This window comes from Equus asinus, chromosome 2, assembly GCF_041296235.1.
Source record: "Equus asinus isolate D_3611 breed Donkey chromosome 2, EquAss-T2T_v2, whole genome shotgun sequence".
NCBI lineage: Eukaryota > Metazoa > Chordata > Mammalia > Perissodactyla > Equidae > Equus > Equus asinus.
The window spans coordinates 122,944,783-123,015,486 of NC_091791.1; the positions used below are offsets into that span (position 1 = coordinate 122,944,783).

Genomic DNA, 70,704 nt, shown 5'->3' on the forward strand with positions numbered 1-70,704 from the left:
CCATAATAGGGGCCAGCAAAGCACCACTATACATGTCTAGAGGTCTTAGGTTCACCCCAGTCTTAAAGACACCCCGGGGAGTGCCAGCAGCTGTAGGGGCCCGGGAAACAAGGCCTCATTACAGTGGAAGACCCCTACCCTCTCCAAACCCCTAAAAAATGCAACAATCCAAGGCAGGCCTCAGGGCGCATCCCAGCGGTGACCCAACAGAGGGCGGCCACACCCCCAGGGAGAGGCCGGGTGGGGACCGTGGGACGCAGCTCTCCCAGTCCAACTCCTCGGGGCAGAGTTCCCACCGACGCTGCCCTCCAGGCCACCCGATCCTCGAGCCAGCTGGCCCCACGGATCCTCGGAAGGGCAAGGGGGCGGCCACGGGACGGCGGGACGGTCGTCGGAGGGCGCCCTCCACGCCGAAGCCGCCTTCCAAAGCCCCCAACATGGCCCGGGGAGGCGCGCAGGGCTGGAGTTCCGGGGAGTCGGACGGGCGGCCAGAGGAGCAGGGGGCCGAGGACAGCGGGTGAGCCGACGGGGTCGCGCCGGACCCCGGCGTCGGGGGGTCGGGCGGCGAACCCGGGGCCGCGCGTTGACCTGCCGCCGCCAGGCGCCGCCGGAACCTCCGCGAAGGTTCTGGGCCTTTGTGGCGTCACTGTCTCCTTGCGGAACCTTCCGCCGGCGCCGAATAAAACCCGCCGCGGAGGAGCCGGCGGCTAGAGTGCGGCGGCGCCGGCGCAGAGGTCGGCCCGGCGTGGGCTGGCGGCGGGAGGGAGCCCGGCGGCGGCGTCTGGGGCGCGCTGACGGTCCTCGCCCGCCCCGCCCCGCAGAGACAAGATGGTGAAGGAGACCCAGTACTATGACATCCTGGGGGTGAAGCCCAGCGCCTCCCCGGAGGAGATCAAGAAGGCCTACCGCAAGCTGGCGCTCAAGTACCACCCGGACAAGAACCCGGATGAGGGCGAGAAGGTGCGGGCCGGGGCGGGCGGCGCGGGGCCCGCCGTCGGTTTCTCAGCCCGGGAGCTCGGGGGCCCCGAGCTGCGTTTGTTGGTGCGGCGGACGCCAGGCGCCGCGGGCCCGGCCGGGGTGGCCGAGGCCGAGGGCGTGCGGCGCGGGCAGGTGGAGGGCACTTCGCCGAGCCCAGGCTCGCCCGAGAGGATCGAGGCTGGTGCGGGGGGCCTGGAGCCCTCGTGAGCCCCTCGCAGCCCATTCATTCCTCCGTTCAGTCTGCAAGTGTTCTTGGGGCCCCTTCGGTGTGTGCCGACCGCCGGGGAGGGCTGGGGCTGGAACGCGCCCACTGCTCATAGGGTTTGCGGGCATTTCTGGAGGAGAGGCAGCCAGCAAACCGGGAAACCGAGGCACCCGCGACCAGAAGTTGTGTATTTGCTGGGAACGACCGGCACTGGATGATTTGTGCGCTCACACTCACTGTTGATGCAGAAACCTTAGGGATGAGTTTCTTTAACCTGAGCTAGTACCTGGGACAAACCTAGTGTCCCTCTTGAGAACGATCGACTGGATTTGGTCTCTGTGCCTATGTCCTGCCTGATGAAGGTTGTGAGACATTGGATGACCACATTTGCTTTATTACGCAGGGACCCGGGGATCTCTAACCTGACGCATCATTTTACCTGAATATTCCAGGTTTTCTGTGACAGATGACCCACCGTTGATCCTAAGTATCAATATTAGGCCGAAAAATGCTCTTCATAATAGAAACCTCAATTAACCTTTTTCATTCTGTTCACAGGAACAGTCAAGCCTGCTTTTTATCCTCAAGGAGGCTCATTACCCACCTGAATAGGTGACTTGAAGGGTCAGACATTGATGCTTCGGAAAGCTTGTTGGCCTTCCACTCCTCCTTTCAGTTGCCATTTTCTTATGAAACTTTTGATGTCCCAGATGATTTGGGGGAGGTGGTGATTTTGTATTTGTATCAGTATTAGCTGACACCCAGGCCACTTTTGAAGTCACAGATCACCCATCTAACATTTAGAGCCCTGGAAACGACACTAATATCAAAATACCTGTCTGCGATAGCTTTTCCAAGCTGGAGAAAGCTGCTTAAGGAAGGTCGGCTTGGTGGCAACAGTGATAGAATGTTTATATTTAGCCACATGTGCCGACTGTGGCTGTCACAAGTTTAAAATGCTTTCCTGTAAGATCATTTGTCTGTTACTCACTTGCCTTCTTTCTCATCTATATTTGGGTGGCTTACTGTTACTTTTAAAGTCACTGGCTTTCTATGTGGTGTTGGTGATTCATGGTAGCCTGTGTTTGAGATTCTCCTTTAAGGAGAGTGCATCCAGGCTTCTGATTTCATGTTTCGGGACGCTGGCTAAAGGCAGCATGTGGGAAAGCCTTCTGACCCTGGTCTCAGGTCAGATGTCATAGCTGTCTCCAAGAGTGAGTTCATGGCTGTGTGTGTACAGTTGGAGTGAATCTGCTTTTGGTGTTCTGAAGCTTTTTTTAAATTGGTTTTGACCTGTACTACATTTCTGTAGGTGTCACCCTGTATATAGCTATCTGAGCACATTGTTTAGTTTATTTTAAACTAATATTTGTTTATAGCCAGGCACTGGATTAGTGTCACAAAAGTGAGGCTCTTGGTGGTGAGGTCTGGCCAGTCCTTCTCATTTGGAGGGGGAGGGGCGTTGTGTGAGCCTCCTGCAGGGAATACTTTCCCCTCCCTCCCTCCCATGAAGGGATACAACCCTTTACTTTAGTTCTCAGCTAAAGCTGTTTCTAGGAGTCTGCCTCCGGCCCACAGACTGAACCGCTGGCCCAGTCCTCATGCTGCCTTATTACGATTCCTGTTTGATGCCTGTGTTCCCCACTGCAGAGTAAGCAGGGTGGGCACTACGGCCCTCTGGCCCACTCACAGGCCTTGTGACTAGCTGTGCCGTGAAGGTGCTAAAATGCTGGCTGAATGAATGGAGATGTCACCAGAAGACATATAGTTTAAAGAATTCTATGTGGGAGGAGGAGAGAGCCCTGAAAAGGCACAGTTTGGCAGGGAAATTGTTGTGGTGAAGTGGGGGGAATTGGGGATCAATAGAAATTTGGATTGGAAATCAAAGGGGTTGAGGAGACTGGGGACTCAATTTATAGAAACTCTGCTATAAAGTTTCCCTGGAGAGGAGTCATTCATTCGTTCATTCATTCACCATATATCTCCTTTTTGGTCCTACTAGGTGTTACAGTGTAGCCCTTTCTGTTTTTGTCCCAGTCTGTGGTTCTTGTCCGCTTTATCTGTCATGGATGGAATCTTTTTTTTTTCCCTCCTGAGTTTGTCACTGTATTATTAATGTCTCTTCAAAAATAGATTAAGCCAATCCGTTCCCTCCTTGCTCCAGGACAACTGAGAAGGCTGTTGGGGTGTTGGTCTTTGTTTTGTGCCCTGTTGTCCTGTGTTGCTAAGCAGTGGGCAGCCCGTGTCTGTTGTCAGGTGCTCAGTATGGAGTCTGTACTTATCTGTGGCTGGTTTTCTGCAAGACGTCCGGGCAGTGGGTCAGTAAGCGAGTCCCTTTCAGGGACAGTGATGGGGCGGATTCTTACTTATTACCCTTACTGGCTTTTGAGACGGATTTGGTCTTTTGGCCAATTTCACTGTAACTTTTAGTTTGAATGATAGATTTTCAGGTTAAAAAAATCGTAAAAGAGAGCTTAACACTACAGAAAATGTCACAATACAGAGGACAACCCAGCAAGTACACATCACCCTAACTGCTGCCAGTGTGCTGCTTTCCATGCTTTTTCCCAGGTGATCATACGCGGTCTTTCTGGTACATACTTTTTTTTTCTTACCACTTAATATTTTAACACAAATACTTTTCCAAGATGCTACATAGTCTCCAAAGCCCTTTTTTCCAGCCAGATAGTAATCTCATCAAGGTCCTGTGGCAAATTATCACATTCTTGAAAGGTGAGCTGGTTAGAGCGCTAATCTCTGATGGGGGTACAGGCAGGAAGCTGAATTAGACTCTGGAGTGCTGGTGCTCTGGGGTAGGTGGGCCCACTAGTGGTAGTGGGAGCCCCCATCCCATGTGAGATCTGGTCTCTGATTGAATAACCCAAGTAACAGGCCATTCCTTTTCTTCCTTAGATTAATCATTAATTCTGTTAAGTTCAAGTGTCTTGTGAGTATCCAGGGTATTTGGTGAGTGTTTCTAGTGGACATTCTCGGGAAGCATATTTACCTAGTCCCTGAACTACAGACAGGCCTGGAAACTCTGGGGGCAGCCTGGCCTAGCTGTTTTCTGATCTTCTAAACTAGTCATGTAATCCCTATACTTTGATTTTTCTGCTGTGGAAAGGGGAAGGAGTGAGTGATCCCTACTTCTTTGCAGAAATGACGTGATAATTAACATGTCAAAAGATCTGACTGCCTTGGGTGTGAATCTGATGCCTCCTTAAGACTTAATTTTTAAAATTGCCCAGTTATTTGTTAGCTATTAGTTATTAGCTATTATTTATTAGTTACTTATTAGATCTCTATCAGGGATCTGTAATACAAGAGAAAACTTGTATTACTTGTAGTATCTCCATCAGTTTCCATGTTTGTATCTTCATGGCCCTTTTTTTCTGTATGTTTTATAGATCCTGCATCATAGGATGTGTATATATACATCTGTCTCTCAGATTAAATTGTACCCCTGGAGGACCAAGACTCTATCTTATTTATTTATTTCTGAATTCCTAGAATTGGGCCATTCACCTAACAAATATTTTCAAGTGCCTTCCACGTGCCGGACACTGTTCTAGGCTCAGGGGTACAGCAGTGGACAAAGCTGACCAAGCTCTGACCTCACGGAGCTGACGGAGCAGTGGGGATACACTCTAAGCTCTAAGTGCTGTGGGATTGAGGAACAGCAAGGAGGCAGTGGAGCCGGAACAGAATTGCAGGCAGATGGAGGCAGAGAGGTTGGGCTTGTAGATGAGAGTAAGGGCTGGCTTTTACTCCCAGCGAAATGGGCTGCCGTGGAGTGTTTGGGGCAGAGGATTGACATGATAACAGGCTTGTTCTGGCTGGTGTGTGAAGAACAGACTGAAAGCTGATGTGAGGACAGAAGATAGGAGACCATTGAGGTGGTTACTGAAGTAATCAAGGCAAGAGGTGGTCCTCGGCCAGGGCACGGGCATGGTGGTAGTGACGAGAAGGGATGAATTTTGGATATTTTATAGTGGTCTGATTTTGTTTTTAAAACTTCCATATACCTACAGAAAAGATGAGGGTGGGACAGTGGATAGCTGCATTTCCTTCACTAGCTTCACGAGTTGTAAAGATGTTGCCACATTGCTTTATCCACCTCTATTATTATTATTATTTGCTAAAGCTTTGGAGAGTAAGTTGCATACATCATAACCTTTCAGACCTAAATACTTCACCGTGTTTCTTCTAGGAATGACTTCCTTGTACAAAACCACAGTACAATGATCAAATTTAAAGAATTTAACACCGAGAAAAAAATTCACATTATTCCAATTGTTCCAATAATGTCCTTTGTAGCCGTTTTTTCTTTAGTGCAAGAGCCAGTTCTGGGTCACACGTTTCATTTAGTTTTCGTGTCTTGTAGTTTTGCAGAATGTCCTTCACTTTGGGTTTTCTGCTTCCTAAGGTTGGATTCCAGTGATACATTTTTGGCAGGAGTGTGATACCTGGGGTATTGTGTCTGTCTCAGGGTACTGGAGACATACATATGAAGGTAGCGCCAACAGGATTTGTTGACATGAGATGTGAGGGAGAAAGGAAATGAGGTTTTGGTGTGGCCAGTAGCTGAGATATGGGGGAGACCCTGGGAGGGGCAGGACTGCGGTGCGGGGATCAGGAGTACAGGTTTGCGCACGAAGTCTGCAGCCTGTGCGTGGATAGGCGCTCACGAGAAGTCTGCGGGTGAAGTTCACGCGGGTGAACTAGTGAAGCAGTCCCTGTGAGTGGAAAGCAGGAGCAGCACCCGGGAGGCCCCGGCTTTCTCCAGTTGTAGAGCTGTGGGCCGTGTCCCAGCTCCACTCCACGTCTTCCTGCCCACGGCAGGCAGAGCAGGGGACGCTCCTTCCCTGCTGCATTCGCTCCCTCATTCTCTGCAGCCCCTACCACTAGTCCCTTAGTTGTGTTTGCCCTCTGTTTCCCACTTTACACGGGGAGTAAATGGAAAAATCAGGTTGCAGATAATGTATAGACCAGCTAGTTTGGGGAGTTGGGTGTGGAATACCTGTTATTGTGTAACATTCTTATGGTGGGTTTGCTTAATAAAAGAACTCAAACCTTCCCTCTCTCTCTTTTTAAATCTGTTTTTTTTTCTTTTAAGTTTAAACTCATATCTCAGGCATATGAAGTACTTTCAGATCCAAAGAAAAGGGACGTTTATGACCAGGGCGGTGAACAGGCAATTAAGGAAGGCGGCTCAGGCAGCCCCAGCTTCTCCTCACCCATGGACATCTTTGACATGTTCTTTGGTGGCGGAGGACGGATGGCGAGAGAGAGAAGAGGTAAATGCTTTTAAAGACCTGTAAGCACGTCGTAGTCTCCAAATGATACATGTTATTGGAATCAGGGTGAATCGTGCAGTTGTCATGTTTTGGGATCAGTAGCTTTAAATAGTTCATCCTTGTCTAGTATCCAGGCTGCCTGGAATCTCTTAGCGCATTTAGCAATTACCCGACCCCCTTCAAACACCACAGAGAAAGGGGCAAATGGTGGTGAGTAGAATGGAGGAAGATCAAGTTCATCTTGCTTCTCTTTCTCTTTTGGGGTCAGGCCCATGAGTGTCCTGACGGACATACATAGATGGACCTCCTGGGGTTGTTGGTGGTGCCTCTGTCAAGAGTGCTTTCCGCGCCTCCTGACCTGGGCCAGGGCCCACAGGCTCTACTTTTGGCTGGTTCTCTGCAGTGTGCAGTGTGGCCTCATTTTCTGAGCCTGCTGGGGAAATGTACTAGGTGATAAAGTTTACCCCTTTGTGTTTGGACATCTTTGTAAAAGAACCTACCTACCTCTCTTCAGAATGTACTATGATGAGCACCTTCATCCCCAGGAGGTGAGTGAGGGACTGCGCCCTTGCTGAATGCCCCAGGCCACTGGTTGAGTTCTGGGCTGTGCTCCTCCTAATTTTCCTACCTCTCACCTCCTGTCAGGCTATGAGCTGTCACCTCTCACTGTCATCAGTGGTCTCTAATAGCCTTCTTCCCCCTGTCCAGTTTACTGTTGATAATCTGCTTTGGACCCTGAAACCAGATAGATAACCAAGCTTGCTATAGTCCTAGATAAGATCAGAAGAAATAAACTCTGCATTGGAGTTAAAGAAGGGTGGTTTGGGTCAACGAGAGGCCCCTGGATAAATAAGGCTGTTCTTGTTCTCACATTATAATTGACTTTGAGCTTCAAAAAGCCTGGCTGTCAATTCTGTGAACACAGTGTGCTGAAAATCACAAAGTGTTTATTAGGGAAAAATCCTTGCCCTGTTGTCCGGGTGTGTTGCCTGCTCACGTAATTGACGGTATGGACGTTCTGAACACCTTGGGTGTGCTCTTTCCCAGCTCTCTTACTGTCTTGAGACAATCAACTTCATGCCCTTAATGAAGTCGTCTCTCAGAGTTGACAGCCGATAAACAAGGACAATCTGTCTGAGTGACTGCAAGAGCCCTACGGGCAGCAGCGGGGGCCCTGACGCTGTGGGCCCTGACAGGCTGGCACAGCACCAGGCGGACAGACACCCAGCCTGAGAACAAGAGGTGCGCTGCCCTGAATGCACAGACGAGAGTTAGGCCGATGGAGGAGTTTCCACTTGGCCACAAGTCAAGAAAGGGCTCAAAAAGCAGAGCCTTTTGTGCTCAAGGAAGAGTTTCAATTAAAGGTCCAGAGATGGTTGTCGTGCATTGATCTGTGAGGAAAGGGCTCCTTTCGTAGGGAAAACCTAGTTAACCAGTTCCATTGGTTAACCTTGCCTTAGGTCTTCTCAGAGATCTCTCTGTCCTCAGATTTGTTCTTAGAAAATAAAGGTGGAAAGGCTTTTTGTTGATCTCTCTACATGATTGAATAATTAGCTCGTAGTTAGGGAGGGTATTAGTTCTCGTCATTGACAGAGGGCCAGAGGATGGGCCAAGTGGAGTAGAAGCATTGCTTCCTGCAGGGAAGGGAATGAAGGACACAGGCACAGCTTTGAGTCTCTGGAGGCTTCAGACCGCTGTGTCTCGTGGGTGGTATTTAGTGCAGTGGTGTATTCAATACAATGTTACTAATTGGTTTTTTTTCCCCTTGGTAAGGCAAGAATGTTGTACATCAGTTGTCTGTAACTCTTGAAGATTTATATAATGGAGTCACAAAGAAATTGGCCCTCCAGAAAAATGTAATTTGTGAGAAATGTGAAGGTAAAAATTAATTTTTGGATGAATCTCATAGTTCTGATTCCTTAGATCTGGAAACAATTGTGATTGTTTTACAGTTCAGAGAAAAATAATTTATCTTTTCAAATGTGACAGTCAAACAGAGATTACAAACAGGTGGCTTGAGGGCCAAATCTGTTTTATTTGGCCATGTACGTTTTTTATTTGGACTGCACATTTATTTAATATGTTGACAGTTATTTTAAAAATATAAAAATCAAAACGGTTCACCCAACTGAGGGGTCAGCAGACTTTTTCTGTAAAGGGCCAGATAGTAAATATTTTAGGCTTTGTGGGCCATGTGGTCTTTATGTTGTAACTGTGTAACTCTTAGTGCAAAAGCAGCCCTAGACAATACATAAATGAATGGATGTGCCTGTGTTCTAGTAAAGCTCGATTTACAAAACCAGGCAGCTGGCCGTAGGTTACTGACCCTTGACTTAAATGTAAATGTAGTTAACATAATTTTTTTTAATCTGATTTTTCAAGAAAAGTCAGATCTGGTGACCGCAGGCCCACGTTGTCCCACAGAGAATTGGCTGAGCTGAGTAGCCACCCGTGTAGACAGGGCTGTGTCCTCCAGTTCTCCACAGCCTGCTTGGTCACCTGTAGGCATGGGTGTTTTTCCATCCTGGGGTGGAAGAAAACACAGTTAATGAAGCTCAAGTAATGAATTTGGCATGGCACAGCCCAAAACACAAATGTTTAAGATCACATGTTAACATCTGGATATTATCTGCTTGGCTAGAATCATCCAGTTTTTTCCACCTTGCTTTTGATGATTTTAAATAGTCAGAATTCAAACCGATTTAATTGTTCATTACCCATCTACTGTGGCACCCAGTAGGGGTGCTTCTAAGGGGCGAGCACAGCTCTCACTCCTGCCTCCCCTCCTCGCAGGTGTTGGTGGGAAGAAGGGATCTGTAGAGAAGTGCCCACTGTGCAAGGGGCGAGGGATGCAGATTCACATCCAGCAGATCGGACCAGGCATGGTGCAGCAGATCCAGACCATGTGCATTGAGTGCAAGGGCCAGGGCGAGCGCATCAACCCCAAGGACCGCTGTGAGAGCTGCAGCGGCACCAAGGTGATCCGAGAAAAGAAGATTATCGAAGTGCATGTGGAGAAAGGTGAGGCTGCGCAGAACCAGCGCTCCACTCTGGCTGGAAGTGCTTCCGGGGTGCTAATCCTGGGGCACACAGGCTAGGTATCAGGGAAATGAGATACATGACAGCAGGTATTTAAATGATATTAGAATGTGCCGTAAATTCCTCCTATTTCCAGGTTGTCTCTTGACCCTCCCTGGCTTTGTTTCCATCCCACATCACCTGCCAAAGCTTTCTTGCTGAGGTCTGCTTCCTTGAGATCAAAAACGACCTCTCTTTAAGGTTTTCCAGTGCTCTGAAAGTCACTTGATCTTAATTTTGGTTAACTGTCCTCTCCTGCCATTCTCAAATCATTTCTTTAGAGTCATTTGGAGACGTCTTTCTAATAGCTTTTATCGCTCATTGGCCATAAGAGCACGTTTAAGGCTTTGTAGCTGCACATTTCTTTTCTCCACACATTTCCCTTTTGTTGCATCGGATTCTCCCAAATATAGTGCCTTCCCCTGCTATTTATCTTGCCTGGTGCCGTCATTGTAAGGCCTTTTCCAGTCTTAGCTGTTCACCAGGTAGTCCCTGATTATTCCGTGACTTCCTAATCCAGTGAATATTCCTGCCTGAGAGGTGAAACCAGAGTACACGAATGAACCCCCAAACCAACCCAGCTGTTGTTACAGGACTTCTTGTGTAAACACATCTCCCCCGTTCCTGTGTGTACACACTGATGTCTTAGAAAGCCCCCAGAGCCATGCACTGTGTGCAGTGGGCAGGGCGCGGTCACTTCATGATGGCATTGTGGTGTCAGTTGTGGCCTCACAGGGCCCAGGCAGGCAGGGAGTGTGCTGTGAACCTGTCATGGGTCGGCCTTGTTTTGCACTCATCATGCTTCATGCTGAGGACCCTCGTTATGCTGAGGGAAGCATGGCTTCTTTCTTGGTGACAATTCTAGCCGCCACTCCCATCCCCATGCCTGCATGAGGTTGGGCGGCTTGATGAATAAAGAACCTCCAAAGGACTCTGTGTGCCTTCTTCAACAGCTTTGTAGAAAGTATTGTTTTTAAGAGAAATGGCTAATCAGAAAGGGATGATGTTTCATAGGTATGAAAGATGGGCAAAAGATACTATTTCATGGAGAAGGAGATCAGGAGCCTGAGCTGGAGCCTGGTGATGTCATAATTGTGCTTGATCAGAAGGATCATAGTGTCTTTCAGAGACGAGGCCATGACTTGATCATGAAAATGAAAATTCAGCTTTCTGAAGCCCTTTGTGGCTTCAAGAAGACGATAAAAACGCTGGATGATCGAATCCTTGTTATTACGTCCAAATCAGGTAATGTTTCAAATGTGTGTTTCGTAGTAACTGATCTGTATGTTTGACATACTGCTACTGGCTGGGTAGCCTGGTTTCATATCTCAGGTTGACTTCTGTCACACAAGCTAGCGTGACTTGATTTTCTCTAAATTTAAAGTCATCACCACTGACTCCTAAGAATTTTATGAATTTCTTTTATATTCTCCTAGGAAAAAAATTCAGAGTTGGGGGAAGAACCTCACACAGGAATCTTAGGGTTTTAAAATTCTAACTGGAACCTGCCAATTAAACTTAAATTTTTAAAATTTTCTTTCTGTTTAATAAGAAAACACAGCTGAGGGGCTGGCCCTGTGGCTAAGTGGTTAAGTTCACGCGCTGTGCTTCTGCGGCCCAGGGTTTTGCTGGTTTGGATCCTGGGCGCGGACATGGCACCGCTCATCAGGCCACGCTGGTCGGCGTCCCACATAGCACAACCAGAGGCACTCACAACTAGAATATACACCTATGTACTGGGCAGCTTTGGGGAGAAGAAGAAGGAAAAAAAGATGAGCAACAGATGTTAGCACAGGTGCCAATCTAAAAGTTAAAAAAGAAAGAAAACAGCTGATAATCGGAGCTCAAGTGGTGATCTGTGCTGATTCACCTACCTGTTCCTCTATCCTCTGTGCTGTCAATTACTCATGAGAGACATGTTAAGATAGAATTTTCCTGGGGCTGGCCCAGTAGTGTAGTTGGTTAAGTTTGCATGTTCTGCTTCCGTGGCCCAGGGTGTGTGGGTTTCAATCCTGGGCGTGGACCTACATACCGTTCATCAAGCTACACTGTGGCAGCATCCCACATATAAACTGGAGGAAGAGTGGCACACATGTTAGTTGGGCAACAGTCTTCCTCAAGCAAAAAGAGGAAGATTGGCAACAGATGTTAGCTGAGGGCCAATCTTCCTCACCAAAAAGAAAAGAAAAGAGAGAAAAAGAATTTTCCTGATTAAAAAGATATTGCCTGTCAGTTTATCCTTGGAATCTTCCAGAGAGCTGCCTGTCTGTACACACCCACACAAGCTGGACAGAGCTGCCCCTGGACCGAAAGGGTTCACAAGGGCCAGAACCTGTTAGGAGTGTATAGCTCCCAGACTTCCAGCTCCCAGGAGGGCTAGGGTTTACTTGCAGTCGAGGGACCATGTGGGCACCAGAGCACCTGCCTAGAAGGGGCTGAGGGGAAGGCAGGCAAATTGGAAAAGGCAGCAAGGCCAGGCTAGGGACCTTGACTTGAAGCTGCCTCTGAGTAACACGTAAGGTCAATTGTTCAGGTCAAAGAATGTGGTGGTGGCTAAGCCACCCAGGCAGCCTCGACTTCATCACAGTGCTGCTCTGGTGGCCCCGGCCTCGGGGTCAGGGAGTAACTTCCCATGGGCATCTGAGGTTTAAGGCTAGAGGGGCAGTTTCGGGGTTGTGGGGGAGGTAACCAGCCAATAAGCCTGTCCAAGGGCAGTGGTAGCTGGTGATAAGACTCTGAAGTCCAGTGGCGTGAGCAGTGGCCACCTCACCTCCCTGACCACCTTCCAGACCTTTCCTGCCTCTTGCCCATTTCTCCTCTTCGCCTCTCTGGCCTTATTCTCTTCCTCTGCTACTTTCCTCTTTGGCTCTTTCTGTTGCTTTCTTTTCTGAACATAATATGAAATGAAATTATATATCTAAGCCTTGATCAGAGATTTTTTAAAACTTTCTATTTGGGAACAATTTCAAACTAACAAAAAGTTGTAAAAATAAAAATAGTCCAAGGACCACCCATATATGGTTTGCCTATTGTCAACATTTAACCCAATTTGATTTTTTCCTTTTGTCCTGTGTGTGTGTTTATATACATATACTTAAGGATTGGGGAATGCACTGTAGTATAATGCAGAATTTGCAGGAAAACTTTAAATACAACACCTTCCTTTTGGTTCCATTCCATAGACCTCACAGGGTACCCATTTCCTCCCCCACTCTAGAGTAGGAAAGTTTGAGGATCACAGTTCACTCAAAGCCCTCGGCCACTGGTTGTGAGTAGGTGTGTGCCCGGCACCCCCTGCAATTGTGTTCAGGACCCCCTAACATTGTCTCAGTCCTGATTCCAGCCCTTCTGGGAGCAGGAGCTGGCAGCATCTGTGTGTAACTTCTTTGGGAAAGCTCATCCTTGGCCTAGAGGGGGCTGAGGCCTTGGGTCAGTGTGGCAGAGCTCCCTGGAGCAGGGCCCTGCTGTGGGATTGTGAGCCCAGCGCCCCTTGCTGCCTTGCACTCCGATCCCAGCCACAGGCAACCCCGGAGCCAAGGACGGAAGAGAGGAAGTGAGCCCCAGAGGGAAGGAAGTGTAAACCCCGGGAAACCCATTTCCTTGCTTAGCTCTAAGGAAGGGCGAGGTGTCCAGAAAACCTGCTGGAGATTTCTTGTGTGTGTGTGTTCTTTCTTTTTGCTCATTTGTCCTTTTCTGTGTCCTCTCCTTTTCCTTCACCCCATCTTCTTTTCTTGTTTTGGCTTCTCATTCCTTCATTTCCTCTTCTCTCTTGTCCCTTCTCTCTTCTGCTATTGAAATACCTTCCTCACCGGAGGCCCTTAGGCTGTCTTGAGCCTTGCTGACAATTAGGAGATTAATGAAGAAAGTGCCTTAGGAGCTGCCCAAGGGTGTGATGCCCAATACTTAGCTCCTGGAAGAGCCTGACTCGTAGTGGTTTCCTTCTCTTACAAGTGGTTTTCCATGCTTGCTCTCATGGTTTCTCAGCCCCCAGTTTAGAAGCAGTAATGTAGGGAGTTGTGCTTGAGAGCAACAAGAAGTGACACCTGATAGGAAGGGAGACACAGAAAAACTATGTAAAAAACCCCACAATACTAAGAACACAAGAAGCCTGGCAGCCTGGGGCCATTTAGCTAAGGGGCCCCATCCGGCAGTCAGTAGCTCTGAGGGTCGCGTCTGAGTCACGGCCCTGCATAGAATGACCCCCTAAGAGAGAGTGCTCGGCACACTTTATTTTAAAAACTCCTGTGAGATACTTTTAAAGATTTCCTCTTGAGAGATTTCACCCAGGGGAGTGGGCTGTTGAGTAAATGAGTGTTTAGCTTCCCCTTCCCCATCTTATTTTTCCTGAACATTTCTTTCTTTCTTTGTCCATTGTCATTACTTAGCTGAAGAGCATACTTTTTCAGACTCTTTTGTTCCTTTCCTTTTCATGTTTGGAAGGAATATTTTTAGATGTGGGGGGGGAACTTTAGAGCTCTGGGGGTCTAAACTCCCAGGATGCCTTTTGAAAAAGTGTAGGTGTAAGACTCCTGTGTGCAAGCTAGACTGACCCCAGCTCAGCTGCATGTGAGGAAGTACCTTTTATTGATGGAGACAGCCAGCAGCCACAGGAGGCTCTCCTGCCAGGTGGGTGCTGGTTGGACTTCTCTGAGGCCCTTTCCTGCTCTAAGCTCTGCTTGAGTCTCTGAGCATATTCTCCTCCCACTCGTGGTGGAGATACGTGTCATGACGTGAAGCAGCAGGCTGACAGGTATTAGCCCCACTTACCCAGACTTGAGTGTTCTGATTCCTAGCTCACTTTTTTTTTTTTTTTTTTTTAAAACCATCCTGCCTTGTGATGGAGGCTCCAGCATGCTGCCTCCTTGACACACTGCTGGAGCCCAGAGCATGGGCCCGAGAGTTCCGCTCCCTGACCCCTCACCCTCATCCCCTTCACCCAGACAGGAACTCTGACAGGGATCATTCTGGCTGGGACCAGCTTTCTGGTCAGATGCTATGTTTTCCCTTCCTTTGCCCGCTGCCATACCAGGACCCGCCCCTAGGCTCTCCCAAAAGGGAGACTGACCTCTCAAGGCCTCCCTCCATCTTTGTGTTTCATAACTAAACCTTTTCTGCGGCAGGTGAGGTGATAAAGCACGGGGACCTGAAATGTGTGCGAAATGAAGGAATGCCTATCTACAAAGCACCTCTGGAGAAAGGAATTCTGATCATACAGTTTTTAGTAAGTTCACGTGTTTTATTCTCATGGGACATAGTAAGTGGCCTTAATTGGGAAGGGAAAAAAAAAATACCATTCTTTCTCATCTCACCCCTTACAGGTGATCTTTCCTGAGAAACACTGGCTTTCTCCAGACAAGCTTCCTCAGCTGGAAGCTTTACTCCCCCCTCGACAGAAGGTGAGAATTACAGATGACATGGATCAGGTGGAGCTGACAGAGTTCAATCCCAGTGAGCAGAACTGGCGCCAGCACAGGGAGGCCTATGAGGAGGACGATGATGGGCCCCGGGCCGGAGTGCAGTGCCAGACGGCGTGATGTTCCCAGTGCAGCGGGACCCAGCTGGACTAGCACACGATGAATGTAAAGTTGGCACAATGAAAATGGCATCGCTTTAATGGCCTCGTGTTTGGGGTGTCCTGTGTATGTGTTCAGCATTCTCAATTGCTGAGTATCTTTTTGGTTTTCTTTTTCTTTTGGTTGTAAGTTAAGCTTAATTTATACTTAAATGTTTTAAGTGTAAATCACCTCTAGTCTGCATATGGAATCTTTTTATTTAAATTTTCGGGATACTTTTGAGATGCCAGTGACTGCACTGACACTTTGTGCTTCTAGTGGCTTTGCCATAATTCAGTTCCACCGATAAAGCACAGCCCAGATAGCAGCACTCAGCCCCCTAGCAAACCTCCAGGCACCAAGTGGGCATCCTGGCCCATCTCTAGCTCTCTGCTTTCTCTCCCCTCCGTTCCTCCCATGGCAGAGTTACTGAGGGCATGATCTCAGGGCTGCTGATGTGACACTTCTGAATCTAGATTCTAGATGATCCTCCTCAAGAATAAAAGCACATCTGTGGATTGGACTTGGCTGCAGTGCCTGGTTCACTGTTCTGTGCCCTTGAGTGGTTGGAATGGGGTGTGAGTGTGTCTGATCATCTCTCTTGGAAGCTTCCTGAACCTTCCAAGCTTTATGGCGAGGACAAACCAGTGTTTTCAATGAAATGCCAACATAACTATTTGCCTGTAACCCTGTACCTTGCTCTTTGTGGTTTTAATGATTTTCTGTTGACAACCTCTGCAGTGCTCTCCCACCAAAGTGCTTGCTTGTAAAGAAAACTGTGTCCCCAGCAGCCTCAGTGCAGCAACATAAGTCATGGGAGGATGCTGGTGGTTTGGCCTCACGGCACAGCCAACTTCCTGCCTGACCAGTGATCCCAGGTGACTTGAGGGCCTGGAAAGGCATAGAACTTCTCAGTGTTTTCCACCTCATTCTCGCAGGTTCAACTCCCTTCCAAAGGATTGTTCCTCTCGTTGCACAGCTATATTACAAAGGCCTTGCTGCTCAGGTGATAATGTTTTGGTGAGAATTGTACTGACAGAGCTCCACTATAGATCACAGTCTATGGACTACCACTGTAAATGATAGCGTGTATGGAGGGATATTAGTCATTATTCTACTCGTGGCAGGTAGACTACAATTTAAACTTAGGGTTACCTCAACTTTTAGCTATTACTGCTCCTTTTCTTCCAAGACAGTCATGAAGAAAAACTGCTACCTTCTAAGCTGCTGAATTAAAGCAGGGGCCACCTGTCAGATCCATCCTTCTTTGGTTGTAGAACCTGAGAGTCTGACTCAGACCAGGGACCTCCCCTAGGAGGGTGGAGGGTCAAAGGACAGATCAGACCCACGGCAGGTAGGGTACGCCTTCTGGTGGACCAGCCTCCAGCAGAACATTGCTGGCTAGTGGGTGGGCATAATTTGCTCAAGATAGGTGTAGAAAGAGCCCACCTTTGACCATTGGTCAGGATAGACATAAAACCTATTCTTCCAGCTAAGCCTATGTGAAAATCAATTTACAAATGGACCACGACTCCAGGGTGTTTCGTTTCTTTGCTGTGACTTTCTAATAAATTATTGCTAGAGAACTGCTCTGTAGTTGATGATGGGGCAAAATTACATTCAGTTCCTTGTCATGTAAATGGAATTTGGGGGGGTGTTGCTTAAAATTTATTCCACCTGTACATTTGTCAATTGAAAATTAAAATTGAGCTGGAATGAGAGAAAAATGGCTGTAGGTTTTTTAAAATTTCCTGAGCTCAAATGAACAGTGTTAAGTGTCAGCTTGCCTCACATTGGTTGATTTAATGGAATAAAGTTTCCCCCCTCATGGAGCTTATATTTTGGGGGTGGGGACAAATGCAAACATCAGGCAGTGACAACTGCTATGAAGAAAAAGAGTAACCGGGAAGGGTGGCAGGGGACAGGGAGGCCTCTACCTGGAGCTGATATCTGAGCAGCTACCTGAACGCAGTGAGTAGACCTCTGAAGGAGCATCCCAGGCAGAGGAAATGGCAAGGACTATGTGGATACAGGGGGGTGAGCAGGCCTAGAGGCAGGAGAGAGAAGCAGAGGGCTATGGTAAAGAGCATGGGCGCTGTTCTAAGGGTGACGGAGAGTTTGGAGGAAAAGCACATGACCTGACTTACAGGCATATGAAGTTATGATCCATAAAAAAGCAACGAGCTTCAGAGTGTTAGCTACTTACCCCTTTCCCATTCACATGCAGACCACACCTCGGGGCTGCTGAAGAGAAAACAGGTACAGGTAGTCTTGGGTAATGGGCAGGGCTGGGGTTCCACCATAGTAGGCGTAGGCTTGAGCCTTGAGGCAGCAGTATCCACCCAGTGAGTTATAGACCTCTCTAAAATTAACTGGGTCAAAAAGGGAGTGTGGCAGGGACATTTTTACTATATCAAATAGAAGGCTGCCCAGAGAGGTAGGACTACAGGACATTCCCACCCAAATATCCTGTTTCCTTCAGGACCCCATTCTGAAATAGATTAGCTTCCTTATCACAGCTTCTACATGACTCAATCCCTTGGAAAAGTGAGCCCGTATTTCTAAGCTGGAAAGTCAGTAAGTACCTGGATCTCTTCACCTCTGAGGCAAATATTCACTTTCACATAACAATGCCAATTCCTCCAACTGTTCTACCAGTAACAGAGCAAATGAAAAAAGAAGCATGTTCAAGAACACAGGTGTTTGCAGTAAGAACGCTTTAGGGCTAGCCCCACGGCATAGTGGTTAAGTTTGGTGCACTCTGCTTCACTGGCCCGGGTTTGTGGGTTCAGATGCCAGGTGTGGACCTTTACCACTCATCAACCATGCTGTGGCAGCAACCCACGTATAAATTGGAGGAAGACTGGCACAGATGTTAGCTCAAGGCTAATCTTCCTCAAGCAAAAAAGGAAGATTGGCAACAGATTTTAGCTCAGGGCTAATCTTCCTCAGCAAAAAAATCCAAACAAACAGAAAAAACCACTTCATGTTAAAGTATGAACAGCAGATCCAATAAAACATGAAAAGATTTATATTGTATCTACAAAATTTAAGTCTTTGCTACAATAAATGCTATATTTCTTTGAAACAAGCTAGAAAGGTAAGGAATGTCATGATCAATCTATACATTCTCTTTGCAGCATTAGCCTGTAAGACTTTGATGTTTAGATTGGACAATCATAGATGTGAATTTCCTGGTCGTCTCCGACAGACACAATTTTTGAGCCATTTCCATTGTATTTTACTCCCCAGACCTGTAAATAAAAAGAAAAAAAGTTCTACTAATGCCTTTATGAAAAAACATTCTTACTCTCTTCTCATTATACTGAATCTAGAAAAACATTGGGATGAGGATTTTCTTGTGCTTTCTGAACCAGAGAGAATGGGGCCTTTTCTTTAACCAGGCATCTTCCATTAGTACCATTTAATTATCACTCCCTTCACCTCGGATACTCCAGAAAATTTCATTTCTAAACACAAATCAAGATATCTAGAAACCTCTGAAAGGGTCAGAATCCAGGAAGGACCTCATACCATGAAGATGGAATCCGCAGGGTACCAGCATGAGTTCTCATGTTTCCAGGAAGAAAAAGGCCCTACAACAAACTACCCTGAGGTCATTGCCTACAGGGACAATTGCAAACTGTGCTCCCCACCTCACTCCTCGAGCCCACCTGCCTATAGTCAGTAATTGTCACTCTTGCTATTAAGGGCCTGTGCAGCCCACCTGTCCCCAGGAGTTAGACAACTTGGCACTGTGGATCATTGATTTTATTTGCTATGTGTTGAATTAACAGATTCACACTTCTTCCCAGACAGAACTGACATGGTTAGAGTTTCATTAACTCAGCCTGACACCATAACCTTGAGTCAGGTGTTCTAGCCCTGATTTCAGTGTTGTGATTGGGCCAGGTGATGGCCTCACCTTCACTCCAAACATCTTCCTCTGAGACAGCACCACACTCTGATCCTCAAACAAGGCAACACAGACAGCCAGGACTTACTCCCTGGGTAAAGGGTTTAAATCCAGGAGTGGAATGTCAAGATTAAATCCCCTCAACCTTACTGGCAATGATTTAAGATTAAACGTAAAAAAGCATGAAAAATTATGTTAGTTAACTTTAAGATGCATTCCAAAGAGGGGAAATCTATAAGATCATCATAAAAACATTCCAAATATATTAAAAGCCAACTTTATACTGCTACAAGCATTTTATTTTTTATACTGGCAGTCCCCCCAAGACCCTTACTACTCATAGTGGTTGGGACCAGCAGCACTGACCTCACCTGGAGCTTGTTAGAAATGCAGATTGTAGGCCCCATGCCAGACCTACGGAAGCAGCATCTGCATTTTTACCAGATCCCCAGGGAATTTCTGTACACATTAAAGATGGAGAAGCACTGCACTAGAGCACCTTTACCATTCCACATTCATGTTGGCAAAGATGAAGACACTTGTGAGTACAGAGCCTCCTTTTCCTAATTTAAAGACTAAAACAAAAGTTACCAATGTCACCAAACAACGTATAAGAATTTCTGGCTTCAAGTATATTAAAAAAAAAAAAATTACATCACACTTCTTTGGACAGCTCCAAAACTGACAACTGATGACTGTGTTTAAGCAATGGAAGCTTCTGAGGAGGAAGGTCCTTCTCGAGCCAGCCTTGGCTGGGCTACATCCAGAAAAGGGCCCCAGGCATGCCCAAGGCACTAGCTGCAGCATTTTCCCAAGAAGGCATTCAAAGGCTGTGCAGCTAGCACCATGTTTTCTGGCCTACATAGGGACATCACACCTCATGGGTTGCTAGGCTGACAGCACGTCCCCAGCCTCTGTACTCTGGACAGTGTGCCCAGGAACACTGGCTGGATGGACACCCAAGCAGTCAGAGCGGCTCAGCCCCAGGGGTCTACCAGTCTTGACAACTCAAGCAGCAGGGTAGGAAAAGTGATCAGACAATACTAGCAATCCAAAGACAAAGGAGTTAAAATGTAAATTATGCCATACCTGATCCTGGTGATCAAAGAAGGTGTGAACACAAGTCCTTGTTCCAACATCCCAAACTTTTACACTTTTGTCAGATGAACTATTTAAAAAAGGGAACATCAGTGTCAGAAAACAGTTTTCAGACTGGGCTGAAGTTGTAAGGAATCCAACCAAAAATTCCACACCCCTTCACTCACCTACACTCTGCCTACCTTCAGAGGACCCCTTTGGTGCCTGAATGCACAAGTGGCTGACCTGGGCCCCAGGAGGTGGCTAGGGTGTCAGCATCACTAGGTGGCTTTTCCCACTCAGGGAGCAGCCATTTTCCTGAAATTTTGATCTGCCTGGCCCAGATATTAAGTGCTCTCATCAGAAGTCTCAGACACCTTTATGTATTTAACCGGGCAGCCTGTTAATGCTTCAAAATAAAGGCTCTCAGAGGCTTTTGTAAACCTCTGTGCAATTGTCCATCTCATGTTTTTCAACTGTCTTGGCCATCGTGGGTCTGAATAACACTGTGGTCTAAAAAGCACAATTATAAATAGATTTGCATATTTTAAATATGTAAACACAAGTATCCCTTAAAGTAACTGTAGGTAGAAGCCTAGATTTATAAGGAAAAACTAAGAGCTTAACTGTTCAAAAGACTCTGCCCCTGTTCCAGCTAAGGACAACTCACTTAACTACTTCAAAACAGAAAGCAAAAGCTACCTGAATAAAAAGGGTCACACCATCTTCCAATTTTAAGGCAATTCATACAAGACCACCATCTTCGTCTCCCTAGCATTTTAGAAATTGCTGAGAATCTTAAGTACCTGGAAACGAAGTGAGTGTCGTCAGGACAAAACGCAACGTTGAGTACCCAGGATGCATGGCCACTCAGTGTGCCAGCCAAGTTGGCATGTTGTCTGAAACGGGAAAGTGTCAAACAAAACTTCTGGAATACCATCACTGAAGTGGAAAGTACATTACTAATTCTGCCCGTTTAATTGGACCAAATCTGCTCTCCTTGTACTGACGGTATTACTATATTAAAAATTCCCTTTTCAATCAAGTAGCATCACACATTGCAGAGAGAATTTTTATAGCAGCATTAACTCAAAACGTGTTAATGCCACCAAGAGCCAAGAATAAGATCCATAACAAGGGGGAGCTTAAAAGCTGAAGATAAAGAAGGAACCCCACTACAGAGGCTCAGTAAGCCAAGCCCTAAAATGAGGAAATGGAGAAGGAGCAGGGGCGAGCAAGCCGTCTCAGGAAGCAGCAGGCTCTGAGCCCTGCCTGCACTTGCACTCTTTCCACACAAGAAAAGTGCCTTATGTTCAAGGAAGGTATCAAGATGTATTCTTTATAAGAGATGTGGCTTGGATAGACCATTTTTAACCTAACCAAGAATAAGACAGGTGTAATTACCACAGCCACTTTCACTTCTTAAAAAAATGAAATCAAATCATCTACGACAGGACAACAATCCAAAGGCCTGACTTAGGTCAGGAGTTTCATCCCTGAAAACAGACCCTGGCAGAATAGAGTGGACCTCAGTTAGGTACGAGGAGAGGTGGAGTGCAGTGGGACCATGAGCAGGTAAAGTCCGGGGTCTTCACCACCTCAGCCAAATCACTGCCTCAGCTTGGGCTCCTCACCCACAATATGGGGTCACTAATCTGTGCTGCTACCTCACCAGTTGTTGGGAGGATCAATGAAATAGTGGCAATGAAAGCCTTATAAAATAAAATAAAGCTGGATGCTTTAGGAATTGCTACTATTTATATGAGCTCTGCTACTGACAAGCAAGCAGCCACCTTTAGAGAGACATCTTCCGTCCTGGACCCTAGCACCTCCTTCAGCTCTCACTCCAAAAGCTGCAGTGCCAATTCCACGTCTACTTGACAACTTTTTGTCCTCCCAAAGCGGCCAGCAGTAGGCTAGGAGCAGTATTCCTACTCCCAAGTTTAAACTCCTGCAAAACTCTCACAGGCCCATAAAAGGACATGCCACATGTCACGGTTGTGGCACAAGCAGGTGGCAGCAACTGCAGCCCCCGTCGCTGGGTGATGAGAATTATGATGCATGCACCCACCGGATTAGGATGCTGCATTCAGAAGCCATGAGCCAGAGGCAAACTTATCACAGTACTGAGTCAAAGTATCAAAGACACATATCAAACACATTATAGGGGGGACCTCAGAGGGAAACGAAGTTGGGAACTGAGAATGACGGAGGAAATGACAAGTGAAAGGAGCCTTGCACAGGCTTACAACAATTGAGAGCCGTGAACTGAAGAGAATGATTAACTTACTTCTATACCTGTGGTCAAAAACCAACAACAAAAGGCTCCCTCATCTAGACCTGCAGTGAGGCAGCTTATAAACTGACAGTTCCCTAAGTAGGGCAGAGGAGTGCCTGCTTGTTAGTATAGCTCTACCCCTAGAAAACACATGTTCTAATTTTTTACCATTACTCCAGGCCAGCTACAGCCCATGGCTCCATCTCCTTATCTGTACACTACTTACCCACCCAAAATAATTTAAAATCTGTGAGCCCCACAAGAGACAGGATACCTGAGAAGAAGTAGCAAGTTTCTGATCCTACCGGGTAACCTATGCATGTCTTCCTCCATGACATTCTAAGCTCAAAGAGAGGAGTGCTGAATGAGGGAGGAAAGACTGGGGGGACAAGAGTGTCTGCCATGACCTGAACAGAAGTCTTTACTAGACCCAGGAGAGGGAGCAGCACACTTGCTTGGACTCCTCCTAACAATAAGGGGCAAAGCATTGGTATTAAGTGAGACGCTTTGAATCTCATCAGGTAACTTACACATCATAGATCTTGATGTAGCCATCATCTGAAGCAGTGACCAGGAGTTGAGAATCCGGGGAAAAGGTCAAGGAGCGAATGGGCATGGCGTGGCCTGAAATTCACAAAGGCCCTTGTTAATCTGGTGAATCACTGTCTCCCATCGCCTCAGATGGGCTTCCCATTCACTATGTCCCTTTTAACGAGCATAAGTCACTGATCTGGATTGCCCAGATGCTTTAGTAAGAGAGGGAGGGTACTGACTGGGCCCTTCCTCCTAATGTTCTAGAGACTCTACATAACCTAGGCCCCTCCTCCTAGAGCCATTTCTCCTCAGTTCCCTTCCCTGAGGAGCAGCTGGACCTCAACACACATTGCTTAGGAAAAAACTCCTCTGCTACAGATATGGCCACACGTGGAAATACGATTTGCTTCTGATTTGTATGGTTGAACAAAGAAGATGCTCTTTCCCTACCAAACCCTTTGTTGTAGGGTAAAGGATACACTGAGGAGGTAACACCTTCACTTGGTTAGAATTCAAAATAGTACAGAAGAATACATAGTACAAGCCTTCCTCCTACCCCACGCCTGTTCTTTAGTACCCAGTGCTCCTGCCCAGAGGCCACCAGTGCAGAGGGTGGGCACAGCACTTTCATCTATCATCAAATTATCAACAATAAAAGTTGTTTTCTAATCACAAAATTCTCTAGAAGCAAACAGGACAGAAATGAGACTCATATAGCTAAGATTTATTAACAAAAAGGAATCTTGTTCACTGAAACAAGCATTTAACACTGGTACAAGAACTCATGTCTCGGTGAAACCACAGTGACAAAACTAAAACTTGGAGGCATTTCAGATTTCCAACTGAGATTGATACTTTGCAAATCTAATGTTCATCTGCCATTTAGTAGCATTTTAACGAAAGAATAATTCTTCCTATGTGATCTGACAACCCAGTTTGCACAAAATAAGATGAGCCATACCTTCCAACGTATGCAGAAGTTTTCCAGTTGCAATATCAAAAATATTGATGATTCCATCTATGGCTCCACTGGCCAGATACTTTCCATCAGGACTCTGCAGAGAACATATGGAGAACATCTGAGACTCCACATTGTTAAGCCATCCCCACCAAAGACAAGCAAACCTCCTGCTGGCCACAGGTCTAACTGGCTAGCGGGCAAACCACGCCAGTGAGACAGCAAGCTGCCTGACAAGACCAATGCAGACCTGCAGCAAGGGATTCAACAGGCTGGGAGAGTAAACTGGAAGAACCAGAGAGAAAAGAGAGCAATGTTTCCTTACATAGGCAATACTAAGAATGAATTTTCCTCTCGTGTCCAAAGAATATTCCTTTTTTCCACTTTCCACACCAAAAATGTTCACTTTCCCCACATGAGTTCCTGTAGCCAGATACTGGGAATCAGGAGAAAAGGCCAAAGTCCAGGCATCCACTGAGCAAAAAAAGAAGGAAAAAAATACAGTAAGAAAAAATTTTTACCAAAAGATACATTTTTTTTAAATTGGAGAAAGTGTCCTGATTCAGAAAACTGTTGTAAAGATGCTAGTTCTTTACCAATTTAAGGGCTTCTTAAATTTTTAATAAAAATAGATAGACAGGACAATACCAAGTGTTAGCAAGGACGTTGGAGAAGCCAAAATCCTCACACACCAGTGGGAATGTAAAACGGTACCGCCACTATGAAAAAGAGTTTGACAGTTTCTTAAGTGAAAACAAACACCATAACACCAAGCAATTTTATTCCTAGATATCCACCCAAGAGAAATGAAAACATAAGTCCACTCGAATACTTGTACATGAATGTTCATAGCAGCATTACTCATAATAGTCAAAAACTAGAAAGAATCCAAATATCCATCAATTGGTAAGTGAACAAAATGTGGTACATCCTTATAATGGAATACTACTCAGCAATAAAAAGGAACAAACCACTGATATAAGCTACAACATTGAGGAACCTCAAAAACATTATGCTAAAGAAAGAATGAAGATAGACAATTCTATCTTACATGAAATTTTTCAAAAAGGCAAAACTACAGAGACAAACATCAGTGGTTGGTTGATGGTGGGAGCAGGGACTACCATAAATGGGCACGAGGGAAGTTTTTGGGGCAGGAAAGTGTTCTAAAACTGAACTGCAGTGATGGTTGTACAACCATAGAAATTAACTAAAATTTGTTGAACTACAGTTTACAATGGGTTAATTTCACAGTGCAATTATAGAAGTGAAATTTTACCTCAATAAAGCTGTAAATAAATGAAGATGTACCAGAAATACTCTTATTTAAACTGTAATATGATAAAGTATTTACCACAAATTAGCAGGAGTAAGGACTGGAAAGAGGCAATCTTTGTTAAAAACAAACAAACAAAACCCTAGTTTTTCAGTGACACCACACAAGTCAGTTAATTTCAGAGTTCTATTCAAATGATATTTGTGCATCACAGTGCTTCTTCAGCTGGAATGTAACGGTCTCCAGACTCATGTGCACCCTGGGTAAGCACATGCGCTTTATATTTCCATCTGGACCATTGATGGTATCCTCACATTTCTTTTCTCAGCTACACAGGAATCTCTGCCCTTGAGATGCAATCCCAAAGAGTTCTGGGAGCCTTTGAGGCCAGAGCATAGAGGCTAAGGAATGATCTTGAGGTCCACTGCCTTTCCACTGCCATCTCACAGTCCCTTTGCCCATGCCCACTCTTATATGGGAACATGCCCTAAGTCCAGCTCCCCCCTGCATCTGCCCAGGAATCGTGCTTGTCAGATCAAAGGGAGAGAAGAGAAAGGCTCCTTCCCGAGTCACTCTCCTCATTCCTAGGTCGTGCCCTTCTCAGCCCACGGGAAAGTGAAGGGAAGGCTCCATGAGCTTGACTCACGGGAGACAGGGAACACAGATACGTTAGCACCACATACCGGGCTGAGTTTTAAAATAACTTCTTGAAAATTTCCACACACATATTCAAAGTGATAATAAATCATTTAGCTCTATCATTTTTCTTATGAAATGTTTTAAAAATGAAATTAACTTTAATAGTGCTCAATTAATCAAGATCTGAAAAAGCTTTTAGAATCAGTCTCTCAAATAGCTGCCTTTTAGTATCTATCCTTACTCCTGAATGACAGTAGCACTTGTTCTAACAGGATTATGTTTTCTTATTCCTATTATAATTTGCTGTTAAAAGGAATAATAGTTATTAGAAAATATTTTTGTTCCTTGAAGTTTAATAAAATGACACTTCTAAATTGTTTTTACATTTCCCTATTAACTGTTTTACAATATACAACTTTTAATATGAAATGTCCTTATGCTCAAAATAGAAGCAACAATTTTTATTCCTTAATTAAACCTTGCACTCTAAGATTTTTTATTTTAATATTTGTATAATAAATACTTATTTTAATCACTAAGTTCCACCTCATCCTGAAAGAGCCGCTCTTCTTTACTCTTGGACAGCTTGAATCATCTAATGTTGAGAGGCCCCTTTACTCTCACCTTCCATCTTTTTCAGTGTTGGTTTGCTGGAAAGCTACAACCTGGCTGAGGTGCCAAATGCAGGGTTTTCCCCTTCATCTTCACTTTCTTCTACTTCCTCACTTTCTTCTTCAGGATCTGAGATTTTCTCTTTTTTCTTTTTCTCTTTCTTTTGTGGTAGTTCACATTCTCCATGCATATTTTCAAGACAGGTATAACACAAGTGTCCGCTTCCCTACATTCATTAGATTTATCAAAGCAGTTTTACCTTCAGATGAATTCAGCTGCTCTTCAGTTGTCAGTAGCAATGCTTGCTTTTATTACACAACCAAGTAACTGCTGTTTAATGGCTGGTATAGTTTTATTCAGATTCCTATCCAAAAAAATAAATAAATAAACCCAACCCCTTTACTCTTCTCAGCATCTTTTTTCTAACAGTAAACTTTATGATGACCATTTGGTGCATGTGGAACCAGCATGCAGTTAACGGTTTGTCAGAGAAGGGAAGCTAATGCAGACACCATCTTTTTCCTTGGAACCAATCCAGCACTCATTTCTTCAATGTGGTGTGCCCTGGGTCACAACCACCATGCAGTGACCTTAGCATCATGAGTCCAGGGAGGGCTTAGGGGCCCAAGATGAAAAGGCAGCAACAGATCTGCCCCTTCCTCCTCTCTTCATCTATATAGCAGAGTCCTAAAAAGACTTTGTGGGCTGGTTTGGGGACCCGAGTCCTCTGTATGCGATGTCAGCAGGGCAAAGGCACATGCAAAGACAATCACCTGGGAGTCAGAGTGTCTGGGTAGCTTTTTCCACACGCATATCCCAGCCCACACACCCCAATAACTGTGATTCCGTAGATCCAAAATAGGGACTGGGCATGTGTATTCCTAAAAAAGTTCTAGTAGTAAGAATCATAGACATAGATTATTGCCTATGAGGGGAAATGCACTCAGTTTCCAGACAACCTAGCCTCCTTACAAACCCTGGGACCATCATTCTTTCCAACATAAGGACGGCCTATAGGTGGCTACTCAGCATAACTGGTGGGAGGCAAATCCATCTGAGGCTCCAATCAAGGGAATTATGTTAAGAAAACACCTGAGCAGCTCTTCTGTAATCAACTCACAAAGGGGTATGCCAGAGAGGTGCCAGGCTCTCTGCGTCCTCTGGCGGTCCCCACCCATTCTGGCCAAACAGGCTCAGCTCATGAATGCTGTGGGGTCATTTATAAGACTAAAAAAGGAATCCTGAAATGTCATCTTGCTTCTTCCACATTAATCCAGGGCACTGAAATCATTCACTCCCATTACCCCAGATAATGCTTATCAAGGCTGATGGACAAAATTACACTGTCCTACAATATTTTTTTTAAAAATCAAGAAATTCGTTTCTTAAAATTTCGTATCTATCATATACTAAAAATCAGGCGCTTTAATTGTAATTAGTAGAGATCACCACAATACAGATCTACGGAAACATGGTGCTTTATATTCTGGACTTCCAGAAGGCAGTGAATGGAGCAATTCACAACGCGGCGAACAGGGCCTCTGGGCCACCCATACAGGTCTACAAGCCCAGATCAGCAACTCTGAAATCCAAAGGGCTCTCAAAACTACGAGTTTTTTCAAAAATTTAGTTCCAAAATTCATTTGGCAGCAAAACCTGCCCTGAACTGATAGAACGCTATTTATAACCTCTATTTCTCTCTCTCAGTATAAATACTCACGTTTAGTTGCAGAGATATCAGTGTTTGATTAGAGTGCAGCCCCTGCCCCACTGAAGGTATTACATAACATAGTCTACGCACCCATATTACCCCTCTAAACCTGAAAAACTCTGAACTGTAAAACACATCCATCTCTAAATGTTCTGAAAAGAGATCGTGAATTTCTATTATCTTCTCTATAAGTAAAACTCTTACCAGGTCCTGCATCTATAGACTTTATCTGTTTGCCATTTTCCAAGTCCCAGAGACGAATATGGGCATCAAGAGAACTGGATGCAGCAACGGGCAGGGTGTGGCTGATGTCCACAGACACCACACCCAGCTGATGTCCCTCCAGACTCCACTGTAGGTCCAGCCTCTCATCACGCCTTGAATGGGGGACAGAGAAATGGATTTCTTCACACACAACACTTGGTAGCTGGCATTTGAAAGTCTGGGTTCCTGTGACTATGCATTACGAGTGGTCTGCGAAACGCAGAATCAAAGAGGAACTGAAGAGCCGTAAAAAATCAAATGCAGCCAAGTTTTTAATCATGGGACTTTTTTTTTTAACTATAGTGCTTTAATACTGAATAATAGGAAAACAAGAGAAAAAATAAGCTGCCTTTTTATACCACCAGACTGCTATTGCTTTCTTACCTAGAAAACAGTTAACATTTCCCTATTGCAACCTGAGAGCCCAGAGGCAAAATCCTAAACTCCAATTTCCAAGGCTTTATGTTAGGGGAGAGGACACTCACCACTTCCAGACCTTTACCAGGTCATCCAGGGATCCTGTGACCACCGTCTCAGAGTTTTCTTTCTTGTTTGTCCCCCAGGCAACTGACCATATGGCATCGTCATGAGCTAGAATAGAAAGTCCTTCATTAAAAAGTCTTCACACATTTTCTAAACTGAATATGAGAAAATGAAGCTGGAATACTGTTCCAATAATTCGGAGGTAACATCCACCTATATCTGCTTTACTGTTTTGCAAAGTGCTTTCCTACACAGCTTTTATTGACACTGTGGCGACACATATGAAAACTGAAGGTTCTGAAGAAGCCAGTTGCTCCAAATCACAGGTTGCCCAGGAGGGGAGACAGTTTGGGAGTAATCCAAGGTCCTTTCCACTCTGGCATGCTGTCCGGCAGACAGCAGTCTGGAATGGCTATTGCTCGACTGAAACAAGTGAAATCAACCCTCCCCCGCCCCCAAAAAAGAGACCTAAACTTGATAAGAGTTCTCTCTTAGAGATCTTTGGAAATCAGTAGGGAGCTCAACTGTAAACAATACAGGTCTGAAAATAAATACCTGAGATAGGTTCCACACATGAGCTGCCTTTTGCCACAAACGTCTACTATGCTTAAAGCCAGTTATTACGTTAGTCCTTTTATAAGTATTATCTCAATCACAACAACCCAATGAAGTGGGTACTGTTAATATGATCATCATTTTACAGACAAGGAATCAGAGACTTAGAGAAGCCTAGTACTTTACCCAAAGTCAAAAGCTAAGAAGGAGCAGAGATGGGATTCAAATACAATCTCTCTGTTAACTAAAGTCCCCCTTAAATTCTAAGTCTGCAAGCTGCGTGTCTTGTGGGCCACACTAGCAGGTCTGCAGACTTCGTACAGGTATATAAATGTGACAAGTGCACAAGGAGGCTTTATTCATGCTTGGCAGCAATTCTCCAGGAACACCTTTTCAACAAGTGACTACAAGGGCATTAAACTTCAACAACTGTGAGTCACATACAGCATCATGGCTTCATTTACAACCCCACCTGACCGAAGCCTGCTGGTGTGCCACCTGGACAGCATTAGCTGCATACAAGGTAGCTGACTGGCATGCCTGTTTAGCTTCTAGGTACCCATACCAGCTAACCTGCAAGAATGCTTTTGGCTTAAACTTCAGACTACCTAAAAGTTACTGCCTTAGAGTGCAAGAGCTTTTATTAGGCATCTCACAAATCTCCCCAGGCTTTACCTAACTCATCCAGGCTGTGATGAAGATATGAGGCATGTGTGAATAGTTCACGCACACACTCCTTTTTGGGTATGCAGCCCAATATCACTGGTGAGCTACCTTCCCAGACTGAACTCTGACCTGCTCCCATTTCCACCACTACCACTGCTGCACAGCCCCCAACTCTCCCCACACTCAGTGGCCTTGACAGAAATTCACTTCACTGTTATATCCTCCACTTTCATTAAGGGTCAAAGATCCTCTGCGGGAGTCCCGCACTTGTTGTAAGTTGAGGAGCCCAAGTAAAGATCCCCAAGGCAAGTTGCAAGTTCTGAGTTCAGAGTCAGGCTCAAGTTCACATCCCCAAATGAGTGGGCATTAACAAAGTTCTGAGGCTCAAAGTTTCCTTCTTTCACCTTGGTGGCTGGGAAGCTCACAGTTACATCGTCCTCATGTAGGAAAGCCTTCCAAGCCTGGCGTTTTCCAGTCTATTATGAAACTCCTGTTTTTTCTTTCTAATTAATTGCTTGTGTTGTTGTTGTTTGTTTTTAAGTGTATTTGTTTTCAGCTGCCTCTGCCAATTCTTCTGCAAAGTGAGTATACCTGGGAATTACGTGTTTGGTCAACACGACAAAAATCTTAAAGAAACCAAGGACAACCAGTTTTTCACAAGTGAATCTGCTTGAACAAACAGGCTGCTTACCTTGCTCCTGTTTGAAGAGAATGCTGTACTAAAAAAGAACAGAAGCCACATTAAACCAATGGTCACATTTCAGATATACCCCATTCTCTACCTAAAACACCCACTGGCACCCAACTCTCCACCCAGCCCTCCAGCAGATATAGTCATCATTGTGTTAACTAACTCCCCTGCCATCACCCTGACAATCCTGCAAGCTCCTTAATTCCTGCTCATGCAAGATTTGTAGAGTCATATCATATTAGATCTTAAAGAAAGTGTAGTCTCTCTTCCCCCACTACCATTCCCCTGCTCCAAAGGAGACTAATAAATTATGTGTTTTCTTGCTCTGATCACTAGGAAGCTCAGAGTCCAGTTTTTAATTTTTTTTTAATTTTTGCAGTTGTATAAAACCACACACACTGCATAATAACCTGTTAACTTTGTCCCTAATCTTATTACAAAGATATGTTTCTCCTTTTCTGATCTTTCTTTCTTGTTTTTGTGTACAAATTCTTTTAAACATCCTCAATCTCTCTGTAAACTGTCATAAAGACTCAGATAAAATAATCCTCATTTTAGTGTTGTGCATTTTGCTAGTGCCACCTAACCGTCTGGTGACTAGGTGTCCAGGGTCAGCCAGCTCTTTAGAACCAGAGCAGGAATCAGATGCTAGTTTCTCGACTACACACCCAGACAACCCGCTGGGCTCACACCTGCCAGAGACCAACTGATGTGCTCCCCTTGCCACAGGCCTTACCTGGTTGGTCATTTCTTTAACCAAGGATGAAGGGCTAAAGGCCAGACAGCTCTGTGGAAACAACAAAGGGTTTCACTAAGGGGTTGTCATCAGGACAGAGGTTCCCCTTGACCAAGAAAATAAGGCAACCCTTGGCCACAGAGTTGTCCTGACACTTTTCTATGGATCCCCCTCAAAAGCCCTACCAGGTGGTATGGTCTTCTCTCTCCCTTGGAGCCCATGGATTCAACTAACACCTACCCATCCCATGTCTTTTTCTCCACAAGTCTGACTACACACAGGGACCAGTCTCCATCCCTTGCTGCTCTTCAGAGAGATAAAACCACAAGCCCTTTTAATTTTAAATATTATTTATTTAAAACTCAACAAGCAAATATGGGGTAGCAAGGTTCTTACAGTCCATGCAGGAGTCTCAGCCAAAAATGCCTACAAGAGCCTAAAGGCATGCAAAAGAGAACAGGAGCTAGGAGGATAGACAAGTCTCCCCAAAGACATCAAAGTCTTCAAAGACTTAGCTCAGCTAAACACAAACTTACTTTAAGAACAGATTTAATTTCTCAGGGCTATAATAAGGATTCTTAATGTTTTTTGTGTGTGTGCCACAGACCCCTCTAGCAGCCTTGTAAAGCCTATAAACCCCTTCTCAGGATGTTTTTAAATATAGAAAATAAAATACATAGGATTAGAAAGAAAACCAAGTACAGTCTATTCTTGTTATTCAAGGCAGTTACATTCTATAAAGTTGCTGCGAACATGAACCAGCGAATACCAATCCATCGCTCCTAGGGGAAATACTGGGACAGGTTTCTGCAAGCCTCTGGTAACAACATTTTTGTCAACTGATCAATACGTAACTTTGTTTTATGTGTGTTTCTGCTTTAAGACATCTTATTTACTATACATTGGTAATTCATTAAAATTAAACTCATAGCAAATAGCAGTATAATTCAGGCCTAAATGAAGCTTATCAAACACGTATTTTCTCCATAAGAAATATCACAGCCTTCCTGCCTTGAGAACACCAAGACAGCGCTTCAGCACTGTGCTTGGGGGCTATTTTCAACAGCGAAATCACCAACAAAAAGCACAAAAATGAAAAAATCATGGCACTAAATAGACTGAAAAAAAGGACACTTGTTTACAGGATGAGAGCTGAAGCAAGAAAGCAGAGCATCTCCTTGTTCAGCTGAAAATGTGTGGGTCAGGTGACTCAAATTCTTCACCACCTTCCACACGTCCACGAAAGAACACAAAATCACCGCAAGTATTGATGCTGGGGCTTGAAATAGGCACTAAATCGGAAATACGGAATCTGAGAATAAAGAGGATTCACTGTATGCTGAAACAAAAGTTTACCAAAATAGGAAAATTAAATTTGTGATAGCATAACATGTGACTCTGTTACAGTATTATAATTCAAGATCTAGTAGCAAGTCTAATAATTACCATAATTTTAACACTATGATGAACTTACACACTATCCTAGATATGAAAATTCCTGTGATTTCTATTGGTGACAAAGTCACACTGTTAATACTGTGATTTGTTGCCTACATTCATAATTGAAGGAAATGTTAATTTTCAGAGGTTAGTGAACAGAAGGATGCAATTTTCCTCCTCATCCAAGTTCATGGCCCCCTCAATTCTATCCACAGACAGAAGAGACCATACAGCCAAGGCATCCAGGTTCAGGTTACTCGCTTTAAATCTGCAAACCCCAAAACACTGCTGTGAAGGTTTTCCAAGAATAACAGAAAAAACAGGGGCCGGCCCGGTGACGCAGCAGTTAAGTGCGCACGTTCCACTTCGGCGGCCCGGGGTTCGGCGGTTTAGATCCTGGGTGCGGACATGGCACCGCTTGACAAGCCATGCTGTGGTAGGCGTCCCACATATAAAAAGTAGAGGGAGATGGGCACAGACGTTAGCTCAGGGCCAGCCTTCCTCAGCAAAAAAGAGAAGGACTGGCAGCAGTTAGTTCAGGGCTAATCTTCCCCAAAACAAAACAGAAAAAACAAATGATTTCTAAACAATCTTTGCCTGTGAAGATCCCAACCAAGTTGGTAGTGCTTAATTCATTTGTGGCCCAAGAACAGAATTCTGCCCAGGGTAGGAAAGACAGGAAGGAGCTCAAGCCAGTTTTGCTGAAGTGAATGGCATCCAACCTTTGCTCGGGCACCAGCCATCTGCCCAGTGAAGCAGAGGCCTGCCCTCTCCCCTTCCAACCCTGGACTCACATTTAGCAACAGCGAGAAACAAAAAAGAGTAGAAAGGCTCGTAGGAAGCCAAATTCCAAGAAGCTAGCCTCCTCAAGACAGAGGTGTGCTTCTATCAATGAGTGCACATTTGAGGCTGTACCATGAGTCAGGCTGTTTTAAGTACTAGACATGGATTAGCTCACTGAACCCTCATACTCCCATTTAGTAAGTATCCTTACTATCACCTCCACCTTCCTGATAAGGAAAGTGAGACTGACGGAGGTTAAGGCAGCTTCCCCAAGGTCAGTCTGACAGAAGGTGGATACAAGCTATAGTACAGGCTATCAGGCTACAACACCTTTTACACCAGCCTCTTATCTTATGACAGGTAATTTCAAAGCTAAGAGGACACCAAAGCCCTCTTTTGCCACCTTCTTTCTTTAGGAAACTTTTCCCCAATTTCCCAGGCAGAATTCATTGCTCGCTCCTCAGTGTTTCCAAAGAACACTACACAAGCCTCTATCAAAGTACTCGGGCACGTCAATAACCCACAATACTACATGGTACCTGACGTAAAGAGAACGGGGCCCGTGCTTCTACACATCCAGTGATGGGAAGCTCACTACCTAAGAAGACAGCGTGGCCCACCACTGGCAAACTTTGGTTAAGACAGTCCTTCCATCTACGGGAACAGAGACCTCTCTCGCAGAGAAACCAGCCCTCATCTCGAGGCTGCACAGAACATTCTCAGGACGCAAGAGAGGCCACCTACGGGCCTTCCCTCTCCCCTCAGACCCCCAAACCAAGAGACAGCCAGGGTAAATGAAGTCACAGAAGTCACCCTCGGCCCCGCGGCCCAGAGCATCCCTGAGCAAAACTGCTTAGAGACAGCCTCGGGCCCACCCTCGCTCACCCGCCCTCTGGCCCGGGCTGTCAGCGGCCCCAACCACTGCCAGCCTCAACGGCCGTGCGGACCCACTCACCGCTGCTCTGACCCACTGCACTGCCCGCCGCACGTCTGACGTCTGACTCGGAGCGACCGCGGCGCGCGGCGATGAGCTAACGAAGGGGCGGGGCGTCCCCCCAAGCCGCAGCGCCCCCTGCCGTCGCTACGCCGCGCGCCGGGCAGACGCGAGGGCGGGGAGGAGGTGGGGGGAAGGGAGGAGGGGGGGAGGGGAGGGGGTGGGGGGGGGAGGGGGGAGAGTTGCGGGGAGAAAAGGGGAGAAGCCACGCCCCGGTCACATTCGTTGCCGCCAGAGGCGGAGCATCTGGGAACCTGCTTCCCGAAGCGCAGTTTTGGGTTCCAGCAACTGCGGTGCGTCTCCTGGCGTCCGGTTGCTCCTGTTGTGCTTTGAGATTCCACCCAGTGTGATGACTTCTACAGTTTTCTTGCTTTAAAATCCGTGAAATAGAGCTTTGTTTTTCAAACTGCAAGTCACAACCTATTAGTGTGACAGATATCAATTTCGTAGGTTGTGACCAGTATTTTGAAGTAAGGAGATAGAAAGGAGGAAGCCTGCGCCCTGTCCTCGAAAATCTACCCGGGGGCTCCTGGCTGCTGGTCACTGCCCAGTCTGTTTCTGGGAAAAGATCTTTGGAGGAGTGAAATGTCTGGGGGCGGCCCCTGAAGGGTAAGCCCTGTTCCAGCTATTCATGGGAGAGATTACAGTCTCTCTTGATTAAAACTGGTTTAGAAATCCAAAAAGATTCTAGTAGAAGGTGATGATAGTAAAATAACAGTGAGTGCAACCCCCTGAAGTATCCGTGTCCTCTTTTTTGGTTTTTCTGGTACTTAGAGCTTCACAGGATCTAGTTTATTAGGACCTTTTCGAGTTCTATGATGATTTCAGACGACTGTTAGACCACGCAACTGTTTATCCATACAATTGGATAAAGTTCGTCTTGGGGGCTTTTTGGGGAGGCTATATGACCCAGAAATTTGCTGACTACACTCACAAGTCTCCCAGGACCCATTCTCTGGTCCTCAGTAATTCTCTCAGTGATACCTCTGTCCATGGAAACTTTATCCAGCCAGCCCCAGTGGATCCCGTACATGTCACTGGTTTAGAAAGTTTGAGTCAAAGTGAGCAGGCTTCAAGACTGCCTGAATTGTCAAAAGTCTTATGTGGCGCCTCCCAGAAGTCAAGCTGTCCCTGTTACTATTCTGGATATATTTGACCAGTGGGCGTTTGGCCCTGAAGCTAAGGAATAATGCACAAATTATATCCTTAGGCCAAAGGTGCTTGTCTTCAAGCTGGAGGCAGTTCTCATTTCATTTACTGAAGTGCTGAGTGAAACCTGGTGTCCAGGCACTTTCCAGAACCAAATACACAGACGTGGACCCTGCAATGACTGGGACCCAGGTTCCTAAAGTGGAGAAAAGACTTAACATCAGTCATCAAAGCAATGGATTTTAGCAGTGAAATGATTAGTGATTTGCTGCCTTCCTGTACAACCAGTTGCCTTAGTTTTGACCAATCTGCCCCTTTGATTTTTTTGGCAGTTTGTGGGTTTCTCTGGGTTTTGAAAATAGACTGATTACATGACCTCTCCCACACCAGGATAATTGGGCCATCTTTACTTTAACTTTTAGTTTTTGAATATAAAGAAGTATTTTTGAAGACTCTCACTTTAAGAATGGTAAAATTTAAGGGGCTGGCCCAGTGGTGTAGTGGTTAGGTTCACATGCTCAGCCCTGGTGGCCCAGGGTTCGCAGGTTCAGATCCAAGGTGCAGACCTACACACCACTCATCAAGCCATGCTGTCACGGCATCCCACATACAAAATAGAGAAAGGTTGGCACAGATGTTAGCTCAGCGACAATCTTCCTCAAGCAAAAAGAGGAAGATTGGCAACAGATGTTAGCTCAGGGCCAATCTTCCTCACCAAACAGAAAGTAAAATATTGGCTGTCGAAAATGCTTACAACTATATGTCAATTTTAACTTGCATGATTTGATTTTATGTGGATTTTTTTTCTCTTTTTCTGCCCATTAACTGTAAGTACTCCACCTCCAGAGTCTGCCTTTTAATTTTATCTGTTATCAGAATACTAAGGCTTTCATCCTTCTGTTAGCTTGCTTCCAAATCTGCTACTATTACTTTCCAATTGAAGCAAATTGTTTGGGCATTAACTCAATTTTTGTAAGCCATAATAGTTGTTCTGAAGAAAAATTTAATTAATCATCTCTCAAAAAGAAATAGAGTAGATTAAGAAAAAATAGAATAGAAGATGTAAGAGCGTATCGTGCATAGTAAAGGTACATCATGTTTTATAAAAAATCAGTTTCACGTGTGCAGGTAATGGGTCACAAAGGAAAATGTATTTCTTGCTGTGAGTTGTGGCCAAGAAATTTGAAAATCATTGCAACAAGGGCTTTCTAAAGATTTTCCTGCTCTGTAATTCTATAATTGTGATAGGAGCTGCAAATCATTCATTCAAAAAGGATGTGTAGTGCACCTGCTTTCGTTCTTCTGCCCCCAGAGCACCAGGCACACAGGGTCATTGTCATGGCCTTAGTGTTGGGATTATGAAGCAAGGATACCTGGCATTTTCTGTGCCGTGGACATCTTCGGCATCTCATGCAGTCTAAGAATCCTGTCTCACATAATATTTTTAAATACATAAAAAGAAACCACATAGGATTACAAAGGAAACCAACTATATGAAAATAGTTATCAAAATACTTGTGAAATAGTAATATATATATACTTCTTTATTAATGCAGCAGGTCTAATAACTTCTGTAATTTCAAAGTAGCAATGAGCATTAACATTTCAAATTATTCTATGACAGCTGTAATGTGATAGGAAAATATCTGTGATTTGTATTGGTGACAAAACTACAAGTACTGCTAATACTTCTGGGGTTTATTGCCTACATTCATAATTAAAGGAAATGTTAAATTCAAATTAGAGGTTAGGGAAAATTCAAATATGACTATTTTCCATAAAGTTCACAGATTCCCTGAACACCACTTGCAGAGCAAATCTGGAGAGGATTGCCAGTGCAACTACATGCCATTGAAATATCTGTGAGTTGTAAGCTTGCAGATTAGGAGAGAATGAAGGATTTCAGAATAAAACCAAATGAAAATCCAAGCTAATTGTGAAATAACGCAGATGTATAGCCTGCCCTGAAAAGCTCTGCAGATCATAAGGAGGCCAAATTTGGGAGGCTTGCCCTGAAAGGCTCAGCCCTACAGGGATATAGCTGTTCCCAGAGAGTGGCTCACTTACTAGCCAGCTTCAGCCCCAGAGAGAGGCTGAGAGGCAGGCAGAGTAACGCAAGGCCACAGTGTCCTGGGCCTGACACTCTACATCCCTCCACTCCACTCAGAGTCACAGGTCTGAGCATTTCAGAAGGGGAAGGAGCCTTATAGGTCTATCGCACATCTATCTCCCTCTACAAAGCCCCATCATGGGATCATCCAGCCTCTGCTTGCGTACCTCCAAAGACAGAGAGCTCACCACCTCCTTGGGAGGAAGAGCTGCCTCTGCTCCAGTTCCAGGAAGCCTTACTTGACTTCCTAGAAAAAACATGAATCAGTGGGTGTGGAGTGGGATGCAGGTGAAGGTTCTGCTTTCTGCTCGGCACAGGCAGAGGGAGGGGGGACTCCACAGGCTGTGTCTGCCCTGTGTGGGGCTCTCAAGGGCCTCCTCAGAACACTGCCTGGCAAAGCCTGATCTCAGGAACCCCACCCTACCTTTCTTTCCTTTTTTTCCCTTTATTTTGAGGTGACATTGGTTTATAACATTATATGAATTGGAGGTGTACCTCATTATCTTTCAGTTTCTTTGTAGATTACCTCATGTCCACAACCCAAAGACTAATTACCACCCATCACCATACACATGTGCCCAGTCACCCCTTTTGCCCTCCTTCCTCCCTTTCCCCCTCTGGTAACCAGCAACCTAATCTCTGTATCTATGTGTTTGTTTGTTGTTGTTGTTTTATCTTCTATTTATGAGTGAGATCATGTGGTATTTGACTTTCTCCCTCTGACTTATTTCACTTTGCATAATGCCCTCATGGTCCATCCATGTTGTCACAAATGGCTGGATTTCATCATTTCTTAAGGCTGAGTAGTATTCCATTGTGTATATATACCACATCTTTTCTTTTTTTTTAAAAGATTTTATTTTTCCTTTTTCTCCCAAAGCCCCTGGTACACAGTTGTATATTTTTAGTTGTGGGTCCTTCCAGTTGCGGCATGTGAGATGCTGCCTCAGCATGGCTTGAGGAGCGGTGCCATGTCCGCACCCAGGATTCAAACTGGTGAAACCCTGGGCCGCCGAAGCAGAGCATGCTAACCTAACCACTCGGCCATGGGGCCGGCCCCTATACCACATCTTCTTTATCTGTTCACCCCTTGATGGGCCCTTAAGTTGTTTCCAAGTCTTGGCTATTGTGTATAATGCTGCAGGGAACATAGGGGTGCATATATCTTTACACACATTTGTGTTTTCATGTTCTTTGGGTAAATACTCAGCAATGGAATAGCTAGATTGTATGGTAGTTCTATTCTTAATTTTTTGAGGAATCTCTATACTGTTTTCCATAGTGGCTGCACCAGCTTGCACTCCCACCAACAGTGTGTGAAAGTTCCCTTTTCTCTACATCCTCTCCAACACTTGTTATTTCTTGTCTTGATAATTATAGCCATTCTGACGGGCATGAGGTGATAGCTCCTTGTAGTTTTGATTTGCATTTCCCTAATAATTAGTGATGTTGAACATCTGTTCATGTGCCTGTTGCCCAACTGTATATCTTCTTTGAAAAAATGTCTGTTCAAATCTTTTGCCCGTTTTTTCCCCTTTTTTTGTGAGGACGATTTGCCCTGAGCTAACATCTGTTGCAAACCCTCCTCTTTCTTTTTGCTTGAGAAAGATTAGCCCTGAGCTAACATCTGTGCCAGTCTTCCTCTACTTTGTACATGGGATGCCTCCACAGCATGGCTGATCAGTGGAGTAAGTCCACACTTGGGATCTGAACCCACAAACCCTGGGCCACTGAAGTGGAGTGTGCAGAACTTTAACACTCTGCCATGGAGCTGATGCCCCCATTTTTAAATTGAGTTGTTTGTTTTTTTGTTGTTGAGATGTATGAGTTGTTTATATATTTTGTATCTTTATCCTTATCAGATATATAGTTTGCAAATATCTTCTCCCAATTGTTAGGTTATTTTTCGTTTTGTTGATGGTTTCCTTTGCTGTGCAGAAGCTTTTTAGTTTGATGTAGTCCCATTTGTTTATTTTTTCTGTTGTTTTCCTTGCCTGATCAGACATAGTATTTGAAAATATGCTGCTAAGACTGATGCTGAAGAGCGTACTGCCTATGTTTTCTTCTAGAAGTTTTATGGTTTCAGGTCTTACATTCAAGTCTTTAATCCATTTTGAGTTAATTTTTGTTTTTGGAGAAAGATAATGGTCTACTTTCACTTTTTTGCATGTAGCTGTCCAGTTTATCCATCACCATTTATTGAAGAGACTTTCCTTTCTCCACTGTATATTCTTGGTTCCCTTGTCAAAAATTAGCTGTCAATAGATGTGTGGGTTTATTTCTGGGCTTTCAGTTCTGTTCCATTGATCTGTGTGCCAGTTTTTGTGCCAGTACCAGACTGTTTTGGTTACTATGGCTTTGTAGTAGATTTTGAAGGCAGGGAGCGTGATGCCTTCAGCTTTCTTCTTTTTTCTCCGGATCCCTTTGGCTATTCAGGGTCTTTTATTGTTCCATGTAAATTTTAGGATTCATTGTTCTATTCCTGTGAAAAATGTCGTTAGAACTTTGATAGAGATTGCATTGAATCTGTAGATTGCTTTAGGAAGTATGGACATTTTAACTATGTTAATTCTTCCAATCCAAGAGCATGGAATATCTTTCCATTTCTTTATGTCCTCTTCAGTTTCTTTCAACAACGTTTTATGGTTTTCAGTGTACGAGTCTTTCACCTCTTTGCTTAAATTTATTCCTAGGTATTTTATTCTTTTTGTTGCAATTGTAAATGGGATTGTATTCTTAATTTCACGTTCTGCTACTTCATTGTTAGTGTATAGAAATGCAACTGATTTTTGTATGTTGATTTTATATCCTGCAACCTGACCGTATTTATTTAGTATTTCTAAAAGTTTTTTTGGTGGATTCTTTATGGTTTTCTACATATAAAATCATGTCATCTGCAATAGTGACACTTTAACTTCTTCCTTTCAAATTTGGGTCCTTTTATTTCTTTTTCTTGCATGATTGCTCTGGCTAAGACTACCAATACTATGTTAAATAAGAGTGGTGACAGTAGGCATCCTTATCTGGTTCCTGTTCTCAGAGGGATAGCTTTCACTTTTTCTCCATTGAGTATGATATTAGCTGTGAATTTGTCATATATGGCCTTTATTATGTTGAAGTATTTTCCTTCTACACCCATTTTATCCAGAGTTTTTATCATAAATGGATGCTGTATCTTGTCAAATGCTTTCTCTGCACCTGTTAAGATGACCCTTCATTTTGTTAATGTAGTGTGTCATGTTGATTGATTTGCAGGTGTTGAACCATCGCTGCATCCCTGGAATAAATCCCACTTGATCATGGTATATGACCTTTTTAATGTATTGTTGTATTCAATTTACTAGTATTTTGTTGAGGATTTTTGCATCAATGTTCATCAGTGATATTGGTCTGTAATTTTCTTTTTTTTGTGTTGTCCTTGTGTGGTTTTGGTATCAGGGTAATGTTGGCCTCATAGAATGTGTTAGGAAGCTTCCCCTCCTCTTCAATTTTTTTGAAAAGTTTGAGAATGATAGGTATTGTCTTCTTTGAATGTTTGGTAGAATTCACCAGGGATGCCGTCTGGTCCTGGACTTTCATTTTTGGAGGAGGTTTTTTGTTACTGTTTTGATCTCCTTACTGTGATTGGTCTGTTCAAATTGTCTACTTCTTTTTTTTTTTTTGAGGAAGATTAGCCCTCAGCTAACTACTGCCAGTCCTCCTCTTTTCACTGAGGAAGGCTGGCCCTGAGCTAACATCCATACCCATCTTCCTCTCCTTTATATGTGGGATTCCTACCACAGCATGGCTGCCAAGCGGTGCCGTGTCCGCACCCGGGATCCGAACCAGCAAACCCCGGGCTGCCGAGAAGCGGAACGTGCAAACTTAACCACTGCACCACCGGGCCGGCCCCTGTCTACTTCTTCTTGATTCAGTTTTGGAAGGTTGTATGATTCTAAGAATTTATCCATTTTTTCTAGATTATCCAGTTTGTTGGCATATAGCTTTTCATGGTATTCTCTTATAATCTTTTGTATTTCTGAGGTGTCTGTTGTAATTGCTCCTCTTTCATCTCTGATTTTATTTATTTGAGCCTTCTCTCTTTTTTTCTTGGTGAGTCTGGTTAAAGTTTTGTTCATTTTGTTTGTCTTTCCAAAGAACTAGCTTTTAGTTTCATTGATTTTTTTCTTTTTTTTTTAGTCTGTATTTCATTTATTTCTGATCAAATTTTTATTATTTCCTGCCTTCTACTGATTTTGGACTTTGTTCTTCTTTTTCCAGTCCCTTTAGGTGCATTGTTAGATTGTTTATTTGAGATTTTTATTATTTGTTGAGGTAGGCCTGTTTTGCTGTAAACTTCCCTCTTAGAACTGCTTTTGCTGTGTCCTATAAATTTTGGCATGCCGTGTTTTTGTTTTCATTTGTCTCCAGGTATTTTTTGGTTTCTCCTTTGATTTCTTCATTGACCTAATCATTGTTCAGTAGCATTTTGTTTAATCTCCACATATTTGTGGCTTTTCCAGTTTTCTTCCTGTAGTTGATTTCTGGTTTCGTACAACTGTAGTCAGAAAATATTTCAATCTTCTTAAATTTATTGAGACTTGTTTTGTGGCCTAATATGTAATCTATCCTAGAGAATGTTCCATATGTATTTGAAAAGAATGTGTATTCTGCAGTTTTTGGGTGGAATGTTCTGTATATATCTACTAAGTCCACCTGGTCTAATGTGTCACTTAAGGCCAATGTTTCCTTATTGATCTTCTGTTTGGGTGATCTATCCATTGATGTAAATGGAGTGTGAAGTCCCCTACTATTATTGTCTTAACTGTCTATTTCTCCTTTTATTTCTGTTAATAATTGCTTTCTATATTTAGGTGCTCCTATGTTGTGTGCATAGATATTTACAAGTGTTATATCGTCTTGTTGAATTGTTCCCTTTATCATTATATAACACTTTCTTTCTCTCTTGTTACAGTTTTTGTTTTAAAGTCTATTTGGTCTGATATAAATATTGCTACCCCAACTTTCTTTTCATTGCCATTCACATGGAGTATTTTTTTCTATTGCTTCACTTTCAGTTTATGAGTGTCTTTAAGTCTGAAGTGTGTCTCTTGTGTGCAGCATATATATGGGTCTTATTTTTTTATTCAGTCAGTCACTCTGTGCTTTTTGATTGGAGCATTTATTCCATTGACATTTAAAGTAGCTATTGATAAGTATGTACTTATTGCCATTTTGTTACTTTTTTTCTAGGTGTTTTAGTAGTTCTTCTCTGTTCCTTTCTTCTTCTCTTGCTCTCTTCCCTTGTAGTTTGATGCCTTTCTTTAGTATTATGTTTGGGTTCCTTTCTCTTAATTTTTTGTGTATTATTATAGATTTCTCATTTGTGATTACCATGAGGTTCATATATAATGACCTACATATAAAGCAATCTATATTGAGTTGATAGTTTCTTAAGTTTGACCTCTTGCTAAAAGCTCTACTCTTTTACACCCCTCCTCTCACATTTTATGTTTTTGATATCATATCTAACCTCTTTTGTGTGTATGTGTATCCATCACCCTCTTATCATGGAAATAGATGGTTTTAGTACTTTTGTCTTTTGACCTTCATATTATCTTCATAGGTGGTTGATCTGCTACTTTTACTGTATATTGCCTTTACCAGTTATTTTATTGCTTAGTTTTTTGGATAATTTTCTTATTCCTATTTGTGGTCTCTTCTTTTCCACTTAAATAAGTCCCTTTAGCATTTCTTGTAAGACTGATTTATTGCTGATAAACTCCTTTAGTTTTTGCTTGTCTGGAAAACTCTTTATCTCTCCCTCCATTCTGAATGATAACCTTGATGGGTAGAATATTCTTGGCTGTAGGTTTTGTCCCTTCAGTATTTTAAATATATCATGCCACTCCCTTCTAGCCTGTAAGGTTTCTGCTGAGAAGTCAGCTGATAGCCTTATGGGGTTTCCTTTGTATGAACTTGTTGCCTTACTCTTGCAGATTTTAGAATTCTCTCTTTATCTTTAACTCTCAACTTTTTGATTATAATGTGCCTTGGTGTGGGCCTCTTTGGGTTCATCTTGTTTGGTGCTCTCTGTGCTTTCTGTACCTGAATGTCTGTTTCCTTCCTTAGGTTAGGAAACTTTTTAGCTATTATTTCTTCAAATAGATTCTCTCCTTTCTTGTCTCTCTCTTCTCCTCATGGGACACCTATAATACAGATGTTAGTGTGCATGACGTTGTCCTAGAGGCCCCTTAGACAGTGTTTGATCTTTCTAATTCTTTTTTCTGTTCAGCTTGGGTGATTTCCTCTAGTCTTTTGTCCAACTCTCTGATCCATTCTTCTGTATCATCTCCTCTGATGTTGAGTCCTTCTAGTGAATTTTTCATTTTTGCTATTATATTCTTCAGTTCTGACTGGTTCTTTTTTATATTTTCTGATTCTCTGTTAAAGTTCTCATTGTATTCATCCATTCTTCTCCCAAGACCAGTGAGCATCCTTATGACTATTAGTTTGTACTTTTTATCAGGTAGATTGTTTATCTCTGTTTCACTTAGTTCTTTTTCTGAGCACTTGTGCTGCTCCCTTATTTGGAATGTATCCCTTTGTCTCCTCATTTTGCCTCTTTCTCTGTGCTTATATCTATGTATTAAGTAGACTATGTCTCCCAATTTTAGAGAAATGACCTTATGTAAGAGATGCCTTATGAGGCCCAGCAGTGTGCCTCCCTCTTGTCAACAGTTCTAAATGCTCCAGGAGTGTCCCCTGTGTGCACTACATGTGTCCTTCTGTTCTGGCAGAGTTGCTCTTGCTGCAGGTGCAGGGGGAAGCTAGGCTGATCCCAGCCACCTGGTTGTAATGCTCAGCTGGGTGTGGCTGCTACAGTCCCTTCAGTCACTTTATCAGGTATGGGGAGCTCCAGCACAATTGGCTGCAAGGCCTAATAGCACATTCCTGCTTCAGTTTTTCTGTTAAGTGACTAGGTCCCCAGCATGGCTGGTCGCTAGGCCAGGGGCTCACAACTTCTGTAGGCCTCCAGCCTGCAAGGCTGTTGTCAGCTCTCTTGGTAGTGCAGCTGGGTGGGGTCAGCCCCAGATGTCACAGCACACAATTATTTCAGGCATTGGAAGGTGGGGCTGATGTCCTATGTGGCTGTTTGAGAAACACAAGTCTGCTGCAGCTCACAAGCCCCACCAGCCACCTGCCTACACACCACATCAATGCAGTTCTGCCCCCATGCATGCATCCTGGCCCACTGCAGAGGTCGCACACACCCTGCCTATGTGGGCCCACAAGTTGCCCGAAGGCATGCTGTTGCCCACCCTGCCTTTCTGATGTTCATTCCAGGCTCCCGCCCTGGCCCCCACAGCTGACTGTCCGCTCTCCTCTTTCCTGTTGTCCATTTGCCCTGTAGGGAAGAAAAACAAATCCTCTACCCACTCTTGGTCCTTCTGGCTGGCCTAAGAGTTAAACTGACATAAGACAGAATAACAGAAGAAAATCAAATAAAGCTTTATAACATGTAAACATGGGAGAAACCCAGGAAAGCTGAGTAACTTGCCAGAATGGCCGAGCTGCCAGCTTAAATATCATCTTCAGCTAAAGATGAAGGAAGGTTTTGGGGCTAGTGGTTTGGGGCTTCAAAGGGGAGAAAGGCAATTTTCATGGAGATGGAAAAGCAAATGTTTGGTAGATAAGAATGGGCTTAGCTGGGACCCTCACAGTCTGTCAATACCCAGAGTTACCTATGGTTATCTTTTGTTCCTGAAAATAATCAAGGCAAAGAGACTTTTCTTAAAAAAAAAAAAAAGATTGGTCCTGAGCTAACATTTGTTGCCAATCTTCTCTTTTTTTCCTTCTTCTTCTCCCCAAAGCCCCCGACATAGTTGAATATTCTAGTTGTAGGTCCTTCTGGCTCTGCTATGTGGGACGTCGCCTCAGCGTGGCCTGATGAGGGGTGCTAGGTCCATGCCCAGGATCCGAACCAGCAAAACCCCAGGTGGTGGAAGCGGAGCATGCAAACTTAACCACTCCGCCATGGGGCCAGCCCCAAAGAGGCATATTTTGAGGTGGCCAATTCTGATCCCTCACAGCCCTCTCTCCTGCAGGCTGCAGTATCTCACACGGTGTCCCTCTTCTATGGCTGCCACCCCTCACTCTGCCCCCCAAGAGTCTTCCACTCTTGGATCAACTTGCACCTCCTTCTCTCCTCCTTGCCTGCATAATCAAGGCCCCCAGGCCCTTCTTGTTTGCAGGTTGGGCAAATAGGATTTAAACAACTCAGGCTCTAGGGCCAGAATACCAGTTGCACTGGCAAGTTCAATCTTGGCTGCTCTGGGTAAATTATGTAACCTCACTGGACCTCATTTCCTTATCTCTAAAATGGGGATAATCATAGTACCTTCCTTTTAGAGCTGATATTAGGATTAAAAGAGTTAACATATGTAAAGTGCTTAGAACAGTATCTGGCATATAGTAAACACTCAAAGAGTAAATGTTATTACATACAGCCCACACTTGGGAAGACCCTGAAAGCCCCAAGGTCTCCTTTCTTCACTGGTTCCCTGGACAACTAAGGCAGCAGTGGAGCCACCAGCCTAGGTCTTTACCAGTGTTGGCCAGAGAGTGGCAGCCACTGTCTGTCCACAGCCATTTGGCTGGCCTCTGCCAACAGGGATGGAATAGCAGTTGCTAATAGCCAGGGCAACTCCCAGACATCACCCAGATATGACCTACTCTGGACATTTCCTCACAAGGAAACTTCTAGAAAGTTACAGGACCCACCCCCACTCCAAGCAGTGACCATGTATATGTGTCATTAAAAAATGTTTAGCATGTGCCTAAATATGTGTATATTATTTATAAATCATGTGTATGTACTATTCTGCTAATATATTTACGTATATTATAAAACAAACACAAAAATAGAATTCAAAAGGATGAGATAAAAATAATCAGAAGGTCTAATATTTTCTTTCTATACCCCAGTGGATGGTCTTGCTCACCATCTGGAGTACACAAATCCCACTTTGGAGACCCTAGTATCTCCAAACTTTTGTTTTGGTTTTAAACATTTGAAGAGCTATGTATTGATGTAAATAACCAATAACCGTTCTATAGTTAAGAGAGAGAAGGTGAGTTTTACTTGAGCCAAGGTGAGGACTATAATCCAGGAAAGAGTTTCCACAAAGGAAGAAAGCATTCCAGAGAAGCATGATTTTCAGTACAGCTTTATACATTTTTTTAAAAAAAATCAGTTACTCCTCATAGTAGTGAGGTAGGTACTGTCTTTTTCTTTAAGGTATACTTTTTGTTGTTGTTGAGGAAGTTTGGCCCTGAGCTAACATCTGTTGCCAATCTCCCTCCTTTTATTTTTTCCTCCCCAAAGCCCCAGTACACAGCTGTATATACTAGTTGCAGGTCATTCTAGTTCTTCTACGTGGGATGCCTCCACAGCATGGCTTGATGAGCGGTATGTGCGTAGGTCCATGCCCAGGATCTGAACCAGCGAACCCAGGGCTGCAGAAGCAGAGTGCGCAAACTTAACCACTCGACCATGGGGCTGGCCCCTGCTTTATACCTTTTTAGAACAAAGAACATACATTAAACATATTCATCAAAGTTTCAAAGAGGTATTCAGTAGCAAATTAGCAAGTCAACATGATCCTGATGTCCAGGAAAGGGACTATAGGGGCTGACAGGGTGTCTTGAGAGTGCATTCTTTTACTTTGAGATAATGTTTAATGCACTCTTTAATGGTTAGAACAGATGTACAATGTACGTGTGATAAGCCATAAGCCAAGCTTCTTTAGTTCAAGCCGAATCAGTTTTGAACTAGAATAGCTACTCCATACACCTCAATATGTGAAAATTTCTTGTCAAACCTATCTTGTCAAACTGAGCCACGCACTGAGAAACACAACAGCACAGAATAATGCTATGGCATAGGGATTAACATTATTTTACACAGAAGTAAACTGACCCTAAGGGAGGCAAAGTGACTTCTCCAGGTTCCCTTAGCCAGCAAGTTGAAGAATAAGATTGAAGCCAGACCGAAGTGGGAGATGGCTATTTCTTTTTTCATTTCCAATTCCACAGTGTTAGGAGAGGGGAAGGTGGGAAACAGGAGGTCAGGAAGGAAAGGGGTGGCTGAGAGGGTTGGGGCAGGACTATTTTCGGGCCAGAGACAGGAGTCTGGGTTCATATCCAAACCCACAGGGGACCCCCCGACTCCTTCTCCAGCTGGTCCAGGGAGGCTGATCCAGGGAACCTCCTGAAATTGGCTTCCTACCCTGCAACCTGGGTCTCTGGGCTGGCCTCTGTCTGGGGAAAACAGGCAGGTGGCAGCAGTGGAGCCACCAGCCTAGGTCTTTACCAGTGTTGGCCAGAGAGTGGCAGCCACTACCTGTCCATAGCCATTTGCCTGGCGTCTACCAACAGGGATGGAATAGCAGATACCTGCCCTCCTGGGCTTCTCCAGACACCAGAGGCAGTAACCGCTTAGTGTTGAGCCATTCTGGGACCCTGAGCAAGGGCCTTACCAGCCTCAATTTCCTCCTCCAGAAAATGGCGGTCGTAACACCATGGCCTTAACTGCTAGTGGTTTTCAAAGTGTGGTTCCCATACCAGCAGCAACAGCATTACCTGGAAACTTGCCCAAAAGGCAAAAGTCTCAGGTTCCACGACAGACCTGGGGATGAGCCTAGCAATCCGTGTTTTAACAAGCCCTCCAGGGTAATTCTGATGCAGGCTGAAGTGTGAGAACCACTGCTCTCCACCCAATGAGAAGATGGAGGAGGAAAGCTGGGTACCACGGAAGACTTGCTAAGCTCCTTGGAATGGTGCAGCGGTTCCCACAAAGCCTGGAGTGAGGATGATGGAAACCCTTTGGGGCCTTAGAGACCAAGCTATGGGATTCTCACCTGTAATCCATTTAGGTGCTGGCAGGGAGATCCCCCAAGGGAGTTAGGACAGCAGATGGTAGGAACAGGAGAAAGAGAGGGCCTGGGGAGGGGCAGCTGAGGCCCTCCCACCCTTTTCACACACCTGACCGAAGGGCTGCAGCCTGCAGGCATAGCCTGGGGAACCGATTTGTCTTGTACCCAACAACTGTTAGGGTGGCTCAGTTCTCTTTGATCCACCAGCTGCTGGCCAGGGGTTGGCTGTCGCTGCCTGCCCATGGCTGCTATGCCGGTGTCCACTGACTTGGCCTGGATGGGGCCAGGCTGGGACTACACAAAAGAATCAGATGGAATCCCTGCTGCCAAGGAGCTCACAGTGACTCTTGCCAGGACTCCAGACCATCCTCGATAGAGATCAGCCTTCCAGTCAGAAAAGCCCGAGTCTGTCTGATTCTCCCTACATCAGAGGTCTAGGAATTATATATCCCCATTTTATAGAAGTGAAAAGTTGGCACACAGAGAGCAGAAAGTTAATCCAGAGCACCTAGTAAATCTGGGGCAGAATGGGGTCTAGAACCCAAGCGCCCTGAGTCCCGGGGCAGGGTGCCTCTCTGACCCTGAGGGCCAGAGCCCCACCTCCAACAGCCTGCAGCGACCACTCCCCTCAGAAATGGGCAGGAGCCAGGAGTGGACTCACCCTACCCTGGGGGACTGAGCCACATGCTCAGGGGAGCCAAAGTGCAGCTGGAGAGAACCAGGCCCTATGCTGGGAGAAGGGGCAGAGGCTGGGCAAGCCCAGCAGTGCATAAAACTCTGCTGCAGCTGGGCCCCACACCATGACTTTCTTGGCATTGTGGTATTTACCACCTGACATAGGATGCAGCAAAGTCAGGCTGCAAAAACAGGCTACCAAAGAAATTGAGAGAGTAGGATGAGCCAGGAAGGCCAAGATGGTGGGTCTGCCTGGAGGAGGCTGCAGGCTCCCAAATGGTGGTGGGAGTTGGGTGGGGAAGCTGTGAGCAAGTGCCACAGCCTGCAGTGAATGAGATAGGAGAGGTTGGTAGGTGAGGGTGATGAGGAAGGTGGAGGGGGTCCACCTGGATGATGAGAGTCTCAAAGGAGCAGAGGGAGGAGGAGCAGGGGTTTCAGTGGAGTGCTGGTAAATGTTTACCAACAGGCTCTTCAGGGAAAAGAACTAAACTTGGTTCATAGCATATGCCAATTGCTTTAGTGTAAATATAGCTCCCATGGGCGATTTCAAGTTACTGACATAATGTTGCTGACCACTGAATAGAATCTGCTATAGTGAGCTGGTATGTGCCATCTCCAGCACACTGCTAGTGATTCTGACATATTGCTGATGATGCCACTCTTGACCCCAGAGGGCAGACCCTGCAATGTCCATCCCACAGGCTGCCTGGAAGGGGTGTCCTCTGAGGAAAATGGGGTTGGAGTAAAGGACTACAGAAAAGCTGAAAATACAGGGACTTTTATTTACAAGGTCAGGGGAGTCAAAGCATTGAAAGCAGGATGCAGGACTGCAGGGAAATGCTGACCAGAGGGGCCTGGACTTGGGAGGCAAGGGACCAAAAGGAGCTCTGGGAAGAGAACTCACTGCTTGGAGCTTACCAGTGGAACTTGGGAATCTCTTCTGCTCTGCACCTTAAGCACAGTCTCTTACCAGGACCAACAGGTATTAGCACCAAGTCAGAAAGCTTGGGGAAGCACCAGGGACGCTGTATGGAATGCACTTCTCGAGGACAAAGGGCATTCAAGGAGCCAAAGGTAGCTTTAGAACAGCTTCACTGCAAACTTCCTCCCTCCCACAGCCCTTAACTCAGAGAGATACAGCCGGGGTCCAGGCCACACACTGGACATGAGTACTGTATAAAGTGCATTCTGGTGATGGAGCTAGAGTTTCCAGCTGAAAGCACCACCTTTTCTCCTTGTCTGCCACTGCGCGAAAGAAGACCAGAAAAATTAAGGCACATGGAGAACTTGTGCAGTTATACCAAAAGCACCCCAGGAGGTGTAGCAGCCAGAACACGGAAGCTCACATAAGAAGCTGCTATTATTATTATTGTCATTGTTGTTGTTGCTATCATTCCCATTTCTGAGCACTAGCTGTGTGCCACGCATGAAGCTCGGCATTTCACCCAAGTTGCCTCATGTAACCATTGGAATTTCTTTGGAAGGGAAAGCCTCTAGCCTGCCTCTGCCAGAGCCCTCTCTGGGCCTTGTTCCTCATCTGTCTGTCCAGTGAGACCATTGCCTCTAGGGTGCCTTCCAGTGTTGACCTTTGCATCCACCTCAGCTGTTCTTGACCAAGGTGTTCTGCCACTGGTTTGCCACGTTAGCCGTGAGCTGCCTTGTCCACAATTAAACTGTACTCTTTCTGATGTTGGAGGCTTTTGCATATCACTGCACATCCTCTCAGCCTCACCTCCTAGTCCAGTTAGGTCCTGTCAACACAGGTTTCAAGCAGCTCAGCCCAAGTATAAGCTGATAGCCCCTCCCCTCCCCCTGAATCTCTACCTCTATCTTCCTGCTTGGAGAGCAGCTCCACATTCCCCCAGAGGCGCAGGGGAATTATGGCTTGGGGGGCAGCCCTGACCAATGGGGAGTGGAAGCCAACGAGTGTTTCCCCTCTGTCCCCTGAGGGACAGTTCTGAGACGCCTGTCACAAGGCTCTTCAGAAGGTCCCACAGGATCAAATGCTTGTGGCCAACTCAGTAATGCATCCTTGCTTTGGCTTTTTCTTCTTCCCCTGTTTCACCTCCCTCCCTCAATTCCCTCACTCCTGCTCCCCCAGTCACATTCCTAAATAAGCTCCCCGCTGGGAGTGTTTGTCTTAGGCTCTGCTTTAGGGGGACAGTTTCGAAGCGCCCATGACTGAGAATAATCTAGTATTTTGATGAAGTGGGGTGACTCTTTGTGTGCTAATGAGGTTCTCACTCCCCTAAATTCAGAGATGGTTTCTGGAGGAGTAAGAAGGCCTGTGGAACAGAGCAGCTCTAAGGAGCCTTGCTCAGCCCTGGGGTGTTAGAAGAAGTCTGGGGCCAGGGGAGATGAGCGAGGAGTCTGTGTTCGATGGGTGGGGGTGTCTGAAAACTCGTCACACTGCTGGGGGCGAGTAGATGCCATTGGGGGTGTCTTGTGCCTGGAGAACTGAGTTCTCTGAACAAAGGTCTAAATGTAGAGGAACTGACACAGGTCCTCCATGGACCTCAATTGCAGGCTCCTGCAGACTCAGGGGGAGAAGGAGACCAAGTAGAAGAGGCCCCCAGCCTGTACATATCAGCTCTGAACACTCAGTCATGAGGGCAGGGGTCCTGTTCAATTAGGGTCTCTAGAGAAAAGGCAGTATTTGGGTGGGGTGAGGAGGTTGTGCTCATGGAACAACTAAAAAATAATAGCATCTCTGACCTCAGAGACCTGTGGAGAGGTGGGGGTGGGGGTGAGTGCCGAGTCTCCTCCATAGATTTCTGCAGGGCAATGCTGACCCAAGCTGGTGAATATGGGCTCTGACCTCAAGGCAGGGCCATAGAGAGGCTTCTGGACCCACGGTAAGAATGGTCTTTCTCACAGGCAGAACCGCTCCACAGGGCAGGGACTGCCTTGGAGGGGTGATGCTCCTGTCCCAGGGGATGCACAAGCTGAGGCTGAACAGCCAAACGCAGGCTGGCAGAGCGGACCCCAGGACCACAGTGCAGCCTCCCAGGCTCTCCCCACTCCACACCCATGTGCCTTCCCTCCTCCCCAGTCACTTTGAAATAGCTTCTGTTGCTGAGTTATTGGTGGGAGGGCTGCAAAAGGCTGAAGGAGCCTTAGAATCAGGACGAGCTCTAAGCACAGCAATCCCCAATCCCCCCAACATCCGCCAAATCCACACCAGGATCTTCCCCCTGCCCCCCATGCCCTACCCAGATCTTGGGGACTTCTGCTGTGCATAGCTGTAAGACCCAGGCGAAGTCTGGGTGTGGGGTGTGGCCCTGCCTCTCTGGCCTTAAGGCTGACTCTCCTTACAGTCAGACCCCTCTTGCCTCACACACTGTCTCCTCCCCTTGTAGTCTCCAAGTCCAGGTGGTCTTCCACTGCCTTGGCCAGGCCATGCAGGAATCCTCCTATGAGGCCCTAGCCCCATCATGGGTTCCTATTGCGTCTTTTCCAAAAGGTCCGGGATGGGGAGATACAAAGCCACTCTGAGAAGAAAGAGAAGGGAGGGGAGTACTGGGGTTACATGCACTCAAGTGATGGACCAGTGGGGTTTCAGGGTGCTGAAGGGGCATGAGGTGACCTAGTCCCATGATCTAGCCCCAGGACATGTAACCAGCAAGGGTAGAGAGTGGGGATCAGAGTCAGAGCCAAAGCATGCAGGCCTCCGTGCCTGGGGCTGTTGAAATCGCCGTAACAACCAGGGTGAGACCACCAAGATGGAACTAACCTGCAGGAAGGGCTAAGGGGTCCCTGTCGTGGGGTGGGGGCTGGAGGCAGAGATGCAGGAGGGGAATGGAGGAGGCTTCAGCTTGTCCTGCTGGGAGGTGGGAAGGGCAACTCAGAATGGTGAAGCTACACTGTTACCCTCTGCATGTGCTTCTCTCCAGGGGCCCAGGGCCTGGGGGCTGATGGGCCTCCCCACTCTGGAACCCACGCTTACCTGCCCTTCTGGGTGGAGCTGGGCCTCGGGCAGTCTGTTCCTCCCTGTTCCCTGGCCCTCTCTATCCTTGTCCCTAAACCAGAGGAGTGCTCAGAGGCAGCCCAATAGAGTGACACACACTTTGGTGTCAGGCTGGGTTCTAACCTGGGCTCAGCCACTTCTGAGAGAAGCAACTTTAGCTGTTTGAATCTCAGTTTTCTCATCTGTAAGAGGGGATAACTTCTTCTTGTGGTCATTATGAAGATTAAATTAATAAGATAACTGTGCCACACTTAGTGCTTGGCTCCCAGAAAGTACTCCAAAAACAGGAGCGATTACTGGTTGAATCATCAGTTCTTACTTTAATTTCATTTCACTGAAAGGCAAACTGAAGTCTAAACAGAGGGCATGATATGACCCGAGGTCCTGCAGTGGGCCGGCGGCAGAGCCAAGATGTGAGTTGAGGCCCCTGATGCTCACTCTCATCTGTAGCCCTTTGCCCCTCTACTACCAGTCCTTGGGGTTTCAGGGAGTGGCTAACCATGACTTCTGGGCTGTTGGCACTCCCTCCACCCTTTCTCTCACCCACCCTATCCACTCTATCTGCTGTTAAGAAGGACCTTGCCAGCAAGGTGGCATAGTAGTTAAGTTCTCAAACTCTGCTTCTGTGGCCCAGGGTTCACGGATTCAGATCCTGGGATGTGGACCTACGAACCACTCATCAAGCCATGCTGTGGCAGTGTCCCACATACAAAATAGAGGAAGATTGGCGCAGATGTTAGCTCAGGGCTAATCTTCCTCAAGCAAAAAGAGGAAGATTGGCAACAGATGTTAGCTCAGGGCCAATCTTCCTCACCAAAAAACAAAAAGAAGGACGTTGCCTTCTGTGGCTTCACCAAGGGAGGAGACCAGGCCCTGGGCTCCAGGGAAGGTCCAGGCCCTATCCTCGCTCTGTGGGAGAAGAGGCTGGAGCCCTGTCCTCCAGAGGTTGGGCAGGCCCAACTGTGGCCTCAGAGCCCTCCACAGCCTACTCTGGGACTTGTCCACAGAGTGAGGGAAAGGGCTTGGGAGGGTAGTCAGGAGACCTGAGTTCCAGCCTCAGTTCCACCACCAATCTGCTATGTGCTTGGAGCACATCACAGCTCTGCTGGAGCCCAGTTTTCTTAATCACACATGCATGGGCCCTCTGCAGTGACCAAGGTCTCAGTCAGCCCAGAAGGGCGCTGAGCTCTGGCCTGGCAGTGGGTAATTTTGTCCTCACAGAAAATGATGGCTCCTTGGGCCAGGCCTCTGGGGATGGGGGTTCCTGCTCTGTAGTAGCTGTCTCAGCAGATCTCTTGTCAATTAATTTGGCAGCTCAGTGTCCAGGGGCAAGTGGTCTTTGAAAGACGTAATGTATCCATGTCAGAAATGAGTTATGGGATTCGCCGTGGGGCCATGATGGTGCCTCCCCACTCCACTCCCTTCCCCTAAGAGGTTTGCTTTGTCATCCTGCCCCTGTGTTTGCATGCATCATTGCCTGGCCACGCTGTGGTCAGAGGGTGGCCACAGGGGACTCATTGGAGGCCCATTATCAGCTGCTGGTTGTGAGGGATGATGGAGGGGCAGGCCCATCTGCACACATATTAGGCCCTTTGTCTTTGGGCATGGTGAGAAAGATAAATGAGGCCTGTCTGTCACTAGGCCTCTGCTGCCTGGGGGACATCAGGGGCCCGGGACAGACCTGGGCTGGGTGTTGGGTGAAAAGCAGCCTGTGTTCACTTCTGCAAACAGAACCAGATCAAACAAGTTTAACTAGAGAGAGCTGAAAGGAGGCAGTAGTGAAGAGGAGGCCCAGAGAAGCCGCACACGTCTGGTGGGTTTCTGCTTGCCCTGTGCCAGTGCTTCTCCGGTTAAGGCTGATGCTTGATCTTGTAGGGCTGGGGGTCCATTTGCATTGTGTTAAGTCCAGGTTAATAGAGTTCTCAGACCAGCTGATTCAAACTCCTCACTCTATGGTGGGGAAGGTGGGGCCTGAGAAAGCCAGGGACTTGCCCAAGCTCGCTTCAGGAATGAGCAGTAGGGCCAGGATGACACCCTCACCCCATTCAGTGCAGATCCAACTAAATACACCTTTGATGACCCTGAGACAAGTTGCAGGTTCCAGGGGGCAAGTGAGGGTAGAATGGGGCTTTTGTGCATTTCTGGGCTTTTAGAGGTTGAGCCCGAGGCTAGGCTGGCTTCTGGATATAGGAGGCTGTCTTGTTTCAGAGGGTCAGGCAGAGCCAGCAGCAAAGCAGAGATAGGAAATGGAGGACCCAAAGCCAGAGGAGCTGCTCCCAGGCTGCCCCAGTAAGCCTGCTGCAACGTGGGTGAACACATCACTCAGCACCCATCAATCCTCCATGGCTCCCCATGGATAGAGGGCACAGCCCTAACTCCTTGGCCTGGCACTGGAGGCCCTCTATGATCTACCTCCGCCCACCTTCCACACCCATCTCGGGAAGGCAGCCTGGCCTAAATGCCACCGACACTGGGGAACCTTCCTCTGGACTCTCACAGCAAACAGCTCCAAGTGCTGACACACTGAGTGACTTCACTTTGCCTGATTTTGAAGATCATCATTTCCACGTCTCTCCTCCAACTGAATTGTACGTTCCATGTCTGACCTGGGTCCCCAGACCCAACACCAGTGTAGGAGCTCCATAAGTGAACAAAGGAATGAATGAAATGACTGAAGACTGACTCTTTGGGAAAGCATTTTGGGCATCCTTCCAAGAGCCACCACATGGCCTTACCCTCTGCCCCAGGATTCCCACTCCTGGGACAGTTTCTTAAGGAAATAATCCAAAAACAGAAGGGGAAAAACCTTCAAAGACACAGATGCTTGTCGCAGTGCCCCTTATAGTGTTAAAAAATGGGCAAGTCCTAAATGTCCAATAGGAGACTGTGCTGTTAAGTAAATTAGGGTCTCTTCTCATGATGCCACACTGAAGACTCTGAAGCTGGTAGGAAAAGAGAAGAGGAGACAGGTATTTAATTCTGGAATGTTTGAATATCATATCAGCACATCATGTTTGAAGTGCCACCTGTTTATGTACCGCATTTCCACATACGCATGGATGAAACTGTTCTGGACTCTCAGTTCTGTCCTACTGATCTGTTTGTTTACTCCTATGCCAATTCCCGCGGTTTTATAGTACTAAAGCTTTAAGAAAATGTTTTACATCTGGTGGGACAAGTTCCTCCTTTTTGTTATTCCTTCCCAAAGTTGTCTTGGTTATCCTTGTATATTTATTCTTCCATATAAATTTTTAGAGCCAACCCACCAAATATGAAAGATCCTATTAGCATTTTGATTGCGCTTGAACTGAATTTAGTATTTCGGGACAGAATAGAAAGCTCTATAATATTAAATCATCCCATTGTATTATTTTTGAAAATTAAAAAAAAGTAAATGAACACCATAGAGCAGCATGGAAACTGCTTATGCTATAAAACCAAGAAAAAAATTATGGTTATGATCACATGTACAGTGTGATCATACAATGACAGATGTGAAGGGGAACTGGAAGGAAATAAAATCAGTGGATTTTTTTCTTTTCTCCATTTTCTAATTTTTCTGTAAAATATTTTAATTTTAAAAACATGTGCACAGGGACGGGCCAGATGGCGCAGCAGTTAAGTTCGCACATTCCGCTTCGGCGGCCCAGGGTCTGCCGGTTCAGATCCTAGGTGTGGACATGGCACCGCTTGGCAAGCCATGCTGTGGTAGGCGTCCCACATATAAAGCAGGGGAAGATGGACATGGATATTAGCTCAGGGCCAGTCTTCCTCGGGGGGGAGGGGGACAAAAGAGGGGGATTGGCAGATGTTAGCTCAGGGCTAATCTGCCTCGAAAAAAAAAAAACATGTGCATATATTTTTAAAAAGAGGGACATTGACAGACCAGAACAGATCCCCCAAAAGGAAACCAGGAGGAGGAAGGAACTCAAATGTGTCCCATCAGGAAGGCGTTGGGGCGCTGGTGCTGGGAATCTTGGCACGGGGTGGCATGGTACCGCCATAGCCTCTCTCTGAAATTTCTGTATTGCCGCCATCGGCTGAGGCCCTAGGCCCCCAAAGGCAGGGCCGAGCAGGGAAAGTGGGTGAGCAGGGGCTTCTCACAGGCTGTGCTACTGGCCCTCAGGGGTTTGGACTGCCTCGGGGGGGGGGGGAGGGGCACTCCTGGGGGTGCAGCCAGAATGCACACATGATGAGAGGGTCTCCTCTAGGTGCCTGCGGTCTAGTCCATCCTGGGAATCTGTGACTCTGAGTCTCTAGACACAAAGCTGAAAAACCTCTCTGTGCCCACACAGCTTAATACCTGGCAGTGGACTTGCCCTTTGGAGGGTCTCTGTGAGAACTGCTGAGGGCTGCTGTGGGGTTGGGAGAAGAGGTCCAGGGTAAGTAAACTCAGAAAACAGCTCAACAACCCAAAGCCACATCTATACAAAAGCAAGCAGAGCCCCATCCAGGTAACTAGACCGTAGATAACTGGGCAATGAAACAGCTCATCAATTGCTGATCACTTCTGTTTCCCTCCAGAAAGTTGGCAATGCCTGGACTTGGTTTCCAAAGGCCCTTCATAAATCACACACAAGGACTTGTGTCCCAGGATGTGAACTTGTCTGGTCAGGCTAGCCTGGCCCGCTTTTCAAAGTGAGCCCAGCATGTGAACAGCAGGATGGCAGCCATTTTCAGGGTAATAATCCTGGCATCTTAAAGGTGGGCAGTGCTGACGGTTCCTATCCGCTGTCTTACTTAACTTTACAAACACTCAAACAAGGAAAGGGTTTGTCTCCAAATTGTAGTGAGGAGGATGCTTAAGCTCCTTGAGAGAGGAAGTGACTTGCCCAAAACCACGTGGCACAAGAGTGATGCAGCCCAGATCAAACCAGGTCTGCTGCACAACTCCCCCAACAGGCGCCACCCCCGACCCATAGCATTCTGTGGCTTTGAAGAAATTTCCCAAGCAGACTTTTCATTCTCCCACCCGACAACCCTACCCCCACCCCCACACAAAGGGTAATGCCTCCAGGGCAGTCGTGTCAGCTGTCAGGGGCCATGGATGTGTCAGAGCAGAGACACAAGATGGATGGGTCATTGTTAATGAGTTAGTGAGTCTGACCCTCCTCGTGGGCTAGGGGCGAATGGCTCTAATGACCACTGGGCCTGGCTTCCCTGAAGACCGGCAACCCAACCACTGCTATCCTTCATTTGTGCCCCCCAAAATGACTGTGGCAGGGAACCCTCACCTCCTCATAAGATCCACTCTCCCTGTCTCTGAGGCATCCAGGTAAGGGAAGACAGAAGCATCAGAGCTTTGTTAAGAACAAGCCAAAGGCAGAATTAGTAATGGTGGCATTTCAAGGATGGGGAAAGGGCAGGAGGCAGGCAAAGGCCTCTTCAGCCTAGGTATGAAGTCACCTGAGCCCAGAAGAACCTCCAGTTTGGGTGAAGGGAGGAGCTCCATCCTGAGTGCCTCCCACATCTCACAAAACCAGGCGCTTCCCCCCAGAACTTCCTGGGATCGTATTTTTGTTTCTTTCCAACATGGGGAAGGAAAGACACACAGACTGATCAAAGGCCTTAGACAAAGGCCCCCTGACCACCATTACCACCTGCCCCACCCGCAGAAGAGGGGGATAGATAAGGAGCCTGCTAAGCCATTCAGACCCCAGGGCCTCCCACTGGACTTCAAGAAGCTGCAATGATTGGGCCTGGGCTCCAGATGCATGGGGCTCCAGGCTCCACCCCTCCCTCTCCTCCCCTGTCCTTTCCACTTCGTCTTCCCAGGGCTCCTTGGCTCCTGGCCCTGAGAAGTAGGGCAGACAAAGGCTTGGAGTGGGAGGGAAGTGTGCAGCCGCTAGAACAGCTGCTAAGCAAACATATGCACATGTGCAACCAGCCTCAGAACGTGCCTAGAAAGTTCTCTCGTTCATTCACTATCTTATCTACTCATTGGACATCACCAAAGTCCACTCTGTATCACGCCCTGGGCTGGGCACTGGACCCAGAGCTGCTCTCAGACTAAGGGGAAGGTAGATGTATAAATAAACAGGCTAAGTGCTCTGAGAGCATATGACAGGAAGCTGGGGGGCGGGGGGAGGGGGCGCGTACGGGCAGAGACCATGATCTAGGAAGCTTCCAAAGTTCAGGACATGTGAGCTGAGTTGGGTTTTGACTTGTGAGAAGAGAGTTTTGCCAGGCAGAATGAAGGGAGAGGAGTGCAAAGCAAACGAGGGGTATAGGGCATGTGGTTTCCAGGGGACAATCACAAGGGGAAATGTGGCAAAGTGGGATGCAGGGACCCACATCACGAAGGCCCTTGAGGTCAGGGTGAGGACCCGATTCTGAAGCTGGGGCACTGCAGAAGGGCTTCAGGCAGAAGGATTTTAGGCAGGGGAGGCTGCAGTCAAATCTGTGAGCTGCCAACTGAAGACTGCCTTGGAGGCTGGAAGATCCGTGAAGGCTGCTCCTGGAGAGCACAGATGAGGCCCAGCCGGGCGGTGGCTGAAGGGCCATAGAGGGGTATGAGCCCTGTGAGGACAGGTGAGGCCCATCCTGTGGTGTCCTCAGGGCCTGTTCCTGTATGTTAGATGGATACCCCACAAGGTCATCCCTGCCTGGGCTCTCAGGGGGGTGTAGGGGCAGCTTAGGACAGTCTTCCATGACAGACCCCAAGACTGAGGACGTGCCCAGACGGCCAGCTGCCTTTGGTTCTCACCACAGGACCACCAACCACGGCTGCAGCACCCCCTGGGTGAACCCACTTATATTCCCTGGGAGAGGGGTGCTCACCTAGTCGGGGAGCCATGCCTGGGGTCCACTTGCTGTCCTGTCTCCCTCCCCGACCCCCAACATCTCCGGGTGTTTGGAATTTTGTTTTTACGGCTTTGATTTCCCCACCCGACATCCTGTAGTAGATAGTTCGCAGAAAGACATCCTGGTGTGCCATGGAGGTTGGTTTCGGCGGGCGGGGGGTCTTTTTTCCTTTTTGTGTGTGTATATCATTTATCTGACAATTCTCCCTCCTCCCCACTGGCCTTTCCCCATTCTTCTTATTTGTACAGTCTAAGCAATAAAGACACTTGTTTCAGAAGAAAAAAACAAAAAAACCAAAAAAATTCCTGCCTGGACTGTGTCTTGGGGAGAAACGCCCTCCCTCAGCCCCCTGTAGTGATGATCACGGAGCAAACCTGGGAACTGAGCTGAAAGAATAAAGGGATTCATCTCTGAATTCTGTTGTGGAAAAAGTCCCTAGCTAAGAGCCAGAGATCCACTGCTAGCCGAGCTTGGACTGTGCTTCTAAGCAAATCCCTTTCCTGCTCTGGGCCTTTGTTTCCCCATCTGTAGGGCGAGACAGTTAGCTCTCCCAGCTCTGACCGTGTTACATTTCTCAAATGTACCTAGAACTGTATGGTTCCCCCAGCATCCCCATTATCCTGTGAGCTTAATAGAATAGGTATTATGGTGTGCATGATGCAGATGTTAAAACCGGGGCCTGATGAACCACTCAAGGTCAGGAAGCACACAATGGCAGAGCCAGACCAGGACCCCGTCTCCTGCTCCCCTGTCTGAAGCTTTTCCCTTAGAACAATGGCACCCGCCTGTTCAGGCCAGTGGGAAGGCGCTTGGTAATTGATGTCCAGTTTTCTTGTGTGTGTTTGTTTCTAGGTGGGGGCTGGGAAGGAGTCATGCCTTTCCATGGGGTGAGGGAGGGGTCATTCCCTGCTCCCAAGAACAACTGGCCTGATTCAGGCCTCTGCTCCCGGCGGCCCTCCTCAAAGGCCTGTTAACTGACTGGTCCAAATGCAATGTGAAAAGTGGCCTCTGATTTCCACCCTGGGTTCTGTGGAAGGGAAGGTGGGCTATGTCCAAGCCCAGGGCCCCCAGGATGATGCTGGATCCTGCATGGGCACCGGGTGTGGACAGCTCTTGGGGGACATGGGAGGGGTTAAGCTGCCAGACAGCTGGCTCTGCCAGAGAGATGCTGGCAGACGGAAGCGGGCCAGGAGTGCTCAGCTGAGGTAACAATACGGCCCATGAATCATATTTATAAACACTCCAGTGAGCAGGAGAGGGACGTTAATTAAATATTCACATCCTGTAGGACCTCCGGGACTGTGAAGATGAGGACATGATTGCAGCGAGGCAGGAAGTGCGGTGCTGCAGGAATGCGGGGTGGCCGTCGCTCTCGCTCAGCAGCCCGGTAGGGCTTAATATGAAGGTTAGTTTTCCAGTTATCAGCACTAACGTAATCCCTATCGTAGGCCGGGAAAGCCATCCTCATCACTCTAGCCCAGGCTGGGGCAACCTCAGCAGGAAGAGGGAGCACTGAGCTTGTCACTGAGGGGAAGAAGGAGAAGCAAGCCAGTGTCCCAGCTCTCATGCTCCAAAGCCGTCCTGAGTGGGGGCCATGCGGTCCGACAGCCATGCCTGGTGGAGGCCTAGGGCCCGTGGCCCCTCAGCTGGGACTCCCAGTGCTCACCCAGCTGCCTCATGGATGGGGAGAAGAGAATGGATTCCCCTGGACATCTGGGAAGGCTGAGGCAGCTGTCCTGCCCATCTGCCCCCAGGAGGAGATGGCTCAGGCTCCTGCAGGAACCCTGGGGGCTTCTATAGACCCACCCGCCCCACATCCGTCAATCTCGATTAAGGAGGGCCACAGGGAGCTGGGGGTTTCTCTGGTCACTGCAGCATTGTCCTGGAGATGCCTGGCGTGAGGATGAGGGAGAAGGAGGTGGGTGTTGCTCTCATTTGAAAAACCATTAATCCTGAGTGGTGATTGAGTGCCCGTGACGAGCAGGCATTGTACTGTGCCCCGCACGTGCCGCACAAGGGGCGGCAAGAGGTGATTGATCAGGGACTCATGGTGCTTCTTTCTTTATGGGCTTTCAAAGGCACCATTTGGCATCCTGAGTGAGACGATCAATGAGAGGCAGCTGACCCCCCTGTGGCCACCTCCAGGCAGCAGGTGGATGGGCCCATGTGGGGGACATTTGGAGGGCCTCTCTGTCATGTGCTGTGCACTGTTAGCAAGGATGGGGGCCCTTCCTGGTGCAGGGCTGTTGGCCATCAATTTACCTTCTCCTTTTGCACTGAAAGGAAAGCTGGAACAGTTGTCGTGTTTTCTGATAAATTATAGCCACCCATTCCCCAGCCTTGCAGCCCAGAGGATCTCAGCCCTTGTATAAATCAGACTAATGAAAGCTGAGGTTGTCATTTTCAAGAGCAGGCATTCATTCAGTAAACTTTATGGAGTGCCTGCTAGGTGCCTGGGCCTGCACTGAGCACTGCAGACATGGAGACAAACTGGACATAGTCTCAGCCTGCAAAAAGCCCACAGGCTGGTGGGGCAGGCAGATGTACACACTAGCAGTTAAAAAAGGCAGTGACAAGGCAGCCCGGTGGAAGGAGTCTGGACTTTGGAACCAGTGCCACCACCTCCTGGCTGTGCAGACTTGGGCCAGTGCCTCAGCCTCTCTGAGCTTTATTTCCTCCACCTGAAAAGCAGCATGAGGACACCTACCTCACAGGATGGTTCTAAGAACTGAATGACAGTGCAGCATGGGGCCTAGCCCAATGCCTGGCACCTGGGGGGCTCAATAAATGGTGAGTTCCCTTTCTTCCTCCTTTGCTCCCACTGCCTCTGGTGAAACCCTCCCAGGACTGTGGGAGGGCAGAGGAGGAAATCTTTGACTCTGCCTAGGGGAGAGAGGGAAGGATTCACAGAGCAGGGGATGTTGAGGTGAGTCCTTGAGAATAGTGGTTAGGGGAAAGTAGGGGCTATAGGAGTATGGGGTGTTGGGGAGACAGAGGGATACTGGGAAAGACAGAGAGACTGAGGATGCTGAGAGGGAAGCCCTGGGAAGTAGGGAAGAGACCGCGGTGTGCTGACAAAGCGGAGCACTGAGATAGAGTGGCAGGGTCACAGTGGAGTCTCCGAGGCCTCACTCACTGCGGGAGGATGGACTGGGATAGTGAATGGTCTGTGCAATGGTTCTGTGCTGGGGCCTGGCCTGAGGGGAGGGAGGAGCTGGATGAGAAAGAGGCATCAAGGAGAAGTGGGAATAGAGAGGAGAGGGCAGCTGAGCCACAGGAGGGGCCAGCTTGGCAACAAGACCACAGCAGGGACACACGTACAGGGCCACCTGGAGAAGGCCCAGTGTCCGCTCTGGAGAACACATGCCCCCTCAGACACAGGCTCACAGGAAGGGAGATTGACAGACACAGACAGAGGCAACCCACAGGGAACATCTCAGAGCATGCAGATACAAACATGTACTGATTGAGACACACAGGGACCGACACACACGGGACACATGCACAGAGAGTCAGATACACAGGGACACACACACCTTGAGTAAACACACACACACATGCATCCACAGCTTGCAGGCACATATAAGAAAGCACAGAGAAGTGCACGCATCAAGCACAATCACAGCATGTATATCCAGATAGTCAGAGTACACTGGAAATAGGGTGCCCAATTCATCCTCGTTTGCCTAGGGCTTTCCCATTTTACCACTGAAAGTCCCATGTCCTGGAAATCCCTTAGTCCCAGGGAAACCAAGATTGCTGGTCACCCTAACTCGGAGACACACAGACACACAGGCCTCTGCACACACAAAAATGTAGACACACCGAGTCACCCACATAGAGCAGAGAGACACAAGGCAGGCAGACACACCCCACCCTACCCCAGAGACCGAGCTCACCCAAATACACACCACAGACACACAAAGCCTGGCGCACACACACTCACATCTATGGAGCAAAAGCAATGCCAAACTTAAACTGTTGAGACAAAGGCCAAGCAAATCTTACAGAGAACAAAAGCAGCCTTTGAATCAGTGGGATAATGGGATGTGGTCCTCGCTTTGATGTTAAAGATATGTTTCGGGAAGTGGAGAAATATGAGTGAGCAGACTACGGCAGGGCCTCATGTCAGGATGTCCTCCTAGAAAGGACGTTTTCTCCAGCTCGACTCTACCGGCTAATGTGGCCATTCACAGCCAAGTCCACAGGGGAGTGTCCCACACACGGCTCGCCCCATGAAGCTGACAACACCTTCTACCCTCACAGGATGTGGCGAGGATTAAGTGAGCAAAAGCTTGTGAAGCACCAGCTATGGTGCCAGGCACACCGGACATTATGCTCCATACATTATAGCTCTTATGGCACAGGGCTACAATCCCTTTCCAAAATTCTGAAACCCCAAACATTCTAAAAATGGAACATTTCTCCCTAACTTATTAGGAGGCATAACCACACCTGAACTGACTTGAGGTCATTTATTCTTTATCCAATTTCGTATGACTGTTCACATTTCTCTGTGGTAATGTTAAGGTGCTTGATTATGGGGTATCATATTAGTTTTGAAAATCTTCAAAGTTCAGAATCTGAAACACATCTGGCCCCAAGGGATTTGGATAAGGAACCGTGAACCTGTGAGTATGTGTTCACATTCACATTCAGGTAGACAGTATGTCATTATGTGCACGTGCATGCAATGTCTAACATAGGCATCACCCTTAACAGTATACAAAGCGTGGGCATCTGTCTAACCGAGGCATTGCCCTTAACAGTATACATTCACAGACATTATCTCATGTGATCCTCCCAGAACCACATGAGGTCAATATTATCATGAGTATCAATATTATCCCCAATTCATAGATGTGGAACGAAGGCTGAGAGAGGTTGAGTGTCTGGTCCAAGGACACAGCTAGTTAATGACGAGCTGGATCGCAAACCTGGTCCCCAGGACTCCAGAGCCCATGTTCTTTCCCTGACATTCCCTATGTCCCACTGTCTCAACCACTCAGTGAAAAACACTGATGGGCATCGATGGAAGTAAATAAAGGTAATTTCAACCTCAAATCCAACATTTTTGCCCTGAAAGCCCCGGCTAACAATCAGATTGACTAACGTCCACAGCATGGGGGGATAGCAAATTTGGGAGCAGAGTCTCTACTACCTCTGCTGGTCCTTTGCTGCTTTCCAAGAAGGAATGGTTTCCCTTCTGCCTTCCTCAGAACCATCTGGTCCTCGGAGTCAGCTGCAGCCTGTTTGCCTTTCGTAAGGTTTATCAGAATTGGATACACCTTGGATTTCACAACAGGGACCCAAAGTCAGCCCAATGCTTTCAGTCCATGACCCCTTAATGACAGCACACATGACACTGGTTTCCATGCCCCAAGGGACAGACTATACTACAGACTTTGAGCAACAAAGTGCTCCAAGAGGGGACCCAGACACCCACTCACAGGTCCCAGCTCTGCCAAGAATAGTCATGGGACCTTGGGTAAGTCACTTAACATCTTTGAGTTTTAGGTAATATTTCCAAGTCCCTCCCAGCACTTAAATGCCACAGTCCAAGGCTAGACACTTTCTCAACTCACCCAAATGGGCCCCTCCCCGCACAGCCCGGGTCATTTTGGGGGCCTCTGCCTGGGTCTCTCAGCTCTAGTCCTGTTATTTGCTATAAAAGTTCTTTGATGGGAAGGGAAGTTGCCACAAACACCTACAGTAGACCAGAGGTTCCCAAAATTGGTTGTACATTACAATCACTTGGGAAGCTTTTAAAACTCTGATGTCCAGACCCCACACTAGAATAATTACATCAGTGTCTCTAGTGGTGGCATCAGCATTTACTTAGAGCCCAGATTCCAATGTGCTGCCAAGTTTAGGAACCAGAGCTTTTTCAAACTTGACTGTGATACAAGTCACCTGGGGAGCTGGTTAGAATGCAGATTCTGATCCAGCAGGTCAGGCTGGGGCCTGGGATCCTGCATTTCTAACAAGTGCCCAGGTGACTCTGGTGCTGCTCGTCCCTAGACCACAGGGCCCAGTCAATCAGGAAGTCCGTTCCCGCTCAGACGATCTCCAGAGCTTCTTCCCTTCTTTCCAAGGACTGACTGTGGTTCTCCCAGGTTCAGATCTTGCCAACAAGATGCAGGGCCTGCCACCAGCCCACCAACTAGGCCCACCGGGTTCTTCCATCCCTTCTGCAGCTTCTCAGTGAACCAGGTTGTGCTGGGGATGTCCTCAGAGTCCCTACAGCCCAGTGGGGCAGACGTGCAGGGTGAAAGGGCAGAGTCTCCAGCTCCACTGCCTCAGGGGCCGGGGAGGCCTAGGAGGCACACCTCCACTAGCATTCACTCTCAGCAGGCTGCCGTAACAAAATCCACAACCTGGGGGATTTAAACAACAGAAATTTATGGTCTCACAGTTCTGGAGGTGAGAATTTCAAACACAAGTGTCAGCCCGGTTGTTTCCTTCTGAGGCTGTGAGGAGAGGATGTGTTCCCGGCCTTTCTCCTTGGCTGGAGGTGGCCTTCTTCTCCCGATGTCTCTTCACGTCATCCTCCCTCTATGCGTGTCTGTGTCCACATTTCCCCCTTTTATAAAAACACCAGTCATCTTGGATCAGGGTCCATCGTAGTGACCTCATTGTAGGCTTCAACAGATGAATTTGGGGGGACACAATGCAACTCATAACAGGTCGTTACACAGGAAGTCAGCCCCAAGTTACTAGATCATTTGAGTTTCCAAGAGGAGCCAGAAATCAGGATTTACATGTGAAATCTTCTGATTTTTCAATGTTGGCGATGTCTTGCACTTTAGAGAAATACCGTGTGGACCTCATGCAATACATCCGCATGCAATGTCTGTACTTAGGCTGCTCACCATCCCTGGCCTGTAGCAGCAAAGCCCTGTGACAGTGTGTAGCACCCTCCAGCAGGTGGGGCAGCCTCCCCAGCTCCCCTCTGCTGCCGTTACAGCTGACTCCCAACTCTCAGCTGCACCCTACTGCTCCCCCACTGCACCCTACGAAATTCCCTCCTTCACTTACGTTTCCTTTCAAAAGCCACCAGATCTGTGCTCTGAAATATTCAGCTGGCAAACTTGAAGTCCAAGTTTCAGCTTAAGGGTCGTCCCTTCTCTGAAGCCTTCCTAGACTGCTCCTGAACCTCTTCAAACACTCCTCTCTGCTACAGGGTGCCTGCTACAGGGCAATTATTAGGCCTTGCTGCTGTCTTCCCTTCCCCCCTCTACTCTGTGGCACTGTGGAAGCCTGGAACCAGCCTCACTCATCTCCTCTTAGGAAGCTCAGACCCTGGATTGAGATAATTATGAGTTCAAATCCTGGCTCTGCCTATTACTCCTCTGTGACCTTGAGCAAGTCACCTAACCTCTAACCCTCAGTTTCTAAATCTATAAAATGGGTATAATAACAAAACTCTCAGGGTTATTGAGATAGGCAGGGCCTGGCACACAGTAGGTAATTAATAAATATTTGATGAATGAGTGAAACAACCACTCAAAGGAGAAGCCAGAGCTCCCATCTAGGCTGGTAGACAGACTAGGAGTGAGGTGAGTATAGATCTTAATGACAACTGTACAGTCCTTTGTTTTCACACGTATTAATTCCTTTTACCTTTTAGAGCAGGCAGGGTGGGTATTTTCATTTCCATTTTACAGAGGAAGAAACTGAGGTTCACAGTGGTTGTGACTTGTTTCACATTGTACAGCCACTCAGCAGTGATCCAGGACTAAGGCCCAGGTTGACAGAGACGTGGACCTGCCACATCCCTTTTTCCTGGTCCTAGTTTTTTTTTTTTTTTTCTTTTTAAAGATTGGCCCCTGGGCCAAAAACTGTTGCCAATCTTTTTTTTTTTTTTTCTGCTTTATCTCCCCAAACCCCTGCTGTACACAGTTGTATATCTTAGTTGCATGCCCTTCTAGTTGTGGGATGTGGGACGCCGCCTCAACGTGGCCTGTCGAGCGGTTCCATGTCCGCGCCCAGGATCTGAACCCTGGGCCGCCGCAGCAGAGTACACGAACTTAACCACTCGGCAACGGAGCTGGCCCTCCTGGTCCTAGTTTTAAGCAGAGTTGTCCTCATTAGCATTCAGGTGGTCAGACATCCCAAGCCCCAGAGATCTTCCATGGGCTGGTAGGCAGGGGATGAGGCCTCTACCCTGCTCCACTGTTTGACCTGGGGCAAGGCACACCTCTGCGCCTCTAGATTCCCATCTGTACAATAAACCAGCAGAGTTGGGGTAGTCAGAGCACAAATCTGGGGCCAGCCCACCTGGGTTCACCTCCTGGATCTGTCTTAACGAGCTGAGTGAACTTGGGCGTGCTGCTTCACCCCCTGTGCTTTAGTTTCCTCTTCTACAAAGGAGTACCGCTCATAGGACAGTGGTAAAGAGTGAGTGAATGAACGAATCCTCATGAAGCACTTACACAGTGCCTGGCTCAATAATAAAAAAAGCTCAATAAACATTAGCTACTTGTATTTATTCTGCTGCGGGACTCCTTGGTCCCCAGGACCCCTACAGCCCTGGCATTGCCTGCCTCCTGACTCCCAGTCTTCTGCGCCTTCTACTCCATTAACCTAGAAGAAACCCAGCCAGCAGGGCAAGCGCAGCCCCACTCCCAGTCTTCCCAGGAATCCAGCTCTTCTTTGTCCTGTTCTGCTGACTCCCCAATTGTCCTGGCTCAGTGGCCCCAGCCCCCACTATAGAGAGCTGTCCCAAAGACCCCCACTGGGACCCTCTTCAGAGCCCCCAGCTTTCAGGGACTGAACTCTGACCCCCATTCTTCCAGCATGAATTCGGCCTGCCTAAGGGTATGAGGCCAGGCCAGCAGGCCCCTGGGAGGCTGAAACTCTGGCATGTCTCCAGGCAAAAGCAGCAAAGCTCAGCAGAAACGCCCTGACAGGGACTCAGGTCAGTGGCCTGGGAGGAGCTGGCAACATGGGGTCTGTGAAGGCAGGAGCTGCCAGCCAGAGAACAAAGGGGTCTTGGAAAGAGGGCCCAGGCCTGAGCTGCTGTCCCTGAGAAATCTACATCAGGAGAGGAAACATCAGAGATTGGCCACGCCCCATAGGCAATTGCAGCCAGCCGACAACACCCACTTTGGCCTGGACTCCAGGATCCCTGGATCCTAAGGTGAGGCCACCTGACTCTGAGGGGAGCCCCTTCTATGGAGAGACCCTTGCAGATCGGTCCCTGATCGGAGCTGTAAGGAGCCTCAGGGGCTCCAGTCCTTTGCTTCTACTATTTCCTCTGTCCAGAATGCCCTTTCTTTTTTGTCCGACTGTTGAAATCCTATTGAACCTTCAGAGCCCTGCTTAAGCTTAATGTCACCCTCTCTAAGATGCTCAGATACTCCAGAAGTTAGATGCCCTCCCCTCGGCTCCCAAAGTGCCTCCTTTACCCCTTCATAGCACTTAGCACATTGTCCCAAACTTTATCTTGGTGCAGCTGTCTTCCCCTACCATTCTGTGAGTTCCAGGGCCATGAACTCCTTGCCTAGCCCATAGTATTCCCTCCAAAAATATTGAGTGAGTGAGTGAATCTACTCAGGGATCTTATGTTCCAAGAGTCTTTTTGCTCCAGAGATTCAAAGATCAATTCTTCCAGCCAAAACACAAAGGAGATCCTGACTGTAAGCACATGTATGTGTGAGCACACAACACACACAGAGGGCACCCTGGGAATGTGCTAGAACCCTACAGACATAGAATTGCTTGACAGTGTATAGGTGTGTTCATCCAAGAAGTCACCTTTGCCTACCTGCCAATGCCCGTTGAATCTCCCAGGGCTAAGCAGTAAGGGCCTAGGTTTTGACTCCCATTCTTGGCTGCCCAGGCAGGGCAATGTCAACAGCCCACACCATGTGTCACCAGAATTCCATTTGGAACACTAAGCCCCTGTCACCTGGCCTTCCACTGCTCCGCCAGAGCTCCACTCTGAAGCCTGAGGTATCTCCCAAATTCAAATATTGTGATCCATGGATCCAGTCTGGTGGCACAGCAGTTAAGTTCGCACATTCCGCTTCAGCAGCCCAGGGTTTGCTGGTTCATGTCCCGGGTGTGGACCTACACACCGCTTGTCAAGCCATGCTGTGGCAGGCATCCCACATATAAAGTAGAGGAAGATGGGCATGGATGTTAGGTCAGGGCCAGTCTTCCTCAGCAAAAAAGAGGAGGATTGATGGCAGATGTTGGCTCAGGGCTAATCATCCTCAAAAAAAAAAAAAAAAAGTTGTGGTCCATGTTGTCTCAAACCTGCATCCCATACCAGGCTCTCTCTCTAGCCCCAGAGCCCCCATACCATGGCAAACTAACTTCGTCATCCTAGAGGCCTTCCAGAATGCTCCCTCCT

At 46.8% G+C, this 70,704-nt stretch overlaps 2 protein-coding genes and 1 pseudogene across 4 annotated transcripts; 1 reads left to right on the forward strand and 2 right to left on the reverse strand.

Annotated features, from left to right (window-relative positions):
* The first annotated feature begins 220 nt into the window (after window positions 1–220).
* DNAJA4 (DnaJ heat shock protein family (Hsp40) member A4) lies at window positions 221–16,837 on the forward strand. 3 transcript variants are annotated; one of them, XM_014856426.3, is made up of 8 exons: window positions 221–517; window positions 822–960; window positions 6,300–6,480; window positions 8,254–8,358; window positions 9,274–9,501; window positions 10,573–10,803; window positions 14,679–14,779; window positions 14,877–16,837. In XM_014856426.3, the coding sequence occupies exons 1-8, from the start codon at window positions 438–440 to the stop codon at window positions 15,090–15,092; spliced, it is 1,281 nt and encodes a 426-aa protein (XP_014711912.1). In that variant the 5' UTR covers window positions 221–437; the 3' UTR covers window positions 15,093–16,837. The 3 variants fall into 3 exon arrangements, with proteins under 3 accessions (XP_014711912.1, XP_070353597.1, XP_070353593.1); XM_070497492.1 differs by lacking the exons at window positions 221–517; window positions 822–960 and adding an exon at window positions 2,247–2,397; XM_070497496.1 differs by lacking the exons at window positions 221–517; window positions 6,300–6,480; window positions 8,254–8,358 and having other exon boundaries at window positions 692–960.
* A 1,281-nt stretch (window positions 16,838–18,118) lies between these two features.
* Window positions 18,119–35,277, reverse strand: SKIC8 (SKI8 subunit of superkiller complex). Its single transcript, XM_044763916.2, has 11 exons — window positions 34,685–35,277; window positions 31,507–31,557; window positions 30,771–30,798; window positions 28,861–28,966; window positions 28,316–28,488; window positions 24,199–24,347; window positions 23,877–23,970; window positions 22,912–23,005; window positions 20,910–21,002; window positions 20,116–20,194; window positions 18,119–18,364 (listed from the first exon to the last, which is right to left on the reverse strand). The coding sequence occupies exons 2-11, from the start codon at window positions 31,516–31,518 to the stop codon at window positions 18,275–18,277; spliced, it is 918 nt and encodes a 305-aa protein (XP_044619851.1). The 5' UTR covers window positions 31,519–31,557; window positions 34,685–35,277; the 3' UTR covers window positions 18,119–18,274.
* Window positions 26,179–27,578, reverse strand: LOC139044580 (zinc finger CCHC-type and RNA-binding motif-containing protein 1 pseudogene; annotated as a pseudogene).
* Window positions 35,278–70,704: the final 35,427 nt, after the last annotated feature.

Coding starts and splice junctions, on each gene's coding strand:
- SKIC8 (XM_044763916.2), bottom strand. Junction 20,195..20,909: donor GACACTCACTTCGTTTCCAG/GTACTTAAGATT, acceptor TTTTTTAAATAG/TTCATCTGACAAAAGTGTAA. Junction 18,365..20,115: donor TCTTTGATCACCAGGATCAG/GTATGGCATAAT, acceptor TTTTATTTACAG/GTCTGGGGAGTAAAATACAA.
- DNAJA4 (XM_014856426.3), top strand. CDS start 438: ATGGCCCGGGGAGGCGCGCAGGGCTGGAGTTCCGGGGAGTCGGACGGG. Junction 6,481..8,253: donor GATGGCGAGAGAGAGAAGAG/GTAAATGCTTTT, acceptor CCCCTTGGTAAG/GCAAGAATGTTGTACATCAG. Junction 8,359..9,273: donor AATTTGTGAGAAATGTGAAG/GTAAAAATTAAT, acceptor CCCTCCTCGCAG/GTGTTGGTGGGAAGAAGGGA.